Consider the following 72,089-nt stretch of genomic DNA (forward strand, 5'->3'; position numbering starts at 1 on the left):
CGACCCACATTAGTCCTGGGACAATTTTTGGCACAAAATATTAATGAAGCGTCAACATAAACAACTAAATGATATGCTAAAACTTGTAATAGCATGTTGTTTTGGTTTTAACGTTCAAATACCCAAAACGACGTCAGATTACTTGTTTTGAAAAAATTTTTCAATAAATATTACTTATAATATTTTTTTGAGCTATCTGAATGCGAAAATAAAAATGATGTCGTTTTACAAAATTTAATATAATATTTAATTGTCTACATTAATATTATGTTAATATTTATGCGTCGAAAATTATTTTAAAAATTAACATGAGTTATATTAATAAAATTTAAAAATTAAATAAAAATAATTAAAATTTTAAAGATTAAATTAAATATTTTTTTTGGTGAGTAAGACTAAATTAAAGTGGTATATAAATTGAGGGACCAATATCTCGAAATTCAGAGAAAGTAATAGATAAACCTAAACTAGAAGAATACAAATATATAAGAAAAAAAAGGGTGGAAACAATAGAAGCGATAGCAGGAGAGAAGAGCAAAGAAAGAAAGAAAGAAAGAGATCTGGATGAGAACGAGAGAGTGGAGGCAGAACACAAGACAAGAAAACGAAATGAAACTAATTCCAACGCTATCGTGTCCTTCTCTCCCTTCTCTTCTCTTCTTCTGCTAACACCGCTTCCAATACTAACAAACAAACACGCCCTCGGAATTCGATATTCTAACTATTCATTCCTTAATCCTTCGTTATTCCCTTCCCTGTTTCATTGCTTCTTCTTCTTTTAAACAATAACATTGCAACACACTAACACTATATAACTTCACACTCTCTCTCACACACAAGCTTCACAACAACCAGTTCCCTCGCCAGGTCAGTTACTTTTTCGTTCTTCCCTCTCAGCTTTTAACTCCTTCGATTTTAATATTTCAATTCAACATGCGCTTTTCTCTGATTTATCACTTATGTGTCTCTGCCTTTTTAGGTTTTTCTTTTTTTTTTTAAATTAATTCAGGATTAGGATTTTTAATTCCTGATTACTGTGCGCGCGCGAGTTTATGATTATGATTATGATTATGATTAGGATTAGGATTAGGATGCTTGTTATCGTAAAAACAAAGATTTTGAGATTCTAAACTCGTACGTGTACTTGGCATACTGGATTGGAATCAAGGACTTACGTACGTATCAAATACTAATAGAAACAGTGATTTTGGATTTGGAGCGTTTATTTGACGCCAACTGTTCAATCACTCTGATTCCTATAACACAAGAAATTCCATGGTTTTACTTCTTTGTTAAGTGTGCTTGCCAATAATTGAATTACACGTTGTCTTTGCTTGTAAATTTTATTGTATCAAACCATTGAATGAGAGTAAATTGGGGAATCTGAGGCCTGTTTGGTGTCAATTTTCATTTTAGTGTTTTTCCACTCTTTTTTCTTGGGATTTTCTCGCAAAATCTAAAAGTGGAAAATGTTAGAAAGTGGAAATGGAAACTAAAACAAGTTTCAGTACATACTTTGTTGTTCCTCTGGTAACCGAGGATTACATATGTTTGTACCTCAACTAAATCTATATCCGTTATAAGTAACTCTGCTACAAATTTAGCTGAAACATCACTGTAAAAACGGAAGAAGCAATTCAGAACCTTGCCACTTAATCTTAAGACATTGAGAGCCTTCAAATTAAGATCATTGATATTGTTGATTAAGTTTTCTTTTAACTTTGGACCATTTCATTATGCGATTGCCCAATTTACATAACAGAGCATTTTAATCCGGGCAGAACTTTGTCACATAAATTGATTGCTACCCTATTTTGCTTGTTGTAAATAATGTGAAAATTTATGCTATTGTTGTTGTACTTGCTACTATTTTTGTCCAGATTTTTGGGAATCGTGCAATAATATTAAACCACAATTATTGCAGAGGGAGGTTATCAACAGTTCCTTGAAGAAGATGGATGTTTGCAGCCCTCTTAAATCCGATACTAAACTAAAGCACCAACCTCTGACCCCTCTTAGGTTGTTAAGGGGTCTGTTATGTTTAGTGGTGTTTCTTTCCACAGCTTTTATGTTCTTAATCTATTTTGCACCAGTGGCAGTTGTAGCGTTGAGGCTTTTCAGCACACATTGTAGTAGGAAGACAGTGTCATTCATCTTTTCGCTTTGGTTAGCTCTGTGGCCCTTTCTATTTGAAAAGATAAACAACACTAAAGTTGTCTTTTCTGGTGATAGTGTTCCGTCAAAGGAACGTGTTTTACTTATTGCTAATCACAGAACTGAGGTTGATTGGATGTACTTGTGGAATCTTGCACTTCGTAAGGGAAGACTTGGATGCATAAAATACATCCTTAAAAGCAGCTTGATGAAATTGCCTATATTTGGTTGGGGATTTCACATTCTGGAGTTCATTGCAGTGGAGAGGAAGTGGGAGATAGATGAGAAAATACTGCACCATAAGCTTTCGGCACTAAAGGATCGTCAAGATCCTTTATGGCTAGCACTTTTTCCAGAAGGAACCGATTATACGTATTACCACCTATCCCTCTCACCTTAGATCTCATCTTTTTGACTTACAAAGTCTTGCATCATCATTTGATAATGAACTGAACTCATATCAGTTCAAAAAAGTATTTAAATTTTGAATGCATGCATTTAAGTTTGTATAACCACTATCATGCTAAAATTTGGGCTTCATGTTAACCATACAACTAAGCAATATATAATTCAATTAAGGAGCACCATTAATATGTTTTTTGCTTTTATGCAGTGAACAGAAGAGTCAAAATAGTCAAAAATATGCTTCTGAAGTTGGGCTACCTGTGCTGAAAAATGTGTTGCTGCCAAAAACAAAAGGGTTTCATGCTTGCTTGGAAGCTCTACGAGGCTCATTGGATGCAGGTTTCTATTATAATTCCTTGCTCCAATTTTCCTATGATACTCATTCAGTCACTCCTTCATAATGTCTCACTGGTGCCTATTTTAGAAATTATGCAGTGCTAGCAATTTATATCTGACAACCCTTTTGAAACTTTTAGTAGTTGTAGAATTATTATGATGTAGTTTACATACTTTATGTATGTGTGTTCATGACGTTTATGTTCCATCGGTCTCCCGTAGAAATATATTCCGGTTCATAGACCTAATTTCACCGTTAGTTCGTGCTTGATTATTTTCACATTAGAGTTGCACAATATTTCAAGTGACTCGTGATGTTATTTTCTTCTCAAAATCTATTAATCTTTTTAAGTATGTTCATATGCTGAACTTCATGGCCGTATTGCCTGCAGTGTATGATGTGACTATCGCGTATAAAAATCAATGTCCAACTTTTCTGGACAATGTCTTTGGTGTGGATCCGTCTGAAGTCCACCTACATGTTTTGCGGATTCCGGTGGACAGGATTCCAGCTTGTGAAACTGAAGCTGCTTCATGGCTAATGAACGCATTCCAGAAGAAGGATCAATTGCTCTCTGATTTCAAGGTTCAAGGTCATTTCCCTAACCAAATAAATGAAAAGCAACTTTCAACATCCAAGTGCATCGTTACTTATACTTTGGTGGTTGCTTTCACTGCGCTGTTCACATATTTCACCTTTTTCTCTCACATTTTGTTCAAGTTATACGTAGGTCTATCATGTGCGTATCTTGCTATTTCAACGCGCTATGATTTTCAATTGATGCCTTTTACATTCTATGTTAATGCACTCTTTAATAGCAAGAAACAAAAGAGTGGATAATGTTGTTAATTGTAAGTGGCCAATGTACAATTTTGGAATTGATATTTGAATTGTAAATCATTTGTTGCTGTTTGTTGGAAATTCAGGAAATTAGGGTCACAATTGTACAATGGTTGCAATTCAGGTATCTGGTATAGCATCTTTATTCAAAATTATATTTTATTTAAACCTAGTGGCATAACATCTGTTTCAACTTTAATTTGGAAATTCTACATAACCATTCAATTATACATTGATGGATCAATAAAGTAATTATTTTACAAACTAACTTGGTCAGCTCTCTCGTCTGCTTAAGCAAGTATCGGGGATTCGAATCTCATCTTGTACATGCAGTAATTTATTAGCCAACGGCAGACTTTTAAATGAAGTTTAGATCTATGACGAATTAGTTCTTAGCCTGATGGGTTGATGGGTTTGGGGATATTATGGGCAACCAAAAAAAGTAATTATTCTACACTAATTGCTTAAAAAATCATCCAAATGAATTTAATTACATTATTTTATAATGTTAATACATTCTATTAGCATTTTCTAAATCATTTTTAGAGAGCAGATCGATAGATCTAGGAAGGAACTTAAAAAACTGAAGTTTTGATGTGCTTCATTCATTACATATTACTTTTTCCTTATTTAATTCAATATTAAATGGTGGGAATGTCGATGTTAATTTTAAAAGTATAATTTTGCCCCCAAGATATGAGTTGTACTATGAACATGTCAGTTGTCAAATGGAACATAATTAATCATTTAAGTACTATAAAATAATTATCAATATTTGAATTGACTGATCTTTTGTCAACAAACCAATCTCTCGATGATCACAATGGTACTTTAGTACTTTGTTGTGACCCATTCCGTGTTCGGCCTTTCTTTCAAAGATCAATTAGGTGATTAACTATAAATGGAAAATGTTTAGTTGAGAAGTTAGAACAATGATTATATCTTCTTTCCATGGTCATGATTTGTTTCTTGTTTCTTTCTTTCTTCCAAACTTATTAAATATAGAGTTTCAACATACGTGACCCATCAATTCCTTTTTGTGTCCTACGTTGTTTGTCCCATGCCAAGTCACAAAAAGAGGAGTCACAACTCACAAGTGTTATTATTCAAACCACAAGTTCGCGAGTAAAAAGTGTAGAATAGAAAGACATTTGGATATACTTGTTGTTTTCATCATAGTTTGGAAACTGAAAACTAATAACACCCTAAATACCAACGAAATTAAAGTAACACCAACATGTGCGACCATTGAGCTAATCTATTATCTACATATCCACAGAGATATAATATACTCGTACGCATAAAATACTATATAATATAGAGATATAATAATGGATTAAGGCCGGTAGAGTTGGCACATCCCATCACAACATGTCCCACAATCTTAGCTTACATCCTCGTTCACAAAAAGATACGGACAAATTGTTATATCATAATTACTTCAAAAGTGTTACGGTCCACCAATATAATGTACAATTATAAATTGAAGTCCCTTTGGCCCTCAATTTTTCATTCTCATTATTATCACTTCAACACTCTTCTTTGCTTCACTTTCCTTCCCCTTCCTATTTCTCTCTACTACTTTTCTGTCAAAGCCATGGCCCTAACCTCATTAAGCTCAAAGTCTTGTGCAACCTTCTGGCTTTTCCTCCTCTTAGGTAAACAAAAATTCCCTCTTCTTTTATTTCCTTTACATATGTAAACATTTTCTTTAATTAAGCCAAGTAAACAATACAGATCATGATTAATAAATTAATCTCTATGTCATGTATTGTAATCATGACATATTGTATATATAAATAAACTATTTAAGGCTAAAGTGTTTTCAGTTTCTTACATATGCAATATTATCTTTGAATGGTAATTACATGGGTGAATAAGTAAAAATTATGGTTGCAAAGGACTTGATTGAAATTATTTTTTATGGATGAATATATTTGCAGGTAATGTAGCATCAGCTACATTGTTTACCTTACAAAACAATTGCAAATACACTGTTTGGCCTGGAACACTTTCCGGCAATGACCCGACCATTCTTGACACCGGTCTTTCTCTAACATCCGGTTCTTTGGTCCAGATGACCGCCCCAGCTGGCTGGTCAGGACGATTCTGGGGTAGAACCGGATGTAATTTTGATATTGTTGATAATGGCAAATGTGCTACCGGAGATTGTCCCGGCGGCCTCAAGTGCACTGGTGGAGGCGTTCCACCGGTGACACTAGTGGAATTCACCACCGGAAGTGCGACCAATGGCAACAAAGATTTTTATGACGTAAGCTTGGTGGATGGTTACAATGTGGCCATTGGAGTACGGGCAACCGGAGGAACCGGTGATTGTCAATACGCAGGTTGCGAAAATGACCTGAATGGTTACTGCCCAAAGGAGTTGCAAGTAAAAGATGATACGGGTTCGGTAGTAGCATGTAAGAGCGCGTGTGTGGCGTTTAACACCCCGGAGTATTGTTGCACCGGGGAGCACTCAACGCCACAAACGTGCTCACCTACGAATTACTCAAAGATGTTTAAGAATGCATGTCCAAGAGCTTATAGTTACGCTTATGATGATGCTTCAAGCACTTTTACATGCTCAGGTGCAAATTACACCATCACTTTTTGCCCCGCAGGATCATCTTAGTTCCTCATATGTTAATATAGATAATGTTATTTGATTATGACAAAACCTGAAATAATGATCAAAATCAATATGTATCAAGAATTTATTGATTTATTTTTTTTTTAAACCAATTCTAGTATATTGTATCCAAATATGTTAGAAACATGTTATATATATAAATTAATTTTGGTACATAAGTTATGAAAGATTCCTAATTCTATGTAAAGTAACATTTTTTTTGGTATTATTCTCTTCATTGATCAAACTTGAATCATAACAGACTTAATTAATTTCGCTTCATATAACATTATATTAACAGATAATGTTTTCCTCAGAAAGACCTTATATAGGGACATATTCAAATGAGGCTTACTACACATATAAGTCTTTTTGGCTTACAAGTTTTACAAGTCCAATAAAACACATGCATTACACTTAATTAGCGCATTACACACTTTCTCATTCAAGAGTAAATAAAACGCACGTTATTCAACAACTTCCTATTTCCAAAGCGCGCCCATGCATTATGAACGACTCTTCTTCTTTTTCCTCCATAAAAACAATTTTCTTGCCTAATTTGAAGATAAAGGAACTTTAGAAATACACCCAAACGGTTACAGGAATTCACCCAAACGATTATAGAAATACACCCAAAGGATTTAAGAAATACACCCAAAATTCGTTGAAGTACACTTTATGCATATTTCAGAACTCTTTCTCTTTCTCCTCCTCATCTTTTGTTGCTTCTTCTTCTTCAAAAACGATTTCAGAGCTTGATGTCAAAAAAAATGGAAATCGAGAATAACGAAGAAAGAAAACAGAGAGAAAAGTACGTAGATGAAGAAGAAGAACAGAAAGAGGAAAAAGAACGTGCAGCAAGAAGAAGAAAAAGGAGAAAGAGAAGGTAAGAAATGAAAAAAAAAAAGATGAAAAAGAGGAAGAGGAAGGAGAACGTGCAGCAAGAAGAAGAAGAAGGAGAAAGAGAAAGCAAGAAACGAAAGAAAAAAAGAAAAAGAAGAGAAAGAGGAAGAAGAAGAAGAAGAACGTATACTTTGCATTACGTTTTTGGGTTTATTCGTTAATTAACTTGTAAAGGATACAAGCCCTAATAACTTGTATGGAGAGCTTTTCTCTTACTAGTTTTTTTTTTTAAGTTTAATAATAATAATAATGATAACAAATCAATTAAGTTCTTTTCCCATTATCTATCTAGTTGGCTATATCATAGATATCTTGTGTGTTTATAGGTGCACGTGTGACTGAATAATAAATGGGATATAAAGTAAATATAATTAAATACTAATTGTAGAACATTAGTATTTCATTCCGAATAGGATATATATATATATATATATATATATATATATATATATATGATAGATTTTTAACCAAAAGTATTTAAAAGGTATTGATATAATTAAGTTTTCTAGAGATACCAGAAAAAGTCCACGTAGAAAAAAGAAACTTTTTGATAGGATATTAGATAAAAGTTAACATCATTGTGATTGAGTGACGTGTAATAATTATAAGACATTCATTCATTAATTCATATACTAGGATTGGTGGAGTTTGAATTTTTTTTTTCAAATGTATATAAATTATGATTTTAAAAGTTAATTAAGAAATTTTTTTATGCATATATGTTTATTTCATTCAAATTAAATTAGTTTCTAACTTCTAACACAAATTGAAAACAAATGATAATAAGAGAACATGAAGCCTATAATTACCAATTAGTCAAATTAATTGGCTTGATTCTTATCTAAGCATATGAAATGATGTATTTATTCTAAAGCTGAAGTCATTTCACATATTCTTTCACGTTTGAGTTGATATTTTTAGCCATAAAATTAACTGAATAACTTTGAATTAAGATGATACTAGTCTTTCAATTTCAATTCAAAATTTCTTAAATCTTTCTCACATAAATTTTTTTCTAGAATAATATTATCAAACTTCTTTTTTTAAGACCATAAGAAAAACATTTAAACAATTCGTCTCATAAAAAACATCGTGAAACTACATTTCTAATATCGTAATCCTAAATATAACTAAAACATGTATTTAAAAAAAAAAAAAACTCCGATTTGATATTGGCATTTATATTATTTGTCATGTAAAATGGAATAGAATATATATAATTGATGATATATATGGACAGCAGAATTGGCAAAGTTTCATCACAAGATCACCCACAACCTTACATGGATCACAGAAAGATAGGGCCAAATTATTATATCATATAGTTTCTCCAAAATGGTTACGGTTTGAACTAATTATAAATTGAACTCTCTTTAGCCCTCAATTTTCATTACTACTCCTTGCTTCCCAAACCTTCTTTCTTTCTTTTACAACTTCTTTGTATCGATCAAAGCCATAACTATATCCTCGAGCTCAATGTCTCAGGCATTCTTCTGGCTATTCATACTCTTGGGTAAATAACAATAACTCCCTCTTTTTACATTCTTATATGCATTTTTTTGTTGTTGTATATTTACACGCGTATTTAATAATTAATAGTTTAATACTGTCAATTTGACTATTTATTCATTAACCTTTTCTTTATTTTTTAGATAATTATTTATTCCTTAATATTTATGTAGTATATGTTATCATATGACATAGCATATATGTGTATAAGTTAGCTTTCTTGTTTTTCTTTCTTCTTTTTTTTTTTTGGTCAGCCTTGTTTTCTTTTTTATTCATAGCTTTTTCCTTAACTTTTTCTTTCCTGTTTTTTTTTTGGACTTGTAACTTTTTCTTTCCTTAAAATAAAAAGAAGGTTAACTAACTTTTGGGCCAGCATTCTTGGGTTTCTTATTATATTCAAATTAAATTTGTCTGCCAAAAAATCAACTTGGGTTGGTCGAGTAGTCAGCTCACTCGTCCGCTTAAACAAGTGTCGGGGGTTTGAATCCCGCCTTGTGCATGCAGCAATCCATTGGCCAGCCACAAATTAGTCCTTGACCTGTCGGGTTAGAGAATACCAATGATAAATATTGTTGTATGCACTTTTTTTCTTGCCCACTTAAAAATAATACTTCCTAAATTTTCATTGTACACATTGTATAAAATTTTCATTGACTCTCTATACTTTTTCATAATTTAAACATCTAGTAATTTTTATCAATCATCTTTATGAAAACATTTTCATATTACTAGTGACCGTTTTTTTGGATTTGGCATGCCATTGCAAGTATATTAAAATTATAAATTCAAAGTACTTGAATATTTTTGTCCCTAAAAAAAACTCATGAATATATTGGCAGGTAATGTTGCATCAGCCACATTATTCACCCTACGAAACAATTGCAAATACACTGTTTGGCCCGGAAGTCTTTCCGGCAATGGCCCAAATATTCTTGACACCGATCTGTCTCTAAGACCCGGTTCTTCGGCCCAATCAAATGTTTCGGCTGGTTGGTCAGGACGTTTTTGGGCTAGAACCGAGTGCAATTTTGATAGGACCGATAACGGCAAATGTGCTACCGGAGACTGTCTCGGTGGCCTCAAGTGTATTGGCGGAGGTGCTCCACCGGTAACACTGGCCGAGTTCACGGTTGGAAGTGCCGGCAATGGCAATATAGACTTTTATGATGTGAGCTTGGTAGACGGTTACAATGTTCCTATGGGGGTACATGCAACCGGAGGAATCGGTAACTGTCAATATGCTGGCTGCGTTTCTGACCTAAATGATAACTGTCCAAAGGAGTTACAGGTAAAAGATGTTACCGGTTTGGTAGTTGCATGCAAGAGTGCGTGTGCGGCATTCAACAGTCCGGAATATTGTTGCACCGGAGAGCACGGAACACCACAGACATGCCCACCTACAAATTACTCAAAAATGTTTAAGATTGCATGTCCAAGAGCGTATAGTTATGCTTATGATGATGCTTCAAGCACTTGTACATGTTCTGGAGCAAATTACACCATCACTTTTTGTCCCACAGAATCCTCATAAGTCGTAAATCTCTTGTTTTTTTTTTTTTTTTACTTATATAGTTAGATAGTGTTAAAAGAAAGGGTGTTTGTGGTTGGTTTATTAGTTAAATGTAGTTAATTTAACGTGAAATTGATAGTTGAAAATCGTTAAATGATTTGATAGATTTGACTAAATTATTATTTAAAAATTCTCACCTATAAAATTAACTGTACTTAAATTTTTATTTTAATTAATTTAATCATATTTAATTAGAATTGAGGAGCTGGTCTTCATGTAACATTTTTTTTTGTATTTTTCGTTTTACGAAAATTTGTAGAGGAATAATTTTATATTTTCTCTTAGGATCAAGTAAAAAATGCAAAAGAAAATTGCCTTATGAAAATAAAAATTAACTCAAATTATTGTTTTTTTTTTCTCTTGTGATCTTTATTTTTGGCCAAATCTTAACGAGATTTTTTTGTTGCAAAAGTAAACTTATTAGTTTGATAAATAAATTAAACTTTAAACAATGAAGATGAACACACACTAATTCTTATTAGTAGCACCAACATTCAAGTCGAGAAGTTGAAAATAACAAACATTTGAACCAAGGTCCATCACACCGAAAATAACAATAAATGATAGGATTTTCCAGCAATAAATTATGAATAATTCCTTTAAACCTGATCTCGCCAGAGTTACAAGATTTTAACTTTGATTTTTTTGTTTAGTAAGCAATCAGTTATCATTATAAACTGCACCAACCATCTTTGACTATAGGATTTTGATTTTATTTTCACCGTTTATAAACAAGGACATCAATTTATATGAAATTATGAATCTGTATCTACAGTAAAATTTATAAGAATAGAAAATTTTTATTGACATCAAGAACACACCAAAGTAAAAAAACACCATGGAAAACTAATAGTTTTTCCTCGATGGAGTCTAGCAAATATCATATAAATTTGAACATCTTTAAAATTCGAACTTCTTGGTGCATGTTTAAATCAATACAGCAGTACCATTTAGAAAGAGAGGAACAATCTTAAACACCAATTGGTCCAAGCGGACGAATGGAAAGTTCCACTTCGGATGTGAACCGGCGTGAGTTGCAGGGAGCTCTCCAGCTCGAAGATGAAACTATGTGAATTTTATTATTTATAGATAAGTTGAAATAGTAAATAACACTAACATATTTTATTTAAAAAAAAATTATTCAATTTAATGTATACATATTGATAATTATGTTAATTTACTTAATTCAATTTTTTAAATTATAAAATTCTTTTGATAAAATTAAAAGCTTAAAGTAAAATATAAAAGATTTAGTTTTAATAAATGTGATAAATAAATATTAAAATTAAATTTTAATTTAAACTAATTAAATACATTTATAATTTTTGTTATGAAAACATAAATATAAAAATAATGAACTATATGGACTAATTTATTATAATGTAAATATGAAAATCAAATCAAAATTAAGTATTTTTATGTAACTCAAAATTTTAGTAGCTAAACTTTTAATAATTTTAGAAAAATAAAATAAGTCAACTTGTAAATATAGATGACAAAAAAATTTGCAAAAATAAAATATTATAAAATCACAAAATATAACCTACTTTAATAATTGTATATATAATTTATAGTAATACATAATAATATTTATAATTCAAATTAAATACGATAGTTGTATTAATTAATTAATTAATAGAGAGGCCCAATATATCTAATGTAAAAAAAAATATTGGGCTAGTTCCAGGCCCAAGACACATAAAGACTACAGTGGCCTGAGCCTCTCACTGTGAGTGTTGACTGTTTGGGAAGCTTCGCATCTCGAATCGCTGCCCCACCGCCAGCTTCTTCCTCAACTGAAACGGCATTATCAAAACTCAGCTTATAGGAGTCCAGACGGCGGCGCTGTCTCTTACATTCGAGATCACTGAGGAACGTTCAGAAGCGGCGTTGAACTCCGCAGCTGGCGCCTGCGGCCGCTGCATCGCCAATAATGCCCCTTTGGTTGTCTTCGTTACCGGCGGATATATCGGTATCCACTATCCTGACCGGCGTGGCCGCCGCCACGGTCACTGCCGCATCCTTCTTCTTAATCTACAAGTCTCACCTCTGCCCCAACAAAGAGAACCTCATAACACTCCATCAAGAACAACCGAAACCCAATCCACGTGGCAAGATCCTGTTCGTTTCGCCAATCAGACTTTCAACTTCAGAAGACCTAGCGAAGCGCCTCTACAATTTGTTAGAGTCGAAAGGCCTCGTTTTGGAGGTCGTAGATGCTCGAACTTTCGATCCCGAAGACCTACCCAAGGAGAACCTCATCCTCCTCGTTGATTCAACTTCGCGTGTTTGGAACCAACCTCCCCTACCGTGCTTCTACGAAAAGGACGACATGAAAGGAGCAAAGGTCTTCGCCAGTTGGCTCGTGCATAACGCGGAGAGCTTTGGGATCGGAGCGGTTGTTGTGAAGGCTTGCAATTTCACTGCATTTGTAGTGGGCAAAAGGGATGGTAAGAATTTGATGGCTAAGGCCGCCAATCATTTTAGGGATTTGGATCACATTCAATACTATGATCATTTTGAAGAGTGGTGGGGAAGTGTTGTTGCCACGGTTTCGGGAGATACAGTTGCTAATGGCATGTGCGGGGAATCTGAACCTGAGGTCAGTTTATAACTATGACGTTTTAATTTCTTATATAATTTTATTCTAAACACTATGATTGTTGTTCTAATTCTAGGATGATATTGGTTGTTCTGATCCAAAAAGCATATATATGTTGGTGGAAAATGTGGATGTAGTAGATAGAAAAAGAACCTTCAGGCGCAGAATGTTAATTATCTCTGAGGCCAATGGAAGTGTTGATCTTGAAGATGGAGGTCCTGTAACTGCCCAATGGCCTCTTGCAGATGATCTAATAATCAATTCCGAATTACCAACTTTTCAAGGATTTTGTTCCGTTGGTGGTAGCTTGTTCATTGCTGGTGGTATCATGTGTAACAATGGATCAAAATTTGAATTTGAGCTAAAATTGGAACATTTTTTCCCTGCAAAAATGTGGTGCCTCAAGTATGACGGTTCAACCTGGATTTGGAGTTTATGCGGAAGCATGTTCTACCACCGGATGAATCCCATAGTAGTCCCATACCATGGCAAGTTGTGCATCTTTGGGGGTGACATTGGAGGTGGATGTTGGGTTGAAATCTATGATCCAAAATCAGATTTATGGGAAAAAAGGGAAGTGTCCGATGATACGTACGTAAGCCAGACTCCTAAATCTTACTTTTTGTGGGAGGACAGAACGGAGCCTCGTAAAAAGACCTTCGTTATGTTTTATTTTTCTTCTGGTAAGGATCAGTGGCTCAGCTCATATGACTTCGAGGCCAACCTTTGGGAATCCTATTACTGCCAATTACCACCAAGTCGTGATTCTTCTCCTAAGAAACTCATTCGTTTGGCATGTAGTAATTATCTCCTCATTGTTGACTCTGCCCATATGTGGTACATTTATGACTTTTCCGAGAGGAATCTCGTGGCAGATGTGCGCGTCAATGGTTTGGAAGAGCTGACTGGACGGGTGTCATATGTTTTCTGTTGCCACTGCACCAGCGAAGAAAGTCTGATTTATGTCTTCATGGAACTAGATGAAAAGGTTGTTGAAGAACATGGTGGTGATCCTGACCTTGTTCCTTATGCTAGAGTCAAGCTCCAAATGAATGGTAATTTTTTCGCCAAGGTTGAATCCAAGGGTAATCTTAAAGTTGGTCCCTATAGCAAACTCTATATGTAAGCATGAACCTTTCTCTGCTCTCTTTGTTTATAATTATTATACTGTTTCAAACTTGCTCACTCTATCCATTGAGTTTCTTTGTACAGGTTTGCTGTTGGAGACCAAGACACCAAATTAAATGGAGGATTGTAGCTTAGTTTTGTGCATCATACTGGTGGTGACATCATTCATTTTCGGAGAAGCGGTCAAGGACCCATACATTGAAGCCTAATTGCTAAATGTAAGATTTAGACTTTAGAATACAATTTAGATAGGATGCTTGATCTAAGTTTAAGACTGAGTTTTTTGGGTATTTAGCTAGAATTGAGACTATTCAACAATTTTTCTAATTTCACACCCATTTTATCATTATTATTTTTTGTTTTTAGTTCGACTGGGACAATAGTCAAATTTTGAGACTTCTGAAATAATTAGCTAGTATTCAGAACATTCATAGGTGGAACCAGCATCAGCTTGGTGGCAATAATTTTAGAGGTTTGTGTTGGGTAGGGATTTCATCCGAAACTTGTTTGTTGTGTGGGAGTGGAAGAGGGAAGATATAGGTGGGGTTGGATGTTAATAAATAAGCCTTGTCCTTTGGATGCTCTTTGGGTAACTTATGATGAACACTCCTTTTTCTTTGGATTATTGATGATGAACAAATTTCTCTTTATTTGATGGATCCATTTGTTGTTTCACAAATCAGTATTATTTTGATCATTGATATATGTTTGAATTGCACAATCTAAATATTTAAAGTATACAATACATGTTAGCTACAGTTGAAAAACTTAATATTTTTCCCAATAAAGAAAAGGAAGGTAGTAGGTGGGAGGTGGTTTAGAAACTAAAGATGATTGGCATGCTAAGAGTAATTAGAAATTTCTTGCTTTTAAGATCATAAAGGAATTTTCTTCAATGTGAAATTAGATATGTACAAAAGTTGGCTCTGCTAAAATTTGAGTGGGACAGAGCAATATGTCCAGTTATGTAGGGGAGAGAGAAAGTTGATGATCGTTTTTGTTGATGCTTTTAGACAAATTTGAAGAACTCATTCTCACAAAGGAAAGGAAGGATGAATGAAGGAATGGAGATGATTAGTTTGGCTAATGAGTTTGTCATTGACGGATAAATGTAATATTAGAAAAAATTGTAAACAAATTAATGAAAAAGAGATGCATATCTTGTATTGGATCCGGGAATAAATTTTGTTTCTAATGAAGAGAAAAAAAATATAAGGTTTTCTTTTTTTTACAGACAGTGTTATTACTTATTAGTGTTAATCCGCTTCTTTACTTTACGTCGTTACTTTTCGTTTTTCTCTATTTTTATTTAAATTATTTAGTAATATATGAAGTTCTGATTTTGTACCTCTACTATATTCGTGTGTATAGAATTTGGAAGCACGTTTTTCTTTTTCGTATCCCAATTTTGTGAGGATAATTAATTCTTTGTAACTGAATGGTAGATGATAAGTAACAAAATGTTTAGTTCCTATTAATATACATCTTTTTGGCAAAAGCATACAAATTTTAATAAGCAAGTACAAGATACCCTTAAAAACAATTTTTTTTTTCTTTACATACAAATTTCTCTTTAATTTCAATATATAATTTACTAGCATCACGCCATGTCTATCTTTTTTTTTGACATGGTAAAATTCACCTACCATTACAAAATAGTTCACACTTTATTAATAAGACATCTTTTTGATATAGTAAAATCTACCTATCATTGAAAAATAATTATTTAACAAGACAAGTACTCTAATAAAAATATTATAATTATTTTTATTATAATTTTTTTAATTATTAGATAATCAATTGTAAAGTTAAATTTTAGTATATTATAAAAATATTATTTTTATTTAAAGAATCATATTTTTAAATAAATATTTTTATAAAAAAATATTTTTGACATCTTCATAACTCCTCAAAATAAAATGCCTATTAACAAAACATACAAAACAAATCATTGTAGTATTTGTAGTTATTAATGAAAGTTTATTATGAATAGTTAAATATATGCCTCTAAATATTCCATGCATAATAATTTGGAGAAGGGATTCCACAGATGATCAACGTTGTACCTATTAAAGTAAATTAAATTATAGAGCTCTTATTGTTTCATTTGGTAAAACGTGTTTTTAGTTGGTTTAGCTTCTTCTGTTCACCCATCCATAATATGGTTCCAATGGAGCCACAGCCAATCATGGGGTTCCACGCTACTACACTTACCCTGCATTTCCTACTACTCTATAGATTGAATTTTAGAATATTTAATTAATTTGTGAAATTCTCACAATGGTCTAGAAATGTAATGTACCATCCCCATTGTAAATGGTTTTATTTTACCCTAAACAAACCTAAAAGAAGGTTAACTACTAAATTTTATGTTTATAGTGAATAAATAAACTTATTAATTTTATTTTATATGGCATTACAAAATAAAAATGAAAATAATATTTATATATAAAGTAAAATCACATATTAGCTCATGGCATAGTGCAACATATATAAAAGGGATACCATAACGCCGTGGAATGAAACAAGAATTCTTATTCTATAAAAGTCAAAAGAAACACAAACTTAAAATTCAAGAAGTGGACCATAACGATCATATACACAAACCTAATAAATTACTAAAATTGCAGAAAGACCCCTCAAAGTGAGAAAGCCATGCATGCACTACATTGAACTTGGCGGCTACATGATCAAAACTATTCAATTGCATCTTCATTCTCAGTCTCTTCAATAATGCCTCCTTCGTCGCCGTTCTTGTTATCCACCATCATTGCCGCCAGTGGCACCGCCACAACCTTGTACTTCATCTACGACTCCCACCGCATCCTCCTCCACAAAAAGAAACTCGCAAAACTCCGTGAAAGACGACTTAAACTCAAACCCAAACGCAATACATGCGGCAAGATCCTATTCGTCTCCCAGATCGGAACCTCAAAAGCCTTTGCGAAGCGCCTCTGCGAGTTTTTAGCCTCGGAAGAGCACCTCCGTCATTGCGTGTATCTAGAGTTGGTAGATGCACGGAATTACGACCCCGAAGAGCTACCCAAAGAGAACATCGTCCTCCTCGTCGCTTCAAATTCGGAACATTGGAAACGACCTCCGGAGTGCTTCCTCTCTAGAAAGCGCTACCTAACTTTCGAAGCAGAGAACTTCGGCTCGTGGCTCCAGCATAACGCGGAGAACTTTGGGAGTGGGGTTTTTGTTGTGAAGGCTTGCAGTTTCAGTGTGTTTGGTGTAGGCAGTAGTGTTTCTGAAGGTGGCAAGAATTTGATGGCTAAGGCCGCCAATCGCATTAGGGATTTGGGTAGTCAGGCTACGAAATTCGACGCAGGTTTTGATTTTGACAACTGGTGGCAAGGGGTTGTTGCGGTTTTGAAAGGTGCGGTTCTGGGGGATACCGTTGCTGATGCCAAGTGCCAGCAATCTGAACCCGAGGTAGATTTCAAATGTATATATATTTTTTGGTTTCATATCACTAATCCATTTCTTATGAATACTTACACTACTGAAAAGCTTTCTGTTTGATACATAATTGTTCTAAACTTATGGTGATCTAATTTTGTCCTAATTATTATGATTGTTTTCTTAGTTACAGGATGATGCTGGTTGTTGTGATCCAAAACGCATATATATCTTGGTGGAAAATCGGTATCATGGATTTAGAAGTACAACCTACAGTCGCAGGATGTTAACTATCAGTGATGCCAACTTCACGAAGAATGGAACTGTTGATCTTGAAGACGGAGGTCCTGTAACTGTCAAATGGCCTCTTCCACATGGTGGAACAAGCGATTCTAGTTTACCATTATCTAAAGAATTTTGTTGTTCCATTGGTCTCAGCTTGTTCTTTCTTCGTGACCTAATTGAGGATATTGGAAGAGAACTGGATTTTGATGACGGTGAAAACATGTGGTGCCTCAAGTATGATGGTCATACTTGGATTTGGAGTTTATGCAGAACCATCATCTTCCCCATCCAATTGGGCCCCATAATAATTCCATACGATGGCAAATTGTGCTTCATTGGTGATAATTTATGGGTTGATATCTACGACCTAAAATCAGAATTTTGGGAAAAGAGGGAAGTGCCCGCTAGCGTGCGCTTGAATCCTCACTCTTACTTTTTGTGGGAAACCCTCATTGTGTTGTATTCTTTTGATGATGATAACAATCAATGGCTCATGTCATATGATTTGAATGCCAACATTTGGAGCCCCATTGAGTGCAATTTTCCGCCGTTTTGTGATTACAAAGCTGGTAGGAAACTCGTTCGTTTGGGTTGCAGTGATTTTCTTCTTATTATTGACTTTGTCAATGTTTGGTACATCTATGACTTGTCTAAGAAGAAACTCATGGCAATTGTGCATGTGAATGAGTTAGATGAGATTGGATTAGTGTCTAATGTTTTCTGTTGTCACCACACAAGCAAGGAAAGTCTAATCTATGTCTTCATTAATCTAGATGAAATGTATCCTAAAGAAGAGTCATTCACTGATCATCATATTAACATTGTTCCTTATGCCAGAGTCAAGCTCCAAACCGATGGAAATTTTTCTGCTAAGGTTGAATCCAAGGGCAATCTTAAAGTTGGTCCCTATAGAAAGTACTATATGTAAGCATGCACATTTCTCTTCTCTCTGTTCTTTCTATTATTATACTGTCTTAAATTTAATTAATTCATGACCTTATCAATTATGGACAGGTTTGCTGGTGTAGACCAAGACATTAAAAAGGAAATACCACTGTAGCATAGATGTTGCTGTGACATCTCTTGAATATATTTTTCTTTATCACATAGCACAACATATATGTTAGGGGTAAAAAAATATATACACATTTATATTCATGGACAATATGAATTGCTAAAAATTAACTAGTATCCAGTAGTATAATTCATTTTTGGAGTGGCCTATTTGCAAATTAAAGTGAAGGGTTTAAGACTGAGTTACGTTTTAGTCTCTCTTATGATGAGGATTGAGGTTATTCAACAACTTTTTTAATTTCACACCTACTTTGTCATTTTATTTTACATTACTTTCTGGAGGCAATTTTATTGGTTTGTGTTGGGATATTCATCCCAAACTTTATTATCTTTTGAACACTACTTTTTTCTATCGACTCTTGAGGAACGATTTTCTATTTGATCCCTTCGTTGTTTCACAAACTTTTAAATTTAAGTGCATTTTATGTTTCTTAAGGTACAATTTGACATTTTGACACTTTGAAGTAGTTAATCAAGAAAAAAAAAAATATTCTGTTAGTTTTTTTTTCTTTGAATAATTTTGAAAGAAAAGTTAATATTAGGTTCTTCTTTAGAAAGCTTAATATATTTTTTCCAAAAAAAAAAAGGTTGTAAGAGGTTAAGAAAATAAAGATGACTTGCAATGTTAAGAGATGTTTCAATTGGGGATAATTGTACTATTAATTAATAAGAACACTTGTAAACAAGTTAATCAATCTATATGTAGAAATTGAAAGAGCTGCATATGTTTTATAGGATCCAAAAAGTAATTTTAGTTTTTAATGAAGATAACAAAATAATAAAGTTTGTTATAGATAAGTTTGTGTTATTAGTAAAAATCCTATTTTATACTTTATATCTTTATCATTCATCTTAGAGTGTTCAAAAATTTGACTCAGTCTAAAGCATATTTTTTGGATTGAATTTATTATTTATACTCAATATTAATTTTAAATCAAGTTCGAATCATGCCTCTTTTATGATTAAAATATAAATTTTATATTTTAATTAATCTTCCTAAATATTTTTTTTTGAAATAAAATAATTGTATTAATTAATTAAGACCTGTTTAGATAAGTTCATAAATAATTTTTTTAAATTTTTAACTTATGAAAATATATAATATTAATGTGTGGTATAATTTTTAAAATTAAATTATAATTTTTTAAGAAACTATTTAAATACTTATGAAAAAAAAATTGTGTTTTGGTTGCCATCATTCTTCATTAGCAGATGATAAATATTGGTGCATGCACTCTTTTTTACTACTGACTTAAAAATAATTTTACGAGAAAATGATAGTTAAAACATTGATACATGTTATATTAAATATTTAATCATCTAATAATTTTTATCAATCATCTTTATGAAAACATTTTCATATTACTAGCGACCGTTTTTTTGGATTTGGCATGCCATTGCAAGTATATTAAAATTATAATTTCAAAGCACTTGAATATTTTTGTCAAAAAAAAAAAAACACTGATAGATGAATATATTGGCAGGTGATATTGCATCAACCATATTATTCACCCTACAAAACAATTGCAAATACACTGTTTGGCCCGGAAGTCTTTCCGGCAACTGCCCAAATATTATTTACACGGAACTTTCTCTAAGACCCGGTTTTTTGACCCAATTAAATGTGCCGGCTGGTTGGTCAGGACGTTTTTGGATTAGAACCGAGTGCAGTTTTGATACGACCGGTAAAGGTGAATGTGCTATCGGAGACTGTTTCGGTGGCCTCAAGTGTATCGGCGGAGGTGTTCTGCCGGTAACACTGGCCGAGTTTGGAAATGCCGGCAATGACACTTTTATGATGTGAGCTTGGTAGACGGTTACAATGTTCCTATGGGGTATATGCAACCGGAAGAACCGGTAACTGTCAATATGCTGGCTGTATTCCTGACCTAAATGATAACTGTCCAAAGGAGTTACAGGTAAAGGGTGTTACTAGTTTGGTAGTTGCATGCAAGAGCGCGTGTGCAGCATTCAACAGTTCGGAGTTGTTGCCCCGGGGAGCACGGAACACCACAGACATGCCCACCTACAAATTACTCAAAAATGTTTAAGATTGCACGTCCAAGAGCTTATAGTTATGCTTATGATGATGCTTCAAGCACTTGTACATGTTCTGGAGCAAATTAGATCCTCACTTTTTGCCCCCACAGAATCCTCATAAATCCTAAATCTTAGATTTTATTTTTTGGGTTATATAGTTGTTACTTGTTAGTGTTAAAGAAAGAGTGTTTGTGATTGGTTTGTTAATTAACGGTGAAATACTTGGATACAGAACTTTATGTGTTGATAACTAAAAATTATTAAATAATTTAATAAATTTAACTAAATTATTATTTAATTACTCCTACCTATAAACTCCACATGAAATTAAGTACTTAAGTTTTTATTTTAGTTAATTTAATTATATTTAATTAGAATTGAGAAACTGCGTCTTTATGTAGTGGTTTTTACCAGAATTTGTAGAGGAGTAATTTTATATTTTTTTAGGATAATTCAAATGGTATACTCTTTCCAATTTCACTCAAATATTTCAAGTTCAAGTCTTACTCCTAATTCAAAAAAAGGTAAAAAATACAAAACAAAAATACTCTATAAAAATAACTTAAACTGACTCAAAAAAAATTTCCCATTGTGATCTTTATTTTTGGCCAAATCTTTAAGAGATCTTTTTTCTGTTACAAAAGTAAACTATTAGTTTGATAAATAAATTAAGCTTTAAACAATGAAGATGAACACACACTGATTTTTATTAGTAGCACCAACATTCAAGTCGAGTTCATTTTAATATAGTATTATAAACATAAAATTGGTTATACTTTTATCTACGGTTTAATTATTGAGCCCTTATAATTATATTAAATTTTTAATTATGTTAATTTAAAATTTTATAATTAGGTCTCTACTTAATATTTCACAATTCATTCTACGTTAAACATAAAAATAAATATTCTAAGAATATTTTTTTAATTTAAATATCATTATAAATTTAAACAAATTCAAAATTTGGCAAATCTGTGAGATTCTAATTGCTGAAATTATTATTAGAGGACAGCTATCAAAGTGAAGGGGATATAAAGGATCCGTATTGTATATTTAATTTGATAACATAACGATACAAATAAAATTTTATCTTTTTAGATAATAATAATAATAATAATAATAATAATAATAATAATAATAAAACAAATTTGGTAACTTTGTTTAACCGTTGTGGTTTGTTATTAAAGATGGGAAAGTCTTGGGGGCCAGCAGTTTTTTGAAAATTTGGCCAGCATTTAACCATTAAGAGAAAATTGAATGATCCTACACCATTGGATTTAATCTCACACCATTAAAAACACTCTTGATGGCTACTTGATGGTTAAAAAACACAAAAAATGCTGGCCCCCTAGCATTCCTCAATTAAGATTACTTCTTATCAAATAAAATTTAAACAAAGTAAAATGAAAAAGGTATTACTTGCGCCAAAAGAAACAGATATTATTGGCCATATTTAGTTAGTTTTTTTTTTTAAACTTTAAACAATGAAGATGAACACATACAAAGCTGTTTTAAGCATATGATAAATCAAAGATAAATTTGATTTAAAATTAAAACAAAAATAGATAAAGAGGAGTAATTTTATAATTTCTATTCGGATCAAGTAAAGAATACAAAACAAAAATGCTCTATGAAAATAACTTAAATTGACTCAAATTATTATTTTTTCTTTTCTGTTGTGATATTTATTTTTGGCCAAATCTTTAGAAGATTTTTTTAGTTTTTGTTTTTCAAAAGTAAACTGATTAATTAGTTTGATAAATAAATTAAACTTTAAACAATGAAAATAAACACATACATATACGGATTCTTATTAGTAGCACCAACATTCAAGTCGACTTAATTTTAATATAGTATCATAAACATAAAATTGTTTATACTTTTATCTACGGTTTAATTATTGAGTTGCTATAATTATATTAAATTTTTAGTTAGATTTCTAAAGTTTAAAAATTAAATGATACTTCTGTTTGCCTGTTTTAACCGTATGATAAATCAAAGATAATTAATTTGATTTAAAATTAAAACAAAACAAGATCATATCATATCATATCATATCAATTAAATTTAAATAAAACCGTTCAGCCAGATTTTCTTTCTTTTTATGAAGCCACTCAAACGAACACTATATATTTCACTTTCCATATCAGGAAACTCTTACATTCCATTCCAAGAACACTCACATTACACTCCAGTTTTTCAATCATGCCTTTCTTGTTACAGGCAACTCTTAATCCAAAATGGAATGGCTTGGTTTTGTTAGCGGAAGCTGCTGCCGCAATGGCTAAAGAAAAGTTGGAACAAGAAGGCCACAATGTTGTTGTCAGTAATGACGACAACACTGTTAAAGCTAATGACTTGGTTGTTGGGAATGAAGATGATCATGAAACTCATCAACCCCGCCGCAAAAGGATTCGGGTTCGACCCCCCTATCATGAAACTCATCAACCCCGCCGCAAAAGGATTCGTGTTCGACCCCCCTTGACGGCGGTGCCAAGATTGCCTCAAGAGTTGGAGGCGAAGTTCAAAGAGCTGTGTGGAGAAAATCCTATCTGTCTTATCGTTCAAAAATTATTGTATTATAGCGATGTATCAGGGACACATGCTAGGATATCGATGCCGTTCAAACAAATCAAGAGTTTTGATTTTTTAACTGAAGAAGAAAAGACGATGCTCCATCAAGAAGCAGACAAGTTGTTTGCCCGTGACCGGAAAACCATTGCAGTGACACTAATATACAAGCCAAGAACCAATGGCGGTGATGGTCTTGATGCTGCTGTGAAGGAAACTGAGGTGAAACTTGGACAGTGGAACATGAACAAGAAGAAGGGCAAACGTGGAAACGAAAAGAAGATGAGTCGCATGTATGTGTTGAATGGTAAACACAAAGAAGTTGTTGAAGAGAATAAGCTGGAGGAAGATGTTGAAATTCAAATCTGGGCTTCCAAGAAAAACTATAGATCAAAAGGTTTGCTTGGCACTTTTTGTTCCTTAGAGAGACCAAGAGGATATACTCATGATTGAAAAGGTTTAAATGGCGGGTGGAGTCTATGCTGGAAATTTATCTAATGGTAAGATTTATGATTGAGTGTGTAAATTTATTTTTAGTATTAGAATTTAAAACAATTGTGAATAAAGTAACAAGTTTAAAGTAGAAACCGATCGGATTCCTCAATATTTCTCCTCCTTTACTTTTTTGGTTTTGCTACCAAAGAAATTGTTATATAGTTCAGGACCATTTTGCCTCGTACAATAATAAACTAATTATAGTATCGTTTTTTGTGAATGCATTATAATATATATTTTTTCAGAGTTACAATTTGTAGATATTGCATTCGGTAACTAATTCAATTGAATCAGTGACCCAATATAATAGCATTATAATCAATATTATCGTATATTTTTGGCGAATGCATTATAATTTCGTATTAGTGGTTATGTTAATACGGTAGAATCGATTAATTTTTTGCCTAATGGAAAGCATTCATCTTTAGGAAATTTGTCGGCTTGTTTTTCTTGTCATTACGTTCTGCCGTTGATAGTTTAGAACTTCTAGATGATTAACATGGTAACAATTATATCTTTCCAGGATTAACAAAAACTTTACTATGGGTATGTTGAAATAAATACCGGTAGAAATTTTTATGCGCAAGGTTCGTGATTAATTTTATACATCAAACTTGACCATAGAAATTCTTACCCTGCAATACTTTGAAGACGATGCTGCAAACATTAATTTCGCAGGGAAACAAATCACATAATTGAAAACAATATATCAGAACGGGATAAAGGAATTAGGAATGAAGTAGAGACTAGAGAGAAACAAAAACTTTCCATTTTAAAGGGCCTTCGGCCAAAACACTGTTAAACCATGTAACCTTCCTCTTTTTTCTTTTTTTTTTTCCTTTTTTTTATCACATTTTTTTTTGGTACACCTTTCTTCATCTCATTTACTATTATACCCTTTCCATAGGTCTCAATTTTCTCTACAACAGGCTCTCTTTGAAAGCCAAATCAGTAACCTCCCCATCCATTCAACCTACTAGACAATTTAGGATGAGTAAAGCCAATCCCTAAACCTAAGGTGTTGCTTACCACCATTTTTCTCTACAATGACCCTATTTAAAAGACAAGAAACTACAACCTAAAACCACCCAAGAAGAGCGAAAAAAAAAATGAAGCTAACTATCTCTTACAGATATTCCTTTGGAGGAACTATCTCTCAAGGTAAAACTACTCCGGACGCGATTAAACCATGATAGTTTCAACTCACCGGAACCAGTGCACTGACCCTCACCCTCCTTTTTGCTGCTGAATAGGGTTTGGTCAGTGCAGTCCAGTGATGCTCCACATGCTAGATTGTATGACTGGCATGCAGAATGACATACTCGAAGCCTGTTGTCTCCATCACCGTCGCACTTTTGGATGGAAATCTGAGGAATTATGCAACATGCTCATCAGACAAATTGGCAAATTACCAAATTTAGAGTGAGAGAATAATTTTAACAATCTAATGGTTCTACTCTCCACAAAATGCAATGTTGGATCTAGTGACATAACAATTTTGAAGAGTCAGGGTTATAGCCACAATTAATGGTTCTACATCATATCTTATTATTTTAGAACTAAGTGCATTTGTTTCAGCTTTTCCCCGACAAAAAATCACTTTTCCACTGAAAACTCACTTTGCATATTTGCATAATCAAATTGAAGAATCACTTCTAAGAAAATTAGATAAGAATAACCATTAAATTTGACAGTAATGCGAACTCTAAGGAAAAAATAGAGTTGCCAATGAGTAAGAATAAGACCATTATTTAAAAAGATAGATAAATAAATAAAGGGAAAATAATCGTAGGGATAACTTTAGCAAAGAAAAGATAGAATTTACCCAGCATGCAAGTCGTTTAGCCGCCTCGTCACAGTAGGAACTCCCAAATATATTAAATAATTTCCTTGCACCACCAGGAAATAGTCGGTGGTAGTTGGGCATGACAACCACTTCTTCTAGCTGCTGCAGAATACTAGGTTCACTAGGTGCACAATGCTGCCCAGAAATACCCTTTCCCAGCACTTCCTTGCAAACTGAAAGGCTGGAGAGGAGCACTGAGCTGTTCTGGCAAGTATATCCCGCATAGTCCGAACATCGGAACTCACAAACTCCATTATCACAAACCCCACCATGAAGGCTGCATTGCTCATCACAAACCGCTGCATGAATTATTGGGAATGGGTCAATAAATAGTAGTTTCACCAATTATATACATGCCTACTTTTATTGTTGAACAAGACTGATCCAACTGTTTAAATTTTCAATTAACTAGTAGTTGTGTTTCCAAAATTATAGAAATAAAATACATGAACATGAAACGGAGGTTAACTATCCTAAAGGAACTACAACATGGCGCGTAGAAAAGTAATCCAACATAGCAGTACTTTCCATAACCAAGTATGATATTGCTGCTATTTAAAATTACATTATAAGCAAGAAATACTAAGCATATTCTTATATTACAAAGTTAAGAAACTAATAAACCAGTGGAACTAACAAGAAGGAAACATATAGTCTAGTGTAAAACTTGGAATCTTAATATTAACATATTACCGGTGGAACAGTCAATGCCAGTGTAGCCAGCTTTACATTCACAAATTCCGTTTGAGAGACAGATGCCATTACCATTGCAGTTGCTTGGGCAGGAATCTGGAATAAGTCAACAATCATTAATAGAGGGAAGAGTAAAACAACAATCATTAACAAATAATAAGTATGCGGAAATACAGCATGACATAAGAGCTCACGTTTACTGCAATCATGACCATGAAATCCAAGAAAGCAATTGCAGCGTCCTTCAACACAATCTCCATTGAAGTTACACGCATTGGGACATTGCCCAGACACAGCCACTGGGGCTGTGTTACAGAGCTCATGGTATGCAGGGCAGATTAATTCACCTATGGGACAATACAATGAAGGATGATAACTTGTCAATGCAATGGTAATCTAACATCAATGTGTAAACAAACAGAATGGTAATATTCACCATTAAAGCCAGGAAACTGAATGGGTCCACCAGCCCGAGGACACACTTTCCAGATACCATCAACAGCAACCTGTATATAGCATATGAAGCTTCATTCAGGACTTCCGCAATAGAGGGAAAGAAGGCAAGGGTAACATACACTTAATAATGAGAACATTTCACTTATCAATCAAACAACCATACCTCCAAAGAATTATTAATACACCTGTGCTGATAACAACCGTTTCCCTGGGTCGTAGAACCCCGTACAAATCCTGTGCGCACTAATGATGAGGCCATACACCTTCATCAAAAGGAAAACAACTGTTAGCAAATCTAAATCCTTATGGCACATGAGAAATGCAAGAAAAGCATATGAATTTGCAGTCAGAGAGAGAACCTAGAGTTACTTCCTCGGACTTCACCAAGCATTCTATCAGGTGCACGAGCACTGTTAGTGTCTGTACATGATCCATCAGAGTATGCAACAAAATAAGTGCAATAATCGGCTAATGAGGATTGGCCGCCTGCAATAGCCAGTGAATAGTGAGATCTCCACTACAGCCAACTAAACATTTAGTTTATAAAGAACACAATTGAAAAGACAAATGGCGATCACTACTACAAAGTACAAACAGACTGCAACTATGCAGGGTCAGGGATATGGATCAGACAAAGATTAGCATAACCCCTAATCATATAAATAAAGACATGATCATGAAAGTATGTACCTTTATTAGCTTGTGGAAAATACTGAGCCCACAGAGGGAGATCTCCACTATATGTTAGAATCGGGCAGTAACCTTCTGCCTCTCTGTTATATGTACAACCTGAGAACTGTGTTGTGTTGCAACGATAGGCCCCCTTCCAAAGATTGCAAGGGGAGGTAACAAATTCGCTACCTTGGTTGCGACCCCAATCAAGCCGGTCAGCCATGCTATAATTAGCTTTATACCATCCGCTATCTTCCAAGAGAGCCAATGTCATTTTAGAAACTACAGATCTTGTGTCAACAGAACCAGTCATAATCTCATTCATTAGTAGCCTCTTCTCCCAATGAGATCCTGTAATACAATTACCAAATTTTGATTGGTCATCTGCTCATGATTAGAAGTACATGCTTGAATATCATACAGTGTTTGTAAGAAGAACTTTTTTACCATGCATTTCTCGATTGGTTATTTTAAGAAACTTAGGGGAAGATTTCAAAGCAACTAAGGTGATTGTCATGGAAGGCTAATGCTTTGTTTAGAAGCAAGAAGCTGGAAGTTCTATTTAATCATTCTTTTTGCATATAAATTACAGTCCTACCATTTCAGCATATTCACACAGATAATACTGACAATAGGCCAGGATTCGTTAGCTACATGTTAACAGAATTTCAAAGAAAAGGAGGTGAAGAAAAAGAGGAGGCAAGAATATGTATCAAGAAATAAAATTTTGATGAAATCAAAACCTGATGTGCCACGTCCTCCACCATCTTCCAGCTCTAAACCAGTAAAATTTCCTGAGAATGCCTGCCAAGTGCCAACAGATCACTTATTTAAAACCCTAACAAAATCTTCTGATGAAGGACACTTTCAACATGAAAACAGCAAAATGACATTGAAATTGTAAAGAGATATGTTCCCAAGCAAATACCCCATAATGATGTCGTGAATGCATGACAACACGTGGAAGAACCACACGTGTTACCATCCGCCCAATCTTTTCATCCATAATTTGTTCAGTAACCTGCAATGACGAGATTTAAAAATGTAAGCAGGTAAATTCCTGAATGTAAGATTGCCAGTGTAAGTATTGGAAAGAAAAAATATAGATGATATGATATTCAAGAAAAATTAGGCATTATTTCTCTATGACGGAAATGCTTGGCATGTAGCAGCATGCATTACAGTTTCTCAACTCTAGATATGCCATTTTCCAGAACCATTATATTTTGTCTACATCAATATGAAGAAATTTTACTCTTCTATAATTGTAAGAAATTAAACTATGAAGCTGCATATCTGATTATTATAGAAACACAAACTTATGAGGACCCTATTCCCAAGCATTTCATATATCTAGAGTTATATAGTTATTGTAAGAAAAGATGAATCATATGGCACGAAGACAGCCATTACCTGACTACGCCGTCTTTTCCTTTCATCCCTAAAATGAGCAAAGGCATGTGGATCAAAACCAAGAACATGCATAACCTGAAAAGGATCAACCATGGTGAACAAAGCCACAAATAGATATTTAGGACTTCACTCTCAACCCATTTAGACACAGAAACCAAACTGACCTCATGTATTAGAGTAGCAGAAAGCAAAGTCTCTGCCTCAGCTGTCAAATGACGAGGAGCAACGTTAACATGTCCTTCACACCAGCAAAACAGAAGTTTTTTTCAGTTCTGAAGCATCCGAAGTGCAAGATAAGACAAAAATATAAACAATAAATCTTTGTAGGAAAATCTACCAGCTATAGCACGTCCCCATTGATCCCGTTCACATGCAACTGCCCAAGCAAGTGTATTCCCAGTTGTGGGTCTCGTAGTCACCAAAAGAACTAAGTCGGCATTGGAGACACCCTCTGGAAAAGGAGAACAAAGACCTCATTTACTAAATTCACAAGCAAAAACTACATTTCCCAGTTCCCACAGAAGGCAGATAACAAAAGAATCTTACATACCTTCGATATATTCACGTGGAAGCTGCACACCTCCATCTTGTCCGCATGCAGAATATCCACTTAATCGCAAGTTCCCCTTGACTGGCTCAACAGCCAATGCTCTCCGAAACCAGTCAGCTGTCTGCCCTAATGCCTGAAATAAGTTTCCACCAAATGGTAAATATCTCTGCCAATAATTATGCAAATAATAACAATTTAACTGGTATTATTGCTCTAGCAATACCATGGAAAAGAGAAATAAAAAAGTGCCAACAGTTATGGCGTACCACGTAATACTATCTATCAGCCTAGTTAAGGGTACAATTGAATCAACAAATGAAGTTGTAAACATATGATTCGAAAGTCATAAGGTGCAGAACCATAAGTGCAAGGTATGCTTCCTTACTTCAGGTTGCCTTTTTTATATTGTTATATAGTGAAACGAAACAAAATCAAAAGGAAATATTGGAAAATCACCTTACGAAGTCGATGCTTTTTGTCCTCTCCAGAGATATCTTCAGAAGTGCAGTTATGCCAACAATCACCAAGGATTGGGGGATCAGCATGAGGATTACACAAAGGCGAACCAAGCAGCGAAGCCAAAGGAGGCTCCCCAAGCTGTGAAGATAAAATTAAACATTAACTTTATGTATTTATACGTACATGAGAATGAGAATACCAATGCTTAGATATACACTCCAAATGATACTTTCTTTCAATCATATGGAACACTCACTTTAACAATATCACCAACTTTTCGACAATCCCTGTCAGACGAGTGGCCCACAGCGTCATAATTTAGATAAATCCTTATAGGTTGTTTTGCATCCTTTTGAGATTCCACTGATGATGATACACCAAGCAATGCCCTGCCTCTGTGCTGAAGGGGTTTCAAGACACCAGGCTCGTACACCTGTGGGGTAACCGAATACACCTTGCGACCAGGTCGCTTTCTTTGTTCAATTATCTGGTCGTGTATGCAAGAGTGCGAGGCAACATTCTCAGTCCTCCCTTCTGAGCTTCCCCACTGAAGTCGGTGCTCTACAGGTTTTGCAGTACCAGCTTCCAACCAAAACAATATCAATACAATCTGCGGCAAGAAGCAGAAGTTTAAGAACAGACATGCGACTAGAGCACTCAAGGTCTTCATAATATGCAAACGAAATGCATTCAACAAACTTTATGAGGCAACACAATTTGCACTTTTAAGAAATGACAGAAAACACTAGCAAAAACGATGTCAAAATAGAAACCCTAAAGTTTGAAACCGTATATGCTATCCAAACATACTTACTGAGAAGGTAAGAAATCTTTTTCTTTTTCTTTAGCTCATCAAACACCATTGCCCCAAATCATAGATCAGCAAAATTTCGAGCTTAGAATTTCATTAAGCCGAAAACAGAAACTAGAAACAAAGCAATGAATATTCTATAACCAATTAGCCCCCAAGGATGTTTAGTTAAAAACCTTCCTTCAAAGCAAAACAATATCGTGCAAAAGATAACTAAGCCGGAAATGAAACGAAACAAAAACCCTCAAATCAAACAAAAAGACCAAACCAGCAACTTCCACGTCAAAAAGAAAAAAAAAACACAACCAAATATTAGGGGAAAAATTGAGAACAGATTTCATTTCACATCCAAATATAGAATGTTCTAACCTACACGCATCCTCAGCTACAAATTAAAGCCCAAGCACAGTTCAAACAGATTATTCAGACAAAATATACAAAAATTAATCATAAGCACTAAACTACGCAGCACCATTGAACTGAAAAATCAAAACAAAATAACAAAAATAGAAAAAGAGAGAGAGCTTACAGCGAGAACGACGACGTCGAATCGAAGCACACAGCGAGACCTAGAAAACAAAGCGCGTGAGCTACACGGAAACATTTTGAACTCCAGGAAGTGTGAGCGGAGAAGCAGTCGACAGAAAACGACGCCGTTTCCATCAAAACGACGGCGAATCACGGATCCGCGACGGAACGCGCACGAATCGCTTGCTCCGATACATCATTGTTTGGTTAACAAAGCCAGAACAGCGGCTTCGATTTTTCAAAACAATGCTATCTTCATAAACAATAATTTATATATAAGAAATGAAGAAGCAGCTTCGATTCGTTGAATATAGTTTGTGTGTAGAATGAAGCTTTCTAGATTTTGAGCTTCTTCGTGCTTCTTCTTCGTGTTCTTGTTCCCTCTCTGTTTCTGTTTCTGTTTCTGTGTGAGAGAGTTAAATGGGAAAAAGGGAAAGACACTGAGACACACTGAAAGAGAAGAAGAAGAGAGAGAAAGATGAAAGAGGAAGCAAATAAAAAACGCAATGGATTGGGTGGAGTGGTTGGAGAACAGCGTTTATTTTTTTTAATATTATATTTTTTATTTTGCATTAATATTTTTTGTTTTATAAGGGGAAAAAATCTGCACAAATAAAAAATATTTTTTTTCGGACAGTGTGAAAATTAATTGTGTATATTTTGTGTGGCTTTAATTTGTTAAAAATTTAAAAAATATTTTTAAATTTTATTTTATTTTAATTTTTTAAAATTTTTTATTTGTATCAAATGTATTCAAATAGCTAAATTTTAAAAAATGTATGACTAATCTAATAATAATAATAATAATACGGAATAACTAAGAGTTAATTATAAGATTTTATGTATGATTTGTTAGTATTAAATATTATTTTTGTAAAGTTGCTATTCAATCAATCTTAAATTTAAAAAAAAATAGAAAAATTTAAAAAATTTAAAATAAAATAAAATTTAGAGATATTTTTTAAATTTTTAACAAATTATAAAAAAATAAATATATTTTACTATTTTTTATAATATTAGTTGTATTTATAATTTTAAAAATATTTTTTTATTTATAATATTTAAGTTTGTGTTTAGGAAATCGATAAAATTTTAACTAAAACTTATATATCATATATGTTAGGAATTAATTATTGATATGTCAAGTTAAGAAATATTATAAAAAATAAAAATTTAGAAAGGTTTTTTTTTAATGAATATATAACGAAAATGATGTATATGAAATTGTATACCAAAACCTTTTCAATTTCAATTGTTATTATATATACTAGATATATTTTTTTCTAGAGAGAAAAGAATTAGAAATTGAAAAATTAATCCAAAAATATTCTATTGATTTTGTTAGTGTTGAAAAAAAGCTCTAGGATTTATTTGACATAAGTTAACTTTCTAAAATATCTAGTATCTAGTTTATTATAATACCTTTTAACAACATAACACTATGTTAATATTTTAAAACAAAAATTCAAAATCATCATCTGTAGTTTATCCTATTTGATAAATAATTATATCTTTAATTAAGGATTGTAAATAGAAAAAGATAAATTATACTATTTTTCTTTGTAATTTGTAAAATGTGTTATATTTCCATCTGTGTTATAAAAATGTATAGACTGATTTTCTATAAAATTTTTGTAATATTATTCTTTAGTTTTTTTTTTTTTTTTTTGATATAATACTGAACACTCATACGAAGCTTATCCGTTTTAACGTAAACTAAAGGCATAGAATAAAAATCAAGATATATTCATTAAATTTTAGAGAAAAATAGTGAATAAACTTTTTATCCACATATAATTATTCATAACTATATTACAGCATATACCTGTTTTTTTTTTTTTTCTATGTATGACATTATATACTAAACTTTTTAATTGTTAAACAAATATCAAAAATAAAAACAAAATTATTTTTTTTAATTATATATAATAAAATCTCATTTTCATATGTTCATAGTGTAATATATCTTATTAAAATACATTTGTGCCTTTTATATTTTTATTATCTCAAAATTACTCATATTAACATCAAATAATTATATTATATTATATTATTACTAATTACTAGTACTACACACATTACTATTACTAATTGTAAAACAATAAAAAAAATTAGAATAAATTCCTTTTTTTAAAAAAAATATAATCTAATATTATGTTAATATTATAAGTATGAGTAATATATAAAATTGGTTTTACATTAAAAAATATAAAATTTATAAAATAATTTTTCTTATCGTATATTCTCTCACTTAATTATTTTTTAAAGTCTTTTCATAATCAACTACTCGCCCCAGACATTAAGACGGAATGACTTGTTATTGATTTTGACATGAAATTATATAAATTCTGTTGCTGTTTGTATTGTTCACTCTATGGATGTCAATGGGGCGGGGCGGGGGCGGGGGATGCCTCCCTGCTCCCCATCCCCGCCCTCAGATTTGCTCCCCATCCCCGCCCCATTCCCCGCCGTGGGGGAATATTGCTCCCCATCCCCATTCCCCACGGGGCCCCATTCCCCATCTACATAATAGTTCTAACTAATTATTAATTTCTATATGAATAGAGCTGCAAGTATCTATCTTATACAAAAACTACAAGATTTTATACAAAAACTTTAAATGACACGATGGTGACTTCTTTCGAAATAACACAATGGGGGGACGCAACGACGAGCCAAAGGACAAAACAGTGGACGAGGTGGGAGACGTGGCAACAGAGAGAAGAATGAACACAACGGTAAAATTACGAAAAGGAACGCCGCGAATAGAAATTACAACACGATAAGAGTGAGGGCACGGTGAGGTGTGACGATGTGGTGAGAAGGGTGACGAGGGGGTGGCTGCAGAGAGGTTGGATAGAGTATGGACAACCTTCGAGATCTCTGAATTGAAGAAGGGTTATGCAAATAAAGATTAGGAGTTTTGGGTTTCTATATATATGTCTATGTGAGAAATGACTAAAAAACATATATGAGAAATAAACTATTAAGAATAATTCAGGGAATTCATGAATTTCGGGGAATAGCGGGGACGGGGCGGGGATCCCCGCTCGGGTCCCACGCCTGCTTCGGGGGAATTTTGTCCCTCATCCCCATCCCCACGAAAAAAATTCCCCACAATCAGATCCCCATTCGGAGCAATCCCCGCAGGGATCCCCGCGTCTCGGGGAATTTTGCCATCCCTAGTTCACTCATTCCTTTCAATTGAGTGTTTGCGAAGGCTATAACTATGAACAAGAGAACGAATCAAAGTTGAAAAACAAATAAATAAATAAATATACATATCTTTTTATCTTATTATTGCGTATATAAAATTACATATATAATTTTGCAAATTCCTTATGATGCCAAAGACAAATAACTATGTTCCAAGACATCACCAAGGATTTGAATCATGAAAAAAAATGCAATATATATAAATTAAAGGTGTGTTTTCTTCATCAAATTAAATTAAATAAAAGCTACCTAATAAGTACACGTTACCTTAAAATAAATAAATAAAAAGCTTAAGATGCAATCATATTATCGGAGATTAATAATAATTGTGGATTATAACTTTATAATTGTCAAAATTGGTATATCTAAAGAATTATATACAATAAAAATTTGAACGTAATGATTTCATTTATCGAAAGTTATTGTTAAAATATAGAGTAAATACAAGACACAATCAACAACCATAGGCTTAGTAATTAAAAAGAAAAATATCTCATAAAATAACATATATCTTGTGTTTTAATTAGAATCTAGTGAAATATTCGAAAATAAAAATACATCAATATTCTCATAAAATTAGTAGTATGATTTTTTTTTGTTCCTTTTATTTTTTAGTGTATATGATATGGTATTTTTAATTTTAGTGAAACAATGTGTGGCTTTTATGGCATGCTGATGAAGTGATGATGACCCCATATTTTGAGTATGATAAAATGACACTTTATAATATCTATTTAATATATGTTATGTTGATAAATGATAACAGAAAATTGTATCCCTTTCATTTCAAGTATGGAATTTGTGTTTATCTCTTAACTAAAAGTTTGTATGAACCTTGCACACTACTTATAATTTACTCATCAAATTAAATTAAACAAGGATATTTATTTCCAATTATATATACATATATATATATATATATATATATATATATATTCTTTTATTTTATTTGATTCCTTATCCTTAAGTTTTTAATTTACAGACATAATTGTGAACGTGAGAAAAACATTTTTAAGATTGCAAAATTAAGGTTATTTGGGATAAGTTTGGATAAATGATTTAATTAAGTTTTTTTTAAATAGTTTAAATAATAAATATTTATATTAAAAATAATTTATAAATAAATTATTTTGTATTTTATTTTTTAATTTTAAAAGTACTTATTTTAAGAAAAAAATGATAAAAAATTATTATAAAAGAAGTTTTTTTTTTAGTTTTTCTATAAACATTAAAATAATTTTTTAAAAAACTGTAATTTAATTTTAAAAATTATACTAAATATTAATATTATATATTTTTATAAATTAAAATTTAAAAAAATAACTTATGAACCTATCTCGACGACTTTAGTTTAGATATATGTTGATAGAGTGAAATGCATTTTTTTAACATATATATATATATATATATATATATATATATATATATATATGTATAATAGGAAATTAATTAGTAGTCCTTTCGTTGTTGAAAATAACTAAAAGTGAAAACTTAAAAGGGACATTCCTCCTCATTCCTTTATTCTCTTCCTCTTTTTCCCTTCGTTTCTTTAACTCTTTAAAAAGTCACTTTTTTCCATTCCACATATTCTCTCTATTTATGGAGTAACATTAACTATAAGGTGTAGAGTGAAAAAAAAAATGCAATTATGAAGTTCATTTTCATAAGTCACTTTCAATTGATAATAATAACAACAACAAATCTAATTTTTACGTACTAGCTAGCGATTTAATAAATTTTTATATTATTATCCAATTGATCAAATTTACGTTGGTATCGCTATTTAAGTGGTAAGCATATAAATTAGGATTTGGTTCTTTAAAATTTGTTGAAAATATGTTATTTTGTGTTTGGTAAAAATTATACTTATAGTTTTTAAAGGATAAATATGTTTTTAAAAAAAATCTAATATGAAAGTTTTTAAAATTGATTTGTACTTATTAAAATTATAAGGGATAATATAATCTTATATATTAATTCATTTTTAAATTTAACTCTTATATTTATGTTTATTATAGCATTCGTAAATTTTAAAAATTGTTTTATCAAATATAATTATCTTTTTGTATTTATTAAAAATTATTTTTAATTTGATCTACTTTATATAATACTATAATTTTTTTAAAACTATACTTTAAGAGTTATTTTTTATAAGTTATTTTTTGATAAATAAAAAGTTTACCAAATCAAGTTTACCTTAATTACTTTTGTTAACATTGCATGATTGAATAGTTAATAACACTATTCTATATTAATAACACATTTAAAATTACATTTATTATTTGACTCTTGTTTATTTGTATTTTATAAGATGTGATGTATCTCATGAGTCATTACTCGAATCTCACAAAGCTCAATATAAGACAAATCAAGTTATGTACACAATTAATATCATCTAAAATTTGGAATATATATTAATGTAATTTATCTATTTTCCAATAATTCTAATTTTTTTGGAGGATAAAGCTAAATTATAGATAAATATATTTTAGACCAGATAGCTCATTCCTTCATTTAAATATCGGTAATTCGAATTTCACCTTATATATAATAACTTATAATTATTAATAAATTTTTAAATTGAATTTTTGTTCGTAACAGATCAATTCTTTATTTATTAGACTATATATAATATTGCAGGAAACCAAAAATACATAATTAAAATATAGGAGAATTAACTAATTAAGGTACCAATTATCAGTTATAGATCAAATAATATAATTTTTCATATTCATTTAAAGATCACAGATTCGAATTTTATTTCTATCTTTAGAATAATAATAATAATAATAAACTAATTAAGGTACCAAAAATTGCATAGTATATATATATATATATATATATATATATATATATATATATAATTCAATAATACCTGGGAAAGGTTATCAGACTTTTATATTTAATATAATTGAAAAACCAATTATGGCAGCGGGTTTAAACCCACTTACAAAGCAAAAGACAAAAATAACACTGGGCATATATATCCCAAGAAGGTAACTTTAACAATAATAGATGGGTTGGTTAGGTTTGGTATTTTGATAACCTATAATCTAAGCTTCCCAAATGATATTATTATTATTATTATTATTATTATTATTATTATTATTTAATTTTCAGCTGCTTTGACCTTCCAACCTTCTTATATATTTAAACCACTACATTGAATTTGTTATATGTATATGCTTAAATAATACTATACAATTAAATATGAATAATATTATGGTGCATGATAGTGTTCAATTAATAGATCTAATCCATTAGGCATTAGCTCAACAACGTTGATTAGGAATCAGTGTAAACAGCTCATCTACTTGATAGGTATTTCACCAACCAGCACAAGATATTTTTAATTATAACTAAAAAAGAATATAACAATTAATAAGTTTCCGTTTGAGTCCTTTGTCAGCATAATAATAATGTTATGTTTGGCCCATTTGTTTTTATTTATTTATTCTATTGTTTGTTGAATTAAGATTGTACTTGATCAAAGTTCAAAAAAAAAATGTACTTGGTCTCAATGAAGACTTTGTTGTACAGAAATTAATAATAATGAAAATTTTGATATATTCTTTGGTGTTAATTACACACCAACTCAAAAGAATCATTTTTCTTTGATAATAAAATAAATTTACTTTCTTGTTATATTAGGCGGGCGTTGGACTTGGTTTTTGCCTATATTTTAATTTAATCATTTAACTTATGCATATTTGATAATCATAGTTAAATACTTGAAATTTTTTTAATTGAAATTTCCTTATGAAAAGTTAATCCTTTTTCTCCTTATCAGATATCTTATAGTATAAAGTTTCACATAATCTAAACGTAAAAGTTTCAAAATTTGTATAAGTGTGAATTAATTCTTATTTTTGGAACTACTTTCCGAAATAAGTTAGCCTTACTTTTTTTCTTTTTGATAAATAAGTTAGGCTTACTTTTATTTCTAATATAGTATATAGGCCGTTTGAAAAGTTTTAAAAGTAATTTTTTTTGAGTTTTTAACTTATAAAAAATAGTAGTATTAATGTCTGGTATAATTTTCAAAATCAAATTACAGCTTTTTAAGAAATTATTTAAGAATTTATAAAAAAGTTAAAAAAATGATTTTTTTCATAATACTATGACCCAATTTGGGTAACTAGCTTAATTAAGTTCCTTTCGAAAAAATAGCTTAAACAATAAATAATTATATTAAAAGTAACTTATAAATAAGTTATTTTGTATTTGAAATTTTAGTTCTAAAAGTGCTTATTTATAAAAATGTGTTAAAAATAGTAGTATTATGAGAGGAGTCATTTTTTAAAACTTCACTATAAACTCCTAAATAGCTTCTTAGAAAGCTGCAATTTGGTTTTGAAAATTGCACCAAACATTAATACTACTATTTTTCATAAGTCAAAAACTCAAAAAAGTTACTTCTAAAACTTTTTAAACGGGTCCTATTATTTTTTTATCACATTTTAATAAAATAAATATTTTTAAAACTAAAAATTCAAATACAAAATAACTTATTTGTAAACTACTTTTAAATAATTATTTATTATTTTTGTTTAAACTATTTTATTAAAAGGAGTTTAATTAAATTGTTTACCCAAATTGGACAAAAAGTTAAAAATTTAAAACGGTCATCATACTATAAGTGCTTGTTCAATATTGCATAAATCTAACAAAAAAAATATAGTTAACTAAAATCCCCATCTTTAATTAAAGCCTTTTGAAAATCCCAAATGAGCAAGCACAATATCAGATTTGTAATAGACAAAACTAGGGACTAGTGAGGAAAAAAAAAAATTTTTTTTTTTTAATTGTGGAATGGCATTTCCTATGAAAACCATTGAACCACCACACTTTGCATGCATTAGTTGTTCTTTTAATTTGGTAGGCTCTTTACATCATTAATTTATCTAATTTTGCTTAAAGAGATTACTACTTGTGCTTATAAATAAATACATTTCATTATCACAAAACAGTAGACTATTGTCTTCTTTCTTTAGTCCATGCACAAAATTGTTTCACAAGGAACTAATAATTTCGGTTGAAAAGATGAAAAGTTAGGCCACAATGTTATTGCCTGAAATTTTTTTTTTTGCCTTAATCAACATTAGATTAATCATCAAGTTGTAAACAAATTCGTCATCTCTTTACTTGTGTTTGAATTGAGTTTTAGGAATAATAGTAATAATAGAATTTAATTTTGATGTATTGACAAACGCATTTTATATTGTCATGCAATCACATCTGTTCTTTTGGATGACCATTCATGCAGTTAATGTGAAAAATAGTTATTTTTATTGATATGTTATTACGTAATTTAATGCACGTGTAAAACTACTTTATACTAACCGTGTATCAAAATTAAGTTAATAATAATAGTAGTAGAAAAAATCAATATTAAAAGAGGCAAATAAATAATTTGAACAAAATTAATCGAATTTCTCGTAATAAAATTTGCTTACTAATGATAAAGATTGGGTAAAAAAAATTCAAAGTTTTATAGTGTATTTTAGACTATGTTTATTTATTGTCTTAAAATAATAAAAACATAGACAAACATATAATTTATTTTATTAGAATAATAAAAATATAGACAAACATATAATTTATTTTATTGTTAAGATAGTAATAAAGAACTATAAAAACATTTATCATAAAAAATGAATTTTACCTCTAATATAGACAAATTTATTGGTAATTAAGGTCATGAGTGTATGTAGAAAATGAAATTTTAAAAATTTTAAAGAGATAAAATTGTAATAAAATATGTGTTTCATATCTAATATTTGTGTCCTAATTTAACTTTTTAATAAGACACTAAACACATACATTTTTTGTATTGTTGTGTGTTAACGTGTCATTCTAATATTTTTATCTTACCAAATAAACAATATAAATGTATCATTGTGCTCATATCTTTAATGAACATGGACAATAACCATAGCCTCATTGATACTATGAACCTTGGAGTGAAAATGGATCCTTCCTTTAATTTGAGAGTTCCTATAAGTGCTAGGAAGGGAAGTAACTGTGGGCTTGGATGACAATTAAGAAATGAAATTAATTATGGAGACATAATCAATTAATGCATTTGTAGGGTCAATTTGGGCTTTAACTACCATTACGTTTTGACCTTCATAATTAGTAGAACAATAAGTTGCTTTCCAACTACCAACTAGTTTAATTTTGGGTTTGCTCAATTGTGCAGTTTATGTCCTTTCCTTCCCCATGAAGAGGTTGAAGAACTTTTAGTTATGATTAGGTGGCACCAGCACTAGCAGCACAAACGCCTTGTAATTAAAGATATTTATTTTCATTTATTGGTTCTACATAGAAAAATGAAAGCTATTTTCTTTAGAAATGGATAAACAAAAGTGTATTATTTACTCTTGCGTAAAATTTCAATTTTTTTTAAGAATAAACTATTATTTTTATTCACTAAAATTTTAAATGTTGATAAATTTATCAACCAAACAACAAAATTAAAATTACACCCATAAAAGTAGATTTCGTACGATAAAACTATTCAAATTCTAAAAAATTACTCAAAAGTTTTAAATTATCCTTCTTCTAACTCTAATTTTTCTCACTCCTTGTTTCCTACTCTATCTCTACTGTAAATACAATAAACAATACAATTAATTTTTTAAAATTGTCAAAGATTAAGAGAAGTGATACGGGAGAGACCGTCACCATCGAGCAAGGGAAAAAGAGTGAGAGAAAAGGCCGAAACAGAGAAGTTCAAAGCGACAAAATGCAAGGAGGAAAAAAAATGATGTATTGTCGCTACTAAAGGAAGAGGACTTTGTTGTTGCCATCGTAGCTGGATGCGCGAAGAACGAAGAGAGAGAGAGCACATGTTCACCAAAGAGAAAGAGGGGAGATGCGATGGAGGAAAAATTGTTCCGCCACTGTCGTGCCTGCTGCCACCGTTGACGAAGTTCGTCGCTAGAGGCACTGTCCTTGTTAACGGCTCCAAACTTGATGGCCGCAATATCACTGTCAACGAGCCTCAGCCAGTGGTGATGGCGGATGTAATGGTAATAGTTTCGGAAGTGCAAAAGGTCATGAATATGGTGGTGGTGGATTTTGCCGCGGTGATGGCCGTTGTGAAGGTAGATACAACAGAAATTATGGTTTAGGACCATGGAGGTGATAGTTATGGCAGTGGTAAGGACTGTTGTTTTGGAGATGATGATAATGACTAGTATTTAGTTATGATTTTGTGGTGTTGTTATAGTTTTATCTAACTTTTGTTCTCTTAATCTGGGTATTTGTTGGGAGGATGGTGGTGGTAAGGAGAAAGAGGTGGTGGTTGGGGTGACAGTGGCACTTAGGTAGGGGTGGCAAACGGGTCTAAACCCGCCGCCCGACCCGCATAACCCGCCAAAAAAGGCGGATTGGGCTGAAAAATTGGGACTGCCAAATAGTAAAAGCCCGCCTAACCCGCACCGCTTAAACCTCGGGTTTTGGCGGGCTTCCCCGCCAGGCTTAAAATTTTTTTAGCAAGGGGTATTTTTACAATTTTTTTACCAAAATCCAACTTCTCCCAACCAAACTTACAAGAGAATGAAGATGAAAATTGAGTATTTTGGATTATATGTATTTTGTTTTAGAGACAATATTTATAATTATGTTTTGGATTATGTTTATTTTGCTTTGGGAACAATATTTTATAATTATGTTTTGGATGAAAACTTGGTTTATAATTATATTTATTAAATATTTATAATTACAAAGACTTTAATGTTTGTGAATATAAAAATTATAATTTGTTTATAGTTTTAGAAATTATAATAGTTAAAAGTAAAAAATAGGAAAAATTTTTTATACCTTTATATATATTATTTAATAGTTAAAAGTAAAAAAAAAAAAGAGGTTATTTGGCGGATTTGGCCCGCCGGCCCGCCAGCCCGCCGTTAGGTGGGGCGGGCTAGGATTCTGGGACCGCCTTACTAGGCGGGGCGGGACGGGCCTCTGGCGGGGCGGGGCGGGCTTCCCCGCTTGCCACCCCTACACTTAGGGGTGGAAATAGGCTAAGTCAGGCCAGACTTTGCCCTTAACAAGCCTGGCCTGTCATGTAGTTAATTGGCATGGGCCTAATCTGCTATAGGCTATTTATAAAGTACTAGGACTGGTCTATCATTCAGCCTGCCCTGGCCTGAAACCTGTTAAAAGGCTTGATATTTTTTTTTACAAAAATAAAAATATTATTTAAAAAAAATTATTTTTTAATAAAAATATTTATATGTAATATGTCATATTTAATATTTATAATAATTTTTAATCTTTTAAAGTATTTAAAATATACAAAAATATTTATATATTTAATTATATTTTAACAAACCTAGGCAGGCCTGACAGGCCAATAAGACTAATTAGTGAGCTTGGATCTGGTCTATTAACCTATTAAGGCTTTTAAAAGAACCTGAGCCTGTGCCTCTTTTATAACAGGTCAGGTTGCAGACTCTTGGCAGGTATTTTTCCATCCCTAGTGGCACTTGTAGTTGTGATAGATGTGGATAAAAATTAGACAGAAAGAATTTAGTGGTGATAAAACCTCAAAGGGGATTAAGAATTAGAATGAGTTAGGTTAGACTGAAAAGGATAATTTGGAGTTTTTGAATAGTTTTTTGGGGTTTGAATAGTTTTGTCATACGAAACCATCTTTTATGGGTACAACTTCAATTTGCTTTTTTTTTCGTAGATAGATTTATCAACATTTAAAACTTTTGTTAATAGAAATGGTAGTTTATCTTTTTTTTTAATATAAAAATAAAAAAATTTGATGGTTAAATTTTCTAATAAAATTGTACGAATATACAAATTTGAATTTTAAATTTATAATTTTAAAATAAAAATTTAAAAAAAAAATAAAAAAATCATAAACACAAATTTGAGTCTCAAATTTTTTATACCTCTCAATATTTTTTTTTTAATTTTCTTCTACAATTTCGTAATACACTTTTCATCTTTATATTACAGCAAAGATACACCACCTTCTTCGATATTAAAAATAAAAAACAAAAAATGAAAGGAAACAAATTGTACAAAATACTACACATATACATAGCCAAGATAGAATTAAAAAAAAAAAGTTGAAATAAAGAAAGTAATATCATAGCAACTATTAGATAGTAAAAGTTGATTAATTGTTGATAGCTGACCATACTTACATGGATGGTATCTTCATCCGAAATGGGTCCAAATAGGCAAAAATCTCAAATGCTTTTGGAATGTGAAGATATTAGGTTAAAAATTTTCCCCATTTTTATAAGATAATGTGGGACAAGGTTTTGAGCCCTAGGGTTGACAATTCCATCACCATTCCACATGCCATGGCCCTAATTTCAACTTCAAGTGTTTGGTACCTTGTGACCATGTGGGGGAATCAACACCAAACCTAGTTGGGTCCTATCTATTGGAGTAAGATATGTTAATTTTGCTACTACCTCCTAAAAATAAAGGTGCAATTCCTAAGGCTTTGTCTCACATATATGAATGAAGCCAAGACATTACAATGGATACATTGGATTTTAGTAGTTGTGTCCAAGGTTGTCTCATTTCGTGTAAGTTGGGAGTAGTAATTAGGTTAAATTTTTCCTTAAAATAGAGGTTTTATGATATGAATGTTTGATACAATTGATGAAGTTCATTTGTTTGGTAAAGCTTTTATATGTTTTGAGCAAAACAAAAACTATAAAAGAGAGTTTGGGAATTGGGATTAAAAACAAAACACATTATCGGTAAATAATCTTGACAAATCACTGCCATATGCTCATATATACCTTCCATTCTCATAAATTCGGTATAACCTATTGTTTTGATATATACCTATATATATAGGTATGAGTTGATGTATTTTTTGTGGGAAAAAAAAAAACATGGTAAAGAATAAAAATCTTTTAACAATATGATGATATATATAAATTTGATAGAGTAAGCTGATTATTCGACTATCTTAAATTAGTTATAGCTTGTCATACTATATTTGATATATAACGTCTATTTTTTTTTGTCTGGAAGATTTTTGTTTAGGTCCGTTTAGTGAGTAACTGAGTATTGCACAAAATATGATAATAGCATATTTCAAGGCCCAAAGTAGCTAATCATATAGGCCAAGCCCAATGCACCGAATAAAACCGATTATTTATTTCTTTCTTGCTTTCTTTTCGAGTTTTTTAAACGCAGCTTAGCACATTTTTCTGTTCAGTACTCTGATTTATTTTTTTAATAGGAAAAACTGTTATATTTTGTAAAAGATATTTTTTATTTTACTTAAAATAGTTAAATAGAAATGGTGTAAAGCAATTCTCTTCCTTCTCTTTGCGGTCCTCAATTCCTCATCTATGCTTTCATAAATTTCCTTTTAAGCAAAGACTTGTTTACATGTGCAGATCTGATTCTTTACCAACTTTATTTACATTTATTTGAAAGTGAAAAAAAAAAATAAAACAAGAGAGAAATAGAAAAGGACGTTTTTGCCCACCCGAACTGTGGTCCTACTCTATTTTTTGGGGGGGGGGGGGGGGGATATACACATGCAAAGAGAGGTCCATTTCGGTTTTGGGTGAAATGTTGCATGACCACGGGGCCCAAAATAATTACAAAAATTGCTCTAGAGAGAGCCCAAATACACCACAAAGTTCTCATTGGGGAAAAATAACTGGTGGCAAACTCTTCTGATTTTCTGTGAATTCAAAAGATCATCATTTTGCGTGAATTGAATTGGATTAGGTGGGAAAAAGGTTTCTATTTTTTGGGCCTGGGTTCTTTGTAGCCCACGGTCCTTACCAAAAACAAAAAGATCATGGCTTTGAGGTCAGATTAAGTGTAAATGTTGATCAAAAGATATTTCAGTCTAATTATGTTGCTTCAAATTTAAAAGTTCAGTCTTCTATTGCATCATATTATATTATAATATATACTAATTTGTTCTCGACCATAACACTTAAAAACACTTGTCAAGACATGATTCTTCATCAACGGTGCATGGCTCCAGAAACTGCCCCATCTGCATGAATGCTTGGATTCTGGTAGCATGCTTTGCATAGCTCATTGTACTTATTGATGTCAAAGTTGTTTGCCTTCATGAGGCGTTCTTGCTTGACCTTGAATCTGCTTTGGAAATAGCCTTGGAATGTGGGTTCTGTTGAGGTCCTTAGGAAGAAAATGTATGCCAAGGCAAAGTGTATGGAAGTAACAAAAAAGCATATGGGTTCCATCACATCCCAAGTTAGCTCCCAAAATGTGAGCCTCATGAAGCCCAAGGTTTGCAGGGTTAAAAAGCCCAGCCCACAATAAAGCTCGGTTTTCACCTGGGCTTTGGCCTTTTTATCTATTAGTGCCTTTCGCTTCTCCATCTCATCTAACTCCTTCCTTCTTGGGTCATTTGGTTTGGCTATTGATTGATAGATTAAGCTCTCCATTGCTTTTGCTACCTGTTCATTCACAACACAAGAAATTAGTAGAAAAATGGGAAATTATAAGTTGATTCAATCCTTAAACATTTCTTACTAATTAAACATCTTTTAACTTTTTTATTTATTATATTTTATACTAATAGTCCATTTGGTTTTCCATTGTTGTAATTAATCAGAAGTTGAATGATGACTTCACATAATTGATTGTAGATAAATTGAGGAAGGAATCTCGGGAAGTTATTTACTTATTTTCTTCATTGATTGATTTGGCCACTTGTTGAAACTGAACCAAGAAAGAGGGAAAAAGGCATGGAATCTAGATGGCAGGCATGCAAATAATGGAAGGTAGTGCACAGGTGATACAAGCCAAGCCAAAGGGCACCTCAACCCACACACAAAGAGTCATGCTTCAAAAGCAGAGCACCGAAAACCCGGCACCTCTGATAATAATACTGAATCTAAACAACACGCCACACACTCTCATACGTTATACCTCTAGACTCTAGTACATTATTGATCTCATCTCCCCCGGTTCTTACCTCAACCATATCAACCTCCTACAATGTTTGCATGTCAAGTATTTTCTTTTCTCTTTTTCTATAAAATATATATATATATATAAACACAAGAAAATTAGGGTGTTCTCTTTTTACTCTTCCTTTAATGGTTAACCTACCTTAGCTTAAAATTTTTTGACATTAAGCGTGAAAGATTAAAATATTAATATAACAAAAATACTAAAAAATAAAAATAATATTTTTTTTCATAAATCACAGACAATTTTTATATTTATAAAAAAAATTGTGCATTTTATTTAAATTTTTATAAAAATATTTGATAATTATTTAAAAAGTGTATAAAAAACTGAAGCAAACTTAAACTTTAATTTAGATTCTTTTTATTCTTTTAACAGATTTTGTTTATTAAAAATATTTATTTGACGTAAAATTATCAATTTAAAAATAAAAAATAAATTAACTCAAATACTGTTAGTTAGATTATTTTTTATTAGTTTTATTGTTAATTATAATTAATTATAATAGGAATATACAGGTGTAACCAAACAACAAGTTCTCATCTTAAAAAATTTTGAAAATAAATAAAAAAATTAAAACAAAATTATAATTACACTTATGTACTTTTTATGTACTCTTATTATAATTAATTACAACTAATATTAAACTAATGCAAAATGAACTAAATAATAAATACTATTATTTTCATTTTTTTGTATATTAAAAATAATGAACTTATGTGACAGTTGATTATTTTAGATTCATAATGGTTTTTTAGAAAAATAAATAAAAGTATAAAATATTTAATTTTGGTAAAAAAAAATGAAAAAATGCCATGCAAAAACCAATACAAAAGAAAGAAACAAATATAAAATACCTGTTTCGGTCGGAGAAAGACAACGTTACCAAAAACGATGACGTTTCCGGCGTTATCGAGAATCTTTGCAAACTCTTCTCCGAGATTGCGATTCTCACAGGCTTCCACGCAGATCCGCAGAAACTCACCGTACGAAATCGAGGCATCCGGAACTTCACTCAGCTTCACCTTCACCTTCTCCGCCATCGTAGCCTTTAGAACCTTCCTCACTTCCTCTGCCGAAATTCCGCTTTCGAGAAAAGAGTCGCTGGTGACCGGTGATACCGGTGACGGTGATGGAGGAGCCATGCGAAAACGATCTCTGGTGATGGTGACGTTGTTGATACTTCTGAGCTTCTCTCTCAGCTTCTCCCCTACGGGAATAGAGAGAAACTCCGGGAATCTTGTCGGAGCGGAGTGGTACACTGCTCGCTTGAAGAGGAATCGCCGGAAAAATCCTGTGTCGCTGGTGGCAGGTTTCGACGGCGAAGTTAGGAAGGTGGATGGAATAGAAGGTGGCGAGATCGTGCGGTGGAATGCCGCCGGTGACGCCATTGTTTTGAAACCGTCCAAAAGACGTTTTGTGAAGAGTTTCCGAAGCGCCATTGATAAGTGCGTGAAGATTTTTTTTATTACTTTTTAAATTATTTTTTGTAGTGTTTTTATTTCTCTCTCTTAACTGTTTAAATTTTAGAAGGAGAAATGAAGGCAGTCCACTAACAGAGTGAATGAGTGATGTTTCGAAAGCGCTCTGAAAATTTTGGAAAAAGGTTTCTTCGTATAAATACCGTCCAAAGATTGAGGAAGATTTTTCTGCCTCACATTTTTTTTATTTTTAAATTTTCACTGATACCGATCTTATTTATATTTATTGTGGAGCAGTATATTTTTAGTTTATTTTTGAGATTTACAAGGAAAAGGATATAATGTTAGGATATGATACTGTTTCTTTTATTTATCAATTTATTTTTTCTTTTTTTAATAATATTTATTTTTTATTTATCTTCTTATGTAAAATTTATTACTGAATTATCAACTATAAATTTATTAAGTAAGAGTGTAAAAAAATTGTTCTGCTATCCTCTCTTTATTAATTAATGGTTATTTAGTGATTTTACTTTTATAATACTCTTATGTTTAACTATTTAAGTTTTTCATTAATTATAAATTTAACCACAGTGAGAAATTAAAAAATATAGAGTAAATAGTAAATATTATTTTCTTCATTTAACATTAATTATCACTTTTATTTTTTTGATATATTAAAAAAATTATTTTTCATATTTCTATTGATATACATAATATATATAACCCATATCTTTTATTTAAACAAAGAATTAGTATTTAGCTCTTGGGTTGACACTATTAGAAAATTCATAATTACTAATTATTTTATCACGGTTAAATAAAAAAATTGTACTTTTTAATACATTACATTGTTATTAATATAATTTAAAAAATAATATTACACATATATTATTAATTTAATTAAGAATATATTTTTAAAATATAATAATATCAATTTTTAAAATTTTTAACATATTTAATATACTAAAAATATAAAAAACTTATGCCTTTAGCTAATAGAATATGTTAAACTTATCCATTAAAAAAATTTAGATAAAAGATTATAAAATTTATTTTTATTAAAAATTAAAGTATTCTAGAAATAATAATTTTAATATACGTCTTTAAAACGTATTTTAGTCAAATTTAAAATTTATTTTTTGAAAATAAATTTTAGTAAAATATTTTTATTGTAATTTTTAATAGTATCTTTAAAATACATATTAACTCATGTATTTTGAATAAAAAAATATTTTAATATCTTAAAAAATACAAAATATAACACAAGGATGAAATTACTGTACAAGTAGAAAGCGCACAAATATTCTCAACATAAAGACTTGCCAAATTTCTACCAAGAGTAAAATTATTAAGATATTTTTATTTATGCACAAAAGATGTGTTATATTATTTTATTAAAAATTATTTATATACTTTTTAATATATATGTTAGAGATTTTATATGTATATAAGTTAAGTTAAATTTATGTTTTAATATGATCAATTTAGTACAATTACATTAGATTATATTATAGTTGTATTCATTTTTTTAAAAATTAATTAAAAGTTAATATCCATGTATATATTTAAGTACTCATCTTAAAAAAATTAAATGGGTACTCATAACAAAAATGAGACCTATCAAAAGATACTATTTTTATATAAATATATTTTTTTAAACGGACACATAAAATAGATAATTGTGTCTGAATATTTATCTTTATTTTGAAGAATAAGTAGACAAATATATTTAATAAAATAATCGAAAGAGATATAATAGTCTTGAATATATATTCAATCTCATCTTTAAGAATAGTTTTCATTTTCAAGATGAAATTTTTTTGAAGAAAGACCTACCTAGATTTAGGGACTATGTTAGTTTGTTAAGTTTTAAATTAGAATTTGCCTGGTATAGCTTAAAAAGACGTGCAAACTTAAATATCCCTACACATCTTTAAAGAAACTTTTTATTATTGAGATGAAAATTCTGTGAAAAAAGACGTACTTAAATATAGAGATTATATTAATTTGTTAAGTTCTTAAGTATTTATTTTCATCTTTAAGGATAGTTTTTTTTTTATTTTGGAGATAAAAATAAAAAAAAAACTTAGATCTATGGACTATGTTAGTTTGTTAAGATTTAAATTAGAGTTATATTCATATTATCTAAAAATACGTGCAACTTTATTATAAAATAATATAATTTTTTAAAGTTTTTGAAAAATGATTCAAAAACAGAGTTGCACAATTAATTAGATGTAGCTACTTGTATGAAGAGTTCCTCAGGTAAAGTTTGGTTTGTGAATTATTAGAGGGTGATTTAATATATTTCATCAAAATATATTTGATTGAATTATTTAATAATATTTAATATTATCTTTATATACAAATATTTTTATAAAAATAATTATCATAATTAAAAATAAATGATATACTCTTTGATTTTTAAATTAATTATTTCTTTTTAATTGTGCATAACTTATTAAGATAATTATTAATTTTTTAAATATAAGTAAATAAAGATAAAATTAAAGTATTTCTAGTATTAATTTTTATTTCTGTTAACTCTCTATTCTTCTAATTACCTTTTCTTTCAATTTAATTGGTAAAAATTAATTAATAACTTTTAAAATTAAAAAACGACACTTAAATGACCTAAGTAAGTAAGTAGTTTTCATTTATATTTTCTAGTTTTATTTTAAGTGTTCATGTATTCAAAATTTTGTAAAAATAAATTAAAATGAGAATATTATTATTTTGATTGTTATAAACTTTTTAAAATCATAAAAACAGAATATTGTAAGGTAGGATAAATTATTTGTGAAGGGAGAATAATTAAGATAAATTATTTGTATTATTTTTTTATATGCATTTTATTTTATATTTTTATATATAGTAGAAAGGTAGGATAAACTAACAAAATATATTCAAATAATTTTGTTGCTGGTAAAAAGACACTTAATTTTTATTATTGACAAAAATACTCTTAAATAATTTAAAAACGTAATAAAACTGTCTAAAAAGAATTTTTTTTTGTAAATGGCAAACGACTTTTGTATTTTTTTTTGTGACTAAACGACTTTTGTATTTGACAAATCGTTTATGTATTTGATTCAAAATTTTATATGAATATTTAGACAATTGTTTAAAAAATACACAAAAAAGGGGACAAAAGTTTGATCTCTATATTTTTATTTTATTTTTTAAAAGTATTATAAGTTGTTCAAAAAAAATCACAAAAAAAATATATACTTAACGAAAAATTACCAAATTTTAAGGATAAAATATCTCGTTTTTAAAATCATACTTGCAATAAACCGAGTCAAAATTCAATCTCTAAAATATTTTTTGAGAATACATATTTAATATTAAAATTTTTTTTTGTCTTTATAAGTTATTTAAGAACTTTTTTGTTGATAACAAAATTTAAGTACATCTTTATCAATAATAAAATTATTAGAATAGTTTTTTGTGACTTATTTTTTTATAGTATAAAAGATAAATATTTTTTTATTAATTATTAGTATATGTACCTTGCTCTGCATCGATAATATACAAAAATATATAAAATATATTTTTTAAATAAAAATACGCATAATAATTTATTATAAAAATTTTATAAAATTAATTAAATTTAAAGTTTAATTATTTTTATGTTAAAAATAATAAAATTCATGAGTAATAATTTTACTAATTTTCAAAGTTTAACATTAGTATGGGATTAAATTGGTATATTTATATTAAAATCTTATTTTTTTAATTTTTTTAAATAATATTAATGATTAAATTTGTGTAAATTTTTTTATGATTCATGAATAAAATTTTTAAATTCTCTTATTTCTATGTTAAAATCGAATTGAATAAATACAATTTAATATGAGATAAAATTTGTCTTTGAATTAATTTTTTTATTATTATAACTGAAAAAATTATTATAGAGAACTCTTTTTGTTAAAATATATGTAAAATTATTTTATATTTTAGTATCATATTTATTATTGTATTAGAATAAAAATAATATGATCAACATTATTTTATGTTAAAACTTACTAAAATATTTGATCTATTCTTAAGTTGAAGTAGTTGTATTTATATCTATAAATAATTTTATATTATTTGTTAGTTTAAACACCTACCAAAATTATTAAAAATAAGATAAATGTACAATATCTTGTTGCAACAATAGTAAAATTATTATTCCCAAATAATTTACAATATTTTGCTCTATTTTAAGATAAATAATAAAAAATTTTACTAAAATAAGATAAGATACAATTTATATTTACCCTTTATGCATAAGCACCATCATATATATATATATATATATATATATATATATATATATATATATATATAACTATTCATGATCCCCATAAAAGGAGAGGTAAACTAAAAAGATGAAGGAAAAAGCGCATAACAACTTTCATTATCGTTATTTTATTATTCGTTCCCCAAATTAAAAATAAAATTAAACAAGCAAAAAATATATTTTAAACATTGTGAAAACTTAATATGGGAAGAGTTATATATGACAAATTAACTTATATGAGATAAAAATAATAAAATTTATTTAAAAAATTATAAAAACTTAAATAAATAAGAACAAAATAGATAGAATACAATAACAAATAATAATATTTTATAATTTATAAAAAATCAAAGAATAAAAATAATACATCGTCCAAAAAAAGTATTACCAAATAAAAAAACAATTGATAAAAAAATAAAATTCTTTTTTAGCATATATATTTTCTTACAATGAATAAATTATGAAATAGTAAAAAAAATAAAGAATAAAATTGTGCTTTTATAATAAATCAAAAAAAATATTCACAATTATATAATTAATGGTTGTTATATAACTATTAGACAATAAATTATAAAAAATATTAATAAAAATATATATTAAAATAAAAATATAAACATCGAATAAAAATCTAAAATTTAAAATTAAAATATTTAAGATTAAAGAAAATGAAGAGAATTTTTTTTGTAAACAACAACTAAAATATTGGCGCCACAATAAATTGAGTCAAATAGTATATATTTAAATTAATTAAATTAAATAATTAATATAATAAATTTATTATAATTTTTTGGCCCAAAATAATAAGTTAAATAAATAAAAATATATTATAAATATGTCATATAAAAATTATAATACTTTATTAAAAGTCATTAATCAAAATATATAAAATAAAAAAATTAATACAAATTAAAATAAAATTAGTTTATTTATTTCAATAAATCAAATAATTAATATAATTAATTAGTTATAATTAATATAGTCAAATAAATAATTAATTATGATACTCTTAAACACTATTAATTAAAATATATATGATCAAAAAAACAATATAATGAAGATAAAATTAATTAATTTATTTCAGTCAAATCAAATTATTAATATAATTAATTAATTATAATTAATGTAGTTAAATAAAATATTAAATAATTTAGTATTTATCTCTTAAAATAAATAATTTATTTAAGTAAATAAAATAAAATAAATAAAAAATTATCTTAAAAAATACTAGTTATATATGTTATTGATTAAAAAAATTATTTTAATACTATATAATAGATTTAGGTGTGGCTATGATAGGAAGCAGCCGACACTGTTTTAGAGGTTAGGTTACAAAAGAAATTAAATCATTCAATGCATCCCTAGAAAATCATTAAATGCATGAATTTGATAATTATTAACATCCACATTATAAGATGACTTCGAACAATTTCTTCATCTGTGCATATGAATGAATCAGTATTCATACACAAACTCCTAAATGAATTCATGCACTTTTATTTATTTTGATTTCAAATAAAATCAGATGAAGTGCAGTGCAATATAATGATAAATGATAATATTAAATGGTGAATGCTATGATGTCTAAGTTATGGTGCCTAACTTACTAAAAAAGATAAAGAAATAATATTTAATAAATTTTAACTATTTTATTTTTATTTTATGTATTTTATTTTTTATCTATAAAAACAAGTTAGGTAATTTAGGCACAATAATAAAAGGCACCATAGAATTTACCATATTAAATAAGGATTTTGATTTAATTTTTATAATTAATTTTTTTTTAATATTGATTCATATATTTAATTTTGCAATTTTATTTTATATATTATAATAATAATAATATATTTTTTTCATAATTTAGCTATTTATATGGATATGTATGCTGTTTTTTTGTCTGTTACGTTATATTAAAACAAACGGAGTAAATGGTATTGGAAATGATACCCTTCTATTACATAATTTGATAATCGGTTAAAAAAAAAAAAAAGAAATGAAGAAGAAGAATGGAATGGAAATTGTTGTGGTGTAGAGAAGTGGCTTGCCCATATGATGCCACCTGGCAATAATATTTAGATGGGTGCCACGTGTCAAAACTGCAAATAGAGTAGCTGCTATGTTATGAATGGTTGCCGAAAGATGTCTAAACTCACATGCATAGAAGAAATCATGCATGTATTATGTATATATACGAATACGATACGTGTATGCATTTCCCTTCACACTTCATTTAAGAGATGGTTACTCATCACTTAATGTCACGTTAATATCCATTGCCTACTCTTCACTTATATAATAATAGTGTTAGGGAGTTAGTATGTTTTGTGATTTATAATTATTAATTAATTATTATTAATATTTTTAAGAGTATAAATTTATATCTAATAATATAAAATTATTATACAATTTTTTTATAATTAAAATATTAAATAAATTTTAATAAAAATATTGACTCTTTAATTTTTTTTCTTTATATATTTCACATATAGACTATATATAGAGTATAGAGAAAGCAAACGTGACACTGAAATCTAAGCTCTGTGAATCGGTGGTCATCATATTGGAATACGAGTAATCATTCATAAAACTATGGATAACTAATTGGTCCTTCAGTTTTTAATGCATAAAATAAAAAACTAAATTGATCACATTATCTGTTAATTTTATATTGTTAGAGATATTATTATTATTGTTATATTCTCTTGTCTTGAACTTTTAGAATAATAAGAGATTTTATAATAGTGACCTCACTTCAAGAAGATAAAGTGTATCCAGATGCTATTATTTTACGAGTGTTAAAATAAGAGATTTGTTAAAAATAAAATTTTTAATAGATATTGTGTTGTCAAATTCGACCTCAACTAAATACGAGACGATAGTATTCGATAGAAAAAAGGTATAGCTGACTTATCGAGATAGTAGAAGGCGAGATCTCTGCGGAATAAACAAAAAATTTATAACTTATAAACAGAAAATTATAAATTTTTGTACTCTTATTGTTATCAAACTTTCGAGTTGTACGAATTTACGAGTTTAGATATAGAATCGAGTTGACTTGGACATAGACTCTATCCTGAGTAAATTCGGCTAAACTCGGTCAAATTCGGACAAACTCGTGAGTCTAGGATCGAGTTAACGAGTTTGCGTTTTTCTTCATTTTTATTAAAAAAAAGCGTCATTTTGAAACCAAAAACACACTTTTTTATTAGGGTTACGAAAATATTCCCAAAAAATGAAAGAAAATTCACTCACGACTCACTTATCTATGTCGTTTCTCTCAAGTCTCACTTTCTCGATGTTCTGCTGCAGTCGCCGTTTCCCGTCGAACTGTCATTGTTCGCCTGTGTCTGCTACCTCTGCTCTAATTTACACCATTGTCTTTGCGAATTTTACCTATGTTACCCTTTGTTTGTATTTCTTCGCATTTTCACTATCCGTAACTCTATCGTGCTATCACCATTCACATGTTCGACTACTTCTCTTATAGTCCTATCTCTGCTCTGGTTTGCACCGTCGTGAAATTTATGACTATTTGTCGCCGTCGTTTCGTGCTACTACTGCACCCTCATCACTGCTGCCTGCTGCACCATTGTCTTTGATCTGCTGTTGTTGGGACTTTGCCCCTTCTTTTCTGTTATATCCTCCATTTTTTATATGCCTTTTGTCCTTTCTTTAAGCATTTGCTTCTTGATCTATTTTTTTTTTTGCTTTTTAAATTTTATTGCTTTTAATTTTAGCCTATTTCTTATCGTTTATGTTAGATGGCCAAATGCAATGACGGATCCAGAAATGATATTATGGGGAGCCAAAAATACATATAATATTAAAAATTATGTAAAAAAATTTATATAATATAAGATGTATTACAAAAATATACCGACAGAGAATATATTTTAAAGTAAAAAAATATGTGTATACTTTTTATTAACGAAGTGGTCGAATCTTCGAATAATAAAATTCATCAATAATAGAATTTGTGTCAAATTTTTTAGTAATTTTCTTTTCAATATAATTAAAAGACAATTAGTAAGAAATTCATCTTTTATTTTGTTTCTAAGTTATTTTTCACAATATTCATAGTTGAAAAAGATCTCTTAATTGTAGCAGTTGAAACAAAGAGAATTAATACCAAATGAATAAAAAAAGACGGCAACAAGAAGAAAAATAATTTACTTTGTGGGATTTGAAAATTTTTATTTAATTAAAAATATTAGTAATAATATATTTTTTAGATTTCTTTAATATTGTTACTTACTTTTTAGATATTAAAAATTATTAATATTTAAATTATACTGAACTTTTATTTATACTAGACTAAATAATAAATAATTTTTTTTAAAAAATTAAATTATACATAATAACTTATTACTATTAAAAAAAGTTGGGGGCCGAGGCAGCCACTCGCCCCCTTTATGTCCGTCCCTGGCCAGATGGTTCATCCATTCATGGCTAATTAGTAATTAATTATTTTGATTAGAATTAATTTGATTATTTGATATTGTTTAATGTTCAATTAAAGATTTAGTATTACAGATCTAGAATGTTTAATTTTGTGTGTTATATGTTGTATTTGTATAAGAATAATTATAAAGTATTTGAATGTATATTTTAAAGTATTTGTTATAATGTATGCTATTATTTTAATTTATTATGTGCTTTAAGATTGATATTATTAAGTTTGAAGGGTTAGAATTGAGTAAATATACATTATATATGATATATATAAACTTCATAACAGGTGAACTCGTACGAGTCTACGAGTTAACTCGCGAGTCGAGTCTAGGTCAGCTCCACGAGTTTACTTAGACTCGCGAGTTTGACAACCTTGTGTACTCTACTTTTTTTTTGTGACGTGTACTCTACTTAAGAACATAGATCTACTTCTACTTAATAACATACTTCCATGTCTCTAGTCTACACATGTCTCTAAATTACATATGTCGGTAAGCAAATCCTAATTAAGTCATACCAATCTTACACAACCAAATATAGTTCTAAATTCATCATACAGTCCAATCCCTAAAGCATTTTACTAAGTGCATGTCACTACGAGACTACCCTAACAATGTCCACATACTTAGATTAACCGAACAGAACACAATTAATCTCGAAGTCAGTCGCCCCGGTGTAATGCGACGTCTCGTTCAGTCTGTTGATGTTCCCGTTGTTCCCCGCCGACCGTGCGATCACCGTATCAGTCTCAAATATGGTAGAAAAGGATAAAAGAGGGGAGAAAGAGGTTGACTAAGCCAAAATGGGACCCAAAAACACACTGTAAAACGACTTATACTTATAAATGCGGTACGGCCTTATCTTGTTTACAGTGTAAAGGTGATAAACGTGGTTCGACTAACGTGTCTTATCTCCTTTACACTGTAAACGAGATACATTCAATATCATCTCATTTACACTGCAAACGAGATAAGACTAAAAAATACAAAACGGTAAATATTTTTAAAATTATTTATTTTGATAAATATTATTTTTATTTTATTTATTTAAATAAAAAATCCGATCCGTCAACGATATTAACAAAAACAATATAAAATATTAATTACTATGTAATACATTATGCAAAAAATATTTTAATTAATTTAATATTATAGTACATTTTGTCTCTTTCGTTATCGGTAGGTAATTTGATTTTCACATATTAAAATGCAGTACGTAATTTTTAATTCATTTTTTAATTATTTTTTAAATTTTTAGATAACAAAAAGTTCTAATATTTTATTGTATGGATGTTTTTAGAAGAAAAAATGTTAGAATGTTAATAAAATTTATTATTTTTTTACCAGTAATTAATTAATAATATTTAAAAATATAAATTAAAAATATATTATTAAATTATTAGACTAAAAAATTAAATTAATAATTTAAAATATTAATTAAAAATAATAAATTTTGCTGATTTTTGAATATTTTTCTTTTAAGAAATAATATATATATATATATATATATATATATATATATATATATATATATATTCTCTTTCAAATATTATGAAAACAATTAGGAAGAGAATTAATAAGAATTCCAATTATTACCCTTTTTGAATTATGAACTCTCTAATTATAATTAATCTAAATCTTGATCTTACAAGTCGGTACAAGGTATAACAGGAGGATATATATATATATATCAAATAGATTTAATTTACTGAAATTTTGAATATTTGTATATGTGCACTTATTATTAGTCGATTATTGGATAAAAATAGTTTCCTAAACACGTGCATCGTGATTCATGCATGATATCTCCACAAGACCAAATTAAATCTATTTAATCAATCTATTTTTGGTAAATTATATCATCCAATAATGTATTTTAATAATAATAATAATAATATATAGTGTATATCAATTGACCTCATTAATATATTTTTTAATTTTATGTTTTATAATAATTATATAGAGGCCGTTTTTGCTTCAAGAAAGAGACCTTTTGGGCAAGCTAAGAAGTCTTAGTTAACTACATATACATACATATATATAATTTGGTTATTGAAAATGAAATATGGTGGCTATATTAAATGAATGAGGATCTACTAGTCAATATCTTGATAGATACTTTAATTAGAGTAATAATTGGGAGTCTTCTGAATTTATTTTTTAATGTTTAAATAATTAAAAGTTTAAATATATATGGTATTTTTCAAAAAATAAATAATATTTTTTATTCAGAAATTAAAAAATGAGTTAAAGCTTCTAATTTTTTTCCTTTTAATTAAGCACCGAGAATTCAATTTCTCATTTTTATGAAATTAGAAAATATTTTGTAACCAGTTGTATAATTAGGGCTAATTTTTTTATATTGATTAAATATATGTGTAATACATTATTATTGAAAGAGTATGTATTTTTTTTATATGATATTTTTTATTGATATTATTCAAATTGGACGGTCCGATTTGTTTGAAGAAAAAAATAAACTATAAATCGGATGGTCCGAGTTGTGAAAAATAGGAAATTTAAACTTTAGGATTAACTAATCAGACCGTCTGATTAGTTTTTTTTTTTAAATCAAAACATACCCTTTTTTTTTCTAAAATTTAAACGGATCCTCCGAATTTTATTAAAAAATATTTTTTTGTGGATATTCTCTAATAGAATCGTTCGAATTTCTTGTTCTAAATCCCTTAATCTGATTTCAACCTCCTTAACATCACATGTAAAATAATACTCCTGTTCTCCATAATATTGTATACTCCTATTTTATACTCTCCTCCGTATTAAAAATAAAAAGCGCTTAATTAGAGGTTTATTTAATCAACGAGAAATTAATCACTATTAGCAGGGAATATCCTGAAAACCCAAATGAATAATTTTTTCATGAAGGCCACACTCCTATTGCTACTTGATAAAAAAAATTAAATATATAATGGCATTAAAAAAATAGGAAAATAAAAATTGAAGCGTCATAATTAGTATATATATAAAAACATTATTATCACGACTCATATACAAAGTAACGACCCATAAGAACTTGAAAGGTCCATTCAATGACTATCATGCCTTTAGGATAATAGGAACCACAATTTTTTTTCCTTTTTAATTTATTAATATTAATTTCCAGTCCAATCCATTAACTAACATACAGTTATTATAATAATAACATAACACTGTTGGCGATTATGGTAATCGGTATGAAGTAATTAGAGAAGTGTGATAATTTTGTGATGAATATGTTTTTTTTTTTAATTAGAATAAGATTATTATTGAGCGAAAAAAAATTGTGGGAGAAATTATAAAACCAAAGAAAACAGAGTCCAAATTATAAAATTGCAACACACAATTAAAAAACATTTGAAATGAAATTGGTAGCACTAGGAATCAGGTTCTTTAATTTCTTTATTTCTTTCTTATATGGCCATCATATTATATATTAGCTTCTCCCGTTTATATATAGACATTTTCCTTCTAAGAGAAAAGGATACTTCATCAATTTGAGGAGTTGAAACACGTTAACACTTTTTAATTATAAAATTAAAGTATAAATTCTGGTGCAATCAACTTTACGTGAAGTTAATAGCTGAAAGTCGTTAGATGATTTGACTGATTTGACTAAATTTTCATCTAACAGCTCTCCGTTATCAATTTCACATAAAATCGACTGCACATGAGTCTTCACCTAAAATTAAAACTTTAAAATTATATTATAATGATATTTATTCCAAAAATTTAAGTTTTCGAATAAAAGTATTTAAATAGTTATATACCTTAAGACTACAATATATTTGGCTACAAAGAGACAAAAATAGAAAAAGAACATGCAAAAGAGATCTATTATAAGCTAAGTCTCACAGGCACAAAATTATTTCTATCTTTTATGCTAATTTTTTTTTGGAGTGAACAAAAATTAACCTACTCTAAATTATAGATTATAAAAATTCTGGTATCACATTACGAAACTAATTTTTATAAAAAATTAATCTAATAGTAAGAAACACATTAATTATATATCTAACTACTAAATAATGAAATCACTTTTTTCAAAAATTTAAGTCGATAAGATAAAAGATATAAATAATTATATCTCTCATAATACTTACATTAATGAAATATATATTCTCATCTCTTAAATTATATTTTGGGGTAAGTTAATAAATTCGTTCAATTCTAATAAGTTTTTTCCTTTATTTTTTCAATTAACATTCATTATTGCACTATATTGCATATCACTAATGTAAGATTTGATTCGATGACTATTAATCGAATTAGAATATTGTTAATTAATTCAAGCTCTACTCTTCATAGGATAAAATTCATTGGTCCAAAAGGATTTATAGAATATTCTTTTAATAACCAAAACGGTTTGATTCCAAGAGATTCTTGCCAGTGAGGACAAAAGTAATATATAAGAAACATAATATTCTAATGCTTGTTTAATTTTGGGATTTGAGATGGCAAAGTACTAATTAAGAACTAACATACAATGATGCATGTTTGGATGTTCTGTAATGCGCATATGATTATTGTCAATTCAAACCTTGGTTTAAATAGTGACGGTTTAAAAGAAATCTGCAACGGTTTAAAATCGTCGCAATTAGATATAAATGTGAACTTGAATTTTTTTTTGACACAAGAATTGTTAGTTGTTTGATGAGTTTTAATTACCATGCATTTGAAGTCCTATGTCATATTTGATGAGTTTTCCAATGGTCAAATTTGTCATGAAAATATTCTTTTAAAAGACTAAAATAGATAAAAAAAATGATGTAAATATTCATTTAAACATTAATATCATATCATGATATATACTACTTTTTTAAAATAAGATAATCCGATAAAAAAAAGACATATAAATAATTATATATTTAAAAATATTATATTTTTAAATAAATAATTGTCTAGTTAGATAAAACAGTATATTAATTATTATTTTTCAAGACAATTGCATGCAATGAGGTCACTAATTGGTTGTGTATATGTTTTGGAGCATGACTCAGTATATGATGATCCGCCAGGGATGAAAGCACTAATAAAATGCAATAATTAATATCCTTATATTGCTTTAGATGAGCATTATTTTCCACTCTATATAGTGTTGAACATATATAGCATTCCATGGTCATTACCTTAAACTAAATCCTATTTCACAATAATTAGTGGAAATTTTTTTAATTGGTTTTTTCTAAAACGAATTCGATCAATTTGCAAAAAGAACATGTTAATTAATAATAAAATCCAGGTGGCAAAATTTTGCAAATTTTAAGCATACCTTTTAAGTTTTTGTTTTTTCTTAAAAGTATTTGGAAACATAAGCATCTTATTATCAAATCCCAAAAGAAAAATACACATTTTCAAAATATAAAAAACCCATTTGTTAACACACTGGTCCAATAATAAAGACCCAGGATCAAGCAAAAGGTCCAATCTAAAGGGTTGGACCTCACCCAGTACCAACCTTCGTCTTATGAAGTCGGTACTCACCACGACTTGCTCTAAAGAAGTCGGGTACGAGGGTTAACTGGCAGATAAATACTCATTCAAATGAGTAACCACCCCAAGAATCTCTCTAACCACTTCACATAGTCATATCTTAACCTCCCTAAGATAAAGGGACGGTTAACACCCTAAAAAGGTGGCACTACTTCAACGGTGGTTATTGGTTCACCACTATAAATACACTGACACCCCTCAGGTATCTCTAAATCCCAATACCTTCTAAACCTGCTAACACCCTTGCTGACTTAGGCATCGGAGTGTCTTTGCAGGTACCACCCCCCATTCCTTCGCGAGCACAAGTCGGACGGAGGCCCCCCGAGTTGCAGATCCACTTGACAGCCTCCTCCTTCGTACGTTTGGGCCAACCAACGCCATCCAATCCACCAATCTCCGGTTACTCATCGTAACACCATTTGAAATTATTATAGGGCATAATGAATGAAATATAAAACTTATTATTAAAGAAACTTATTTTATTTCTTTCCACTCTCTCTCATTCAGGCACACATTCCATCCACTCTCCACTCATGTTTTGAGTTTGGTAGAGAATGATTTTGGTGTGAATACAAGATTATTATTATTATTGTTGTTGTATTAACACCCCTCTCTCTCTCTATATATATATATATTGTCCAAGATCTCGGGGTAAGGTATATTACGTAATTTTGCATAATAATTGACTAATTGTTTAAAGCGCACGCACTACAAATTGATACCCATTATCATCATCATCTTAAAACAATGAGTTACGTCTATGCAAAAAGCTTAAGCAAAAATATTGATGCAAAAATAATAATTATCAATTGAATTACTGAAACATTCAAATGTAGAGTAGTTTTTGTCAATGTCTTATATGGTTGGTGACTTCCACGGTTGATGCAAATAGCCCAAAATAATTTTGACTATAATACTACATCAACAAAGGTTGAACTTTTTTTTATGATAATTTAATTATTTTATAATGTTTTGACATGATATTAAAAAAAGCTAATAAGTATATTATAGGACACTTGTAAAAAATGCAAAATAAAATGAAGTTCTCGATAATATTAAATGCATAAAAGTTATTTTATATGTAAAAATAACAAGGAAAAATTTTATGAAATATAAAATAACAAGCTTTATATATATATATATATATATATATATATATAAACAAGTACTCGTTGTTTTATTTTAAAATATTTATCACTCTGATTCAAAACTATAAATGTATTTAGACAAAAATTATATGCAAATATATCAAGCTTTAGTGTGTTAAAATACTAAAGTGATAGATATCTTAGAATAAAAAGAATAATAAATAGAAAGTACTAAAATTAAATAAAAGTATTAATTCAATATGAAAAAAATTAGCAGGATCAGAGCGGAAATTATTTTAATTAAGATCAACATGAATAAAAACCAGCCTATATATCAGCAAATAATGGATTCTTTGACCGGACGTTTCCCCCACCATAAGAGAGAGAAAAAAAAAGACAAACCTTAGTGCGTGGGTATTATACAATATCTTGTCTCTTAGATGAGTTTGTTGACATGGTTTTCAAAATCCTTGCACTTTAATTGATAGGCAACTATCTCTGTCTTTATGTACTAGTACTATATTATCATCTTGTTTAAATTTTCATATACTTTCTCTAATTTAAATTAGGTTAATAGCTAATCTAATTGGCAGATATTTGATTTAACATTTATTAAAAAGTGCCATGTCTAGAAACATTAGTAATAACTGAATTAAAACTGTAAATTTTGACCTTTTAACACATTTAAATTTCTTATATATTTTTATAATTTTTTTTTGAAATATTCTTGACAAGTGTATTTAACAAGATCCGTAATTTATAATAAAGTACTCTATTTAAATAATAATAGAAAAATATGTTGAAAATGTGAGTGATGAGTTTTAAACGGCCGGGAATGTTAATTAGGCAAGTGTGGTAACGTGGTCTAATTGAACTTATTAATAAGAGAAATTAAAATAAAAAAAATGTTCTTTTATTTGTTTTGGAGACTTTAATTATGCCACGCATGATGATTGGGAATTTCTCCCTCATTCCATGAAATTAGGTACTTATTATTTTATTATTATTATTATTGAAAATTATAGAATATTTAAGTTTCATAATATTATAACAAGTTTGATTATTTGAGTGGTTGGTAATATTCTAAAGTAAACTAAATCACATTATTTTTTATATACTAAAACACTCGTCCAAGGGATTTTATATGGTTGAATCCTTTGAACATAGTAAAAGCGAATATTAGAATGATAAAAAATTTGCACAAGGATCTGAAAAACATGCATAATGCATTACGTAATAAAAATTGCATGTCATTGTTATATTACACATTATTATGATTCTAGCTAGTGAAGAGTTTAGGGTTTATAAGACAAAGAAATATTTCTTTGTAGCATGCACTGATATATAATAATGCATGTCTCAATAAGTATACGTAGCTTCAAGAATATAGGATCGAGTAGCGTTGGAATTATTAGCATTAGCATTAGATTTCAACGAATTTTTTGGATCCACCTTCTTCATGCATGGTATTCTAGATTCTAAGTTAATAGTGGGTTGATGATGTATGATTCATATTCTCATGCTATTTACACACTATATTTGTGAATCTAATGTTATTCTATGCTGAATAAGAGAGTGAACCCAATAAGTACACCCAACTTGAGGATATAAAATAGATCCTCTTTATTTTTTTTAATTGAGGATATAAAGTATAATAATTTTAATTTTTTATTTTTTTATATGTTTTAGTTCTATCTATAAAATGTATGATAAAAAATTATACTTTACTCTTTTAAATAAAAAAATTAAAAAAATTTAATCTTCTAATTCTTAGATGCCAAGTTCTTAGCTTAAATTTTTTTATGACCCACTAATTCATAGTAAATTTAAATTTTATTTAAAAATTTATTTTTTAATTAATAAACTAATAAATTAATGTATATACAATACACAATTCAAATTATTAATACATTTTTAAGTGAACAAATAAGTAATTAAGATAGTTTATTTGTGATTACGATAATATTATTAAGAAGACAATAAAAAATTAAATTGATCTTATTTAATATTTATTAACTTTAATAATAAATAATAAAAAATTAATAAATATTAAATAAAATAAATTCTCACTTTTTTTAAATTGTTTTTGTTATCAAATATTTCGATTGAAAATTTGGAATTATTATCCTCCCTCAATTAATGTCACACATATTTAGCACACTTATAAAACCAATAAGCCATATCTTTTTCTAAAGAAATAAAAGAAGTAATAATGCGACCATTCAACTTCCACGAATGGCGGAGATAGAGACAAATCGACAAATCAACTAGCTTCCGTCCTTACTTTTTTTTTTTTTTTTGAATGAATAAATAATATATATATTATCAAATCAAATTACTATACAAATTGCATGAATAAAAAAGATAAATTTTCTAACTATTTTTTAAAATGATTTTGAGTGTTAAAAAATGGAACCTATTATAAAAGAGACGACCACTATATAATTTCACGAGCTGGAATAGTCGAAATTCAAATAATAAGATCTAGATAAACATCAATATCAAAGATTTTTTTTAAAAAGAAATTATTGCATTGAAATATATGGTTGTTTACATTCCTTTTCATAGAATTATAGAGACGAGGAAAGGAACTTATAAATGATCGATAATGAATGGAGTTTACATTGGCAATTGTGATTGGTTCTTTACTCATCAATCTGCGATTCCTTTCATGAAACTTTTCTTCCCGGCAATTTAGTTTAAAAATGTTTTCCCAATAAGCTTTTGGCATAAAGTAATAATCATAATTAACGCATAAACTCATTGTCATTATCATGCTACTAAGAACATGATAGGGAAAAGAATGCCATGAATAAAAAGGTTGCTTCAAAATAATTATTTTGGACCAATATATATAAAGCAGTGTGCACTATACTACATGTAACTTGGAAGAAAAGAAATGGATCTCTCGCCTCAAATTCATACATTTATTTGCAATATAAAATTTTTTATTCATATAAATTTTTTAATTTTAATTTTACTAAATAAAAGAAAATAGTCCCTTTTTTGTTAGTCACTCTTTTATATGGTAGATTGTTCGTTTGGAAAATTTTAAAAGTAATTTTTTTGAACTTTTGACTTATGAAAAGTAGTAGTATTAATATTGGTGCAATTTTCAAAATAAAATTACAACTTTCTAAGAAATTAGTTAAAAATTTATAGAGAAGTTAAAACAAATGACTTTTCTCATAATACTATTATTTTTTATCACATTTTTATAAAATAAGTACTTTTAGAACTAAATAAAAATTCAAAAATAAAAGAACTTATTTATAAATTACTTTTAATATAGTCATTTATTATTTAAGTTATTTTGTTAAAAAGAACTCAATTAAGCTCTACTCAATCTGACTATGGTGGGTTGATGTAATGTAACATATATTATTATTTTAATTTATCATATCAATATTTAGTCTGCTATGTCAGTATTTAAATGAAATAAATTTAATTATAGTAATTAAAATAAAGACTTATTTAAATTTTATTATACCAAAATCAAATAAAATTTTTTATAGAGAGCAAAACCAAGCACTGAAAATATTTTATAGGGACCAATATATTATTTAAGCCTACAGTATATGATGATCCTTTGGGAAAGCAAGCATTCACTTCAAATTATTTCAGTTTTTTTCAAAAGAAAAGGAAAGCATTATATATGTTGGCTTAAAATTAAGATTTATTAGTAATAATAATAATAATAATAATAATAATAATAATAATAATAATAATAATAATAATAATAATCGTATATTGTGGATTATTACGCATCGCATCATAATTGATAACATGGTCCACCATTCAGGGGATGCATGGGACCCTCATTCACTCACTACCAGACAAGGAAAAATTACTACGTGAAACGTGTGGTATATAATAATATGTGGTTATGTATAAATATATGTATTATTTAATTTATTTTTAATATATATTTTTTATTTTAATTTGTATTTATTATTAATAATTAATTTTAATGTTTATAAGTATCAAAAAAAATATCAGTTGGACAAGTTATTTAATAATCTAATGGTGTTTACTCTTGTTACTTTGGGGAGGAAAAAGTTTATTGTAGGGAAATTCATGCTCATTGAAAATGACATCTCTAGAGATGAATTCTTTGTTGTTTGGGGAGAGGCAGATGTAACCCTTGTGATTGGGAGCATAGCCAAGGAAAATACATTTTTGGGAACGATGGTTGAACTTGGACTGATTGTATGGTCTGAGGAACGGATAGCAGGTGCAGCCGAAAAGTTTTAGGAAGGAGTAATCTGGTTTGGTTTGGGTGAGGGCTTCATAAGGTGAGATGTTGCTCAGTTTTGGATTTGGGAGCAGATTGATGAGATAGGTGGCTGTGAGAGCTGCTTCACCCCAATAGATTAAGGGGAGGGTAGCTTGGGCTAGGAGGGTTAAGGTATTTTCTGTTATGTGTCTATGTTTTCTCTCTATTTTTCCATTCTGTTGGTGTGAGTAGGGACATGTAAGCCTGTGATGGATGCCATTAGTTTCAAGGAATTGGGTGAATGCTGCTGAGAGGTATTCTCTTCCATTATCAGTTTGCAGGGCTTTTATTTTTAGTCCAGTTTTAAGTTCAATAGCAGCTTTGTACTTTTGGAAATCAATAAAGGCTTGGCTTTTTGTTTGCAGCAAGTAGGTGCTGGAGTATCTGGTGCTTGCATCAACGAAGCAGATATAGTACCTGCAGCCAGTTCTACTATACACAGGTGCAGGACCCCAGAGATCAGAGAAAACTAAATCCAAGGGTGCATAGCTGGTAAGAGATTCAAAATGAGGTAATTGATGAATTTTACTAATGCAACATGCATGACATAGTGAAGGCAATGAGGGCTCAACAACGTTTTTATTAATTGAATCATTGTCAATGACATTACACTGCTTCATTACAATAGAGATAACTTTGTCTGATGGATGGCCTAATTTTCTATGCCACAATTGTGCAGTAGGACTTTTATTGTTACAAACAATTAGTGCATTTGCACTTGACAGACTTGTAGTGGTTGGTGGGCTATTTACAGATTCATTGTTAGAGGGTGAGGCACTGATAGGTTGAGTTTTTATTTTCTTGATTGAGTGTTGAACTGCTTGTGTATTGCTTGAGGATTTGGTATTTGGCTGGACTGGTGTAATGAGTGATTGAGGAGTTGTGGTGGTGATGAGGGACTTATTTTGGGTTTTTGTAATGAGGGGTGCAGGTTTAGATTGTGGCATGAGGAGTGTAAGTGATCTGGATTTTGTGATAGAGGGCATTTTTGGGTTAGTGTTTTCATTGTGAGAAGGTGAGGTACTGATAGGTTGAGGTTCTGTTTTCTTAATTTGGTGCTGAACTGCTTGTGTATTGCTTGAGGATTTGGTATTTGGTTGGACTGGTGAAATGAGGGATTGAGGGGTTGTGGTGGTGGTGAGGGACTTATTTTGGGTTTCTGGAATGGTGGGTGCAGGTCTAGATCGTGGTATGAGGAGTGTAAGTGATCTGGATTTTGTGAAAGGGGGCAGTTTTGGGTTAGTGTCTGGATGATTTGGTTTAGTATGAGTGAGGGTGATGGAGGGCAGTTTTGGGTTAGTATTTGGATGGTCTAGTTTAGTGTTAGTGAGGGTGATGGTGCTGTAGCAGGTTGGTTTTGTAATGCTGTGCATATTGGGATTAAGAGTTTGTGGAACAACTTGAACTCCCTCAAATTTGTATAGGCCATCTTTAAGTAGTCCTTGGAGAAGAATTTTCTTGGAGATCTGGCATTTAACATTACACAAGTAAGGCCAGAATTCAAAAAAGACACAGTTGTCTAATGCAAACTTTGCTACACTCACTAGGTTTTTTGAGATTGTGGGGACATGGAGTAGGTTTTGCAATTGAAATGGTTTGTTTGATAGTGATGCATGCATTAATGTACTTCCAATATGCTTAATTGTCATACTTTGGCCATTACCTCCAAAAATTTGTTCTGTGCCTTCATAACCTATTCCAGTGGCCAGGTTCCTTGCATCGTAGGTGATGTGGTGTGAAGCTCCTGAATCAGGGTACCACGCAGTGTCTGGTGCTGGTGAGGGCATAGTGAGGAGTGCTTGGGGGTTGGGAGGGTTGGATTGCAGCGTGTTCGAAGACTGTTGTTGTTGTGAAGAGGGTCTTGGACTTGAGTTGTTGTGGAAAGCAAGGGATGGTGGCTGGGCTTTATTTAGGGGTTGAAGGTGTGGATTCATGAATTCTTGATCGAAGCGGTGGTAACATTGAACCGCTGTGTGCCCGATCTTGCCACAGAGTTGGCATTGTGGTCGGCTGCCTTGCCACCATGAGGAGTGTCCTCCTCCTCCTCTGAATTGTCCTCTGCCTCTGGAGCCTTTGAAGCCTCCTCTGCTGTTGTTGTAATTGTTGTAACCTCTTCTTTGGGAGCTTTCTTGACTTTCATTGCTCTGCGCTATGTTGACCTGCATTGCTCCCAGTTCTGTTTTCCTGAATCTTTCAATTAGCTCTTCCTGAGTCAAAAGCGGTGTTTTAAGCTCGCTTTCACTGGTGTGGTCGATTCTTGCTGTTGCAACAGTGACAAAGGTATTGTATTCTTCTCCAAGGCCTGCTAGGGTTGCTTCGATGAATTCTTCTCGAAAGAGTGGTGCTCCTAGCGCTTTTAGCGAATCTGCTACCTGATTGATCTTAGACATGTACTCCATTACTGTTGAATTATGCTTCTTGAGTGTTCTTAGTTGTGTCTTTAACTGTTTGATTCTTGTTTTCACTCTTGCTGCAAAATACTCTTCTAATGTGATCCAAATCTGAAATGCATACTCACATTCGATGACTCTGTTGACAAAGTTTGGTTCCATTGATGCGATTAACCAGGCGACTAGCCATTGGTCTTGAACTTCCCATTCTGCGTATTCTTGGCTTTCATTTCCATTTATGCGATCTGATTCTGAGTTGAATTTTGTTGGAATCTTTGCAGGATTTAGGTGATTTTGCAACTTGTTGATCTTGATGCACGCCAAAGCTTGTTTCTTCCAAGCTTTGAAGTTGTTTTCGTTGAGTTTGTTTGTGGAAAACGCAGCAAATGCATTCTGGTTTGTCATGCTTATTTGTGCGTTGGTGGTGAACTGAGACACTGGCTCCATGGATCAGAAAGCTCTGATACCATGTAAGGTATCAAGCTGAGGAGGATAAAGCTGAAACAGAAAGGAAGGAGAGAAAGAAGGAGAAGCTGAATCTGAATGTAAAACAGAAACAGAGAGAAAGAGGGAGAGAAAGGAGGAGAAGCTGAATCTGAAAAGCGTGTGTATTATGCATTTCAGTTGAGTTTTACAAGTGGTACAGCTGCATATATAGCTGGGGTTGCAACTGATTAGTTAACTGATAATAGAAATGTAACTGATTGCTTCTGGAATCTTCTGGTAACTGATTTTTTAACTGTCACTTGGCTTTACAGGATGCTTGTGTGTTACTACTAACAGTGTCGGTGGTAAAATGTTTTGTTCGCTTAAATTAGATTTATTAATAAGTTTGAGTTTTGTTTAGAGTTATGTTATGTGTACATTAAAATTAGTTATTAAAATTAATTATTAGTATAAAATACATACTAAAATATAAATACATATTAAAAATAAATTAAATTATACATATATTTATATACAAATATATTGATAACTGATTTTAATGGGTTAATTTTGGTGTACAAATAGTATTTTTATTTTGTTTATCCAAAAACCCTACGATTCTAATTATTCAATCTCACAATTTTATTTCTAGAAATTCTTTCATATTTTTGTAAATATTTACAATATTAAAAAGTCATATTTTTCTTTTAAATATGATTTATTAATGTTTGTTTTAACACATCTTAAATGTGTTCTAAAAAAATTAATTTAAATTGGTCAAGTGGTCAATTTACTCGTCCATTTAAATAAGTATTGGAAATTCGACTCTTATTTTATACATAAAACAATTCATTGACCAACTCTTAAATGGAGTTATCCGCGACGGATTAGATTATGTAGGCAACCAAAAAATGTGTTCCAAAAAGAATGCACGTTCTTTTTTTTCTTTGGGGGATTTCTCGTCCCACACGGTTCATTTTGTGAACTTCAAAAGATTCCTTAATAAGAATATCCTCGGCCACCTAAGATTTCCTAATTTAAGGGATTTCATCATTTCCATTTTCTTACATGATTATAAAATTAGATATTTTTAAACAAATTGTAAAGTCAGAGAGATAAATTTTATTTTATATTATTTTTTATAAAATATTATATATTTAATTACATTTAAAAAAACACATAAAATTGTATCCAAAACAACACCTTTGCTATTTTATTTATTTTCTATCTGTTCGTTGTTCATACACTTTTCTTTTATATTTTTGGTTTGGGTCATACTTTTCCTTGTTGGGGCCCCTTTTTTGGTCTTGGGGCCCAAGTTTTTCAGTGACTGGTTAAAACCCAGTAACATATCGACCAAAAATTTTAGGATTATAAAAGTTGGGCTTCATGGGCCTACAATCAGGAGCAAAGCCCATTAATGCTTATTTCTTTCGGACAAAAACTAAAAAAAAACATACCAAGAAACAGCAAAGATCATAAATGGGCAATCAACTGAAGATTATTTTTATGACAAATATTTTTTTATTTTTTTGTTTGGTTTCAAAAAATCACTTCTTAGTTCTATTTTTATTTTATTTTTCATAAAATTATGAAAACAAAAAACACAAATTAAAAAGATTCTAAAATTCTAAATACTCCCAAAATTTTGTTTTACTATATATAAAATCTGTTACTCCACATATTTGTATCAATATATTTATATAATTGTTACAT

General features: G+C 29.9%; 6 protein-coding genes and 1 pseudogene across 8 annotated transcripts; 5 read left to right on the plus strand and 2 right to left on the minus strand.

Annotated features, from left to right (window-relative positions):
- The first annotated feature begins 506 nt into the window (after nt 1-506).
- Nucleotides 507-3,904, plus strand: LOC130932829 (probable 1-acyl-sn-glycerol-3-phosphate acyltransferase 4). Of its 2 annotated transcripts, none has more exons than XM_057862260.1 (4): nt 507-867; nt 1,881-2,526; nt 2,768-2,898; nt 3,288-3,904. In XM_057862260.1, the coding sequence occupies exons 2-4, from the start codon at nt 1,955-1,957 to the stop codon at nt 3,734-3,736; spliced, it is 1,152 nt and encodes a 383-aa protein (XP_057718243.1). In that variant the 5' UTR covers nt 507-867; nt 1,881-1,954; the 3' UTR covers nt 3,737-3,904. The 2 variants fall into 2 exon arrangements, with proteins under 2 accessions (XP_057718243.1, XP_057718242.1); XM_057862259.1 differs by having other exon boundaries at nt 1,925-2,526.
- Nucleotides 3,905-5,269: 1,365 nt separating this feature from the next.
- Nucleotides 5,270-6,371, plus strand: LOC130936293 (pathogenesis-related protein 5-like). The gene is made up of 2 exons (XM_057866339.1): nt 5,270-5,394; nt 5,680-6,371. The coding sequence occupies exons 1-2, from the start codon at nt 5,334-5,336 to the stop codon at nt 6,369-6,371; spliced, it is 753 nt and encodes a 250-aa protein (XP_057722322.1). The 5' UTR covers nt 5,270-5,333.
- A 2,376-nt stretch (nt 6,372-8,747) lies between these two features.
- LOC130934947 (pathogenesis-related protein 5-like) lies at nt 8,748-10,311 on the plus strand. Its single transcript, XM_057864463.1, has 2 exons — nt 8,748-8,784; nt 9,620-10,311. The coding sequence occupies exons 1-2, from the start codon at nt 8,748-8,750 to the stop codon at nt 10,309-10,311; spliced, it is 729 nt and encodes a 242-aa protein (XP_057720446.1).
- Nucleotides 10,312-12,098: 1,787 nt separating this feature from the next.
- LOC130936864 (uncharacterized) lies at nt 12,099-15,311 on the plus strand. 2 transcript variants are annotated; one of them, XR_009068184.1, is made up of 4 exons: nt 12,099-12,952; nt 13,029-14,074; nt 14,165-14,298; nt 15,094-15,311. XR_009068184.1 is itself a non-coding variant. In XM_057867034.1 (3 exons), the coding sequence occupies exons 1-3, from the start codon at nt 12,284-12,286 to the stop codon at nt 14,208-14,210; spliced, it is 1,761 nt and encodes a 586-aa protein (XP_057723017.1). In that variant the 5' UTR covers nt 12,099-12,283; the 3' UTR covers nt 14,211-14,730. The 2 variants fall into 2 exon arrangements, 1 of the variants encoding a protein (XP_057723017.1); XM_057867034.1 differs by lacking the exon at nt 15,094-15,311 and having other exon boundaries at nt 14,165-14,730.
- Nucleotides 15,312-20,309: 4,998 nt separating this feature from the next.
- LOC130934948 (pathogenesis-related protein 5-like) lies at nt 20,310-21,016 on the plus strand (annotated as a pseudogene).
- A 3,593-nt stretch (nt 21,017-24,609) lies between these two features.
- On the minus strand, nt 24,610-31,882 carry LOC130935369 (uncharacterized). Its single transcript, XM_057865078.1, has 17 exons — nt 31,377-31,882; nt 30,293-30,646; nt 30,034-30,174; nt 29,578-29,710; nt 29,365-29,478; nt 29,192-29,265; nt 29,028-29,102; nt 28,543-28,635; nt 28,358-28,418; nt 27,633-27,965; nt 27,302-27,428; nt 27,106-27,205; nt 26,923-26,992; nt 26,681-26,833; nt 26,487-26,582; nt 25,773-26,092; nt 24,610-25,314 (listed from the first exon to the last, which is right to left on the minus strand). Exons 1-17 carry the CDS (start codon nt 31,449-31,451, stop codon nt 25,063-25,065), a joined length of 2,571 nt encoding a protein of 856 aa, XP_057721061.1. The 5' UTR covers nt 31,452-31,882; the 3' UTR covers nt 24,610-25,062.
- A 13,568-nt stretch (nt 31,883-45,450) lies between these two features.
- LOC130936349 (calcium uniporter protein 4, mitochondrial) lies at nt 45,451-48,116 on the minus strand. Its single transcript, XM_057866411.1, has 2 exons — nt 47,401-48,116; nt 45,451-46,026 (listed from the first exon to the last, which is right to left on the minus strand). The coding sequence occupies exons 1-2, from the start codon at nt 47,983-47,985 to the stop codon at nt 45,568-45,570; spliced, it is 1,044 nt and encodes a 347-aa protein (XP_057722394.1). The 5' UTR covers nt 47,986-48,116; the 3' UTR covers nt 45,451-45,567.
- Nucleotides 48,117-72,089: the final 23,973 nt, after the last annotated feature.

The sequence above is a fragment of the Arachis stenosperma genome, chromosome 6 (genome assembly GCF_014773155.1).
Source record: "Arachis stenosperma cultivar V10309 chromosome 6, arast.V10309.gnm1.PFL2, whole genome shotgun sequence".
In the NCBI taxonomy this organism is placed as follows: Eukaryota; Viridiplantae; Streptophyta; class Magnoliopsida; order Fabales; family Fabaceae; genus Arachis; species Arachis stenosperma.

Bases quoted from the DNA above. Each gene is read 5' to 3' on its own strand.
- LOC130932829 (XM_057862260.1), top strand. From the start codon at position 1,955: ATGGATGTTTGCAGCCCTCTTAAATCCGATACTAAACTAAAGCACCAA. The intron at 2,527-2,767 runs GTATTACCACCT...GCTTTTATGCAG, and splicing joins CCAGAAGGAACCGATTATAC to TGAACAGAAGAGTCAAAATA. The intron at 2,899-3,287 runs GTTTCTATTATA...TATTGCCTGCAG, and splicing joins ACGAGGCTCATTGGATGCAG to TGTATGATGTGACTATCGCG.
- LOC130936293 (XM_057866339.1), top strand. From the start codon at position 5,334: ATGGCCCTAACCTCATTAAGCTCAAAGTCTTGTGCAACCTTCTGGCTT. The intron at 5,395-5,679 runs GTAAACAAAAAT...ATATATTTGCAG, and splicing joins CTGGCTTTTCCTCCTCTTAG to GTAATGTAGCATCAGCTACA.
- LOC130936864 (XM_057867034.1), top strand. From the start codon at position 12,284: ATGCCCCTTTGGTTGTCTTCGTTACCGGCGGATATATCGGTATCCACT. The intron at 12,953-13,028 runs GTCAGTTTATAA...TTCTAATTCTAG, and splicing joins GCGGGGAATCTGAACCTGAG to GATGATATTGGTTGTTCTGA. The intron at 14,075-14,164 runs GTAAGCATGAAC...TTCTTTGTACAG, and splicing joins CCCTATAGCAAACTCTATAT to GTTTGCTGTTGGAGACCAAG.
- LOC130936349 (XM_057866411.1), bottom strand. From the start codon at position 47,985: ATGGCGCTTCGGAAACTCTTCACAAAACGTCTTTTGGACGGTTTCAAA. The intron at 46,027-47,400 runs GTATTTTATATT...GTGAATGAACAG, and splicing joins TCTTTCTCCGACCGAAACAG to GTAGCAAAAGCAATGGAGAG.
- LOC130934947 (XM_057864463.1), top strand. From the start codon at position 8,748: ATGTCTCAGGCATTCTTCTGGCTATTCATACTCTTGG. The intron at 8,785-9,619 runs GTAAATAACAAT...ATATATTGGCAG, and splicing joins CTGGCTATTCATACTCTTGG to GTAATGTTGCATCAGCCACA.
- LOC130935369 (XM_057865078.1), bottom strand. From the start codon at position 31,451: ATGTTTCCGTGTAGCTCACGCGCTTTGTTTTCTAGGTCTCGCTGTGTG. The intron at 27,966-28,357 runs GTTTTGATTTCA...ATTGTATTACAG, and splicing joins TGGAGGACGTGGCACATCAG to GATCTCATTGGGAGAAGAGG. The intron at 27,206-27,301 runs GTTCTCTCTCTG...CTTTTGATGAAG, and splicing joins GTCCGAGGAAGTAACTCTAG to GTGTATGGCCTCATCATTAG.